Source organism: Emys orbicularis, chromosome 5 (assembly GCF_028017835.1).
Source record: "Emys orbicularis isolate rEmyOrb1 chromosome 5, rEmyOrb1.hap1, whole genome shotgun sequence".
Taxonomy (NCBI): Eukaryota; Metazoa; Chordata; order Testudines; family Emydidae; genus Emys; species Emys orbicularis.
The window spans coordinates 140,582,463-140,653,250 of NC_088687.1; the positions used below are offsets into that span (position 1 = coordinate 140,582,463).

At 49.9% G+C, this 70,788-nt stretch overlaps 2 protein-coding genes across 2 annotated transcripts; both read right to left on the reverse strand.

Annotated features, from left to right (window-relative positions):
- Nucleotides 1-7,662: 7,662 nt before the first annotated feature.
- SMYD5 (SMYD family member 5) lies at nucleotides 7,663-32,911 on the reverse strand. Its single transcript, XM_065405408.1, has 13 exons — nucleotides 32,816-32,911; nucleotides 31,172-31,280; nucleotides 29,555-29,694; nucleotides 28,856-28,977; nucleotides 23,543-23,612; nucleotides 20,662-20,766; nucleotides 19,979-20,041; nucleotides 13,787-13,857; nucleotides 13,114-13,220; nucleotides 12,228-12,284; nucleotides 11,187-11,281; nucleotides 10,170-10,240; nucleotides 7,663-7,807 (listed from the first exon to the last, which is right to left on the reverse strand). Exons 1-13 carry the CDS (start codon nucleotides 32,909-32,911, stop codon nucleotides 7,663-7,665), a joined length of 1,251 nt encoding a protein of 416 aa, XP_065261480.1.
- Nucleotides 32,912-49,379: 16,468 nt separating this feature from the next.
- LOC135879745 (homeobox protein not2-like) lies at nucleotides 49,380-55,933 on the reverse strand. The gene is made up of 3 exons (XM_065405803.1): nucleotides 55,570-55,933; nucleotides 51,707-51,915; nucleotides 49,380-49,538 (listed from the first exon to the last, which is right to left on the reverse strand). Exons 1-3 carry the CDS (start codon nucleotides 55,931-55,933, stop codon nucleotides 49,380-49,382), a joined length of 732 nt encoding a protein of 243 aa, XP_065261875.1.
- Between the last annotated feature and the right edge of the window lie 14,855 nt (nucleotides 55,934-70,788).

Consider the following 70,788-nt stretch of genomic DNA (forward strand, 5'->3'; position numbering starts at 1 on the left):
GCCCTGCACGCCTGTTAGCTGAAGGTGGCTGAGTGGCACTAGGGCTGCGTGGGTCTTGGCCCGGTTCGGCCTGGCTGCCGCTTTCAGTTCCTCCGGCGCTGTCACCCAGACAAGGAGTGTGTGGACTGCAGCCCCACTCCCTGCTAGCTGGTTCCTTCCATTCGGCTGCCAATGCTGGGCAGGCCGAAGGCTAAGTCTGGATCCCACTATGTCATGCCCCCTCCAGCTCCCAGGACCTGTCCGGCGCCACAGGTGCCAGCTGGCATTTGCCTTCATGCTGTCGGGGCTCTAGTCGCAGGATAATGGTCTATATTCATTTGTAACACGAACCTCTTCTTTAATCGCTCTAATAAAGACTGAAGCTCTCAGCCGTCTGATTTCTTGACCTCCCATTAGTGGGTGTATCGAGATTTATAACTGAGCAAAATAACATCAATTGGGGCACGGTTGTTTGGAGCTGTGATGATGCAAGGCTCCGTGCTTGGGTTGTTCCAGATTTGCTCGACAGGGCTGGGGAAGGAATGGCTGCTGCTGAGATAAAAAGATGCATATATGCATCCGAAGAAGTGGGCTGTAGCCCACGAAAGCTTATGCTCTAATAAATTTGTTAGTCTCTAAGGTGCCACAAGTACTCCTGTTCTTTTTGCGGATACAGACTAACACGGCTGCTACTCTGAAATCTGCTGCTGAGATGTATTTCTGACAGGGAGTGCTGCATTTGTAGGGTTAGTGCCTGTTCCAGGGGCAGCTTTGCTCCAAGCCCAGAGGACCACATGGTCAGGAGAACAACCGTCCGCCCTGCCCTGCTCGGCCCAGCGCTGGGGCTTTAGGTGCCTGCAGAGAAGTTGAAGAAGCCACGGGTATGTATAAGTTTACTGGCTCTTCGCTGTTAGCACATTGATTTGCTTTTGCACACCCTTCACCATGAGAGTCACGGAGTTGTGTGAAACTCTCCACCCACAGGAAGTAACATCAGGGCTGGATTGGCAGGAACGAAGGCCAGGCAGGACTGGGTCACAGTGGCAGTAGTGTGTCCTTCACCCAGCACTCAGCCCCACCCCTCTCCTGGAAGGGCCAACTCTGGGATAAAATGAGGACATGTCTGTTCCACAGCGGCGGATAAGAACCGTGAGGTGGTCAGCTGGCCGCTTGGAACTGGAATAAGATAATCAATTGCTTTCACAAACCAACCATCAGATGGCAATTTCCAGTCACTACTAGCCTGGGCTTGCTTTAAACTAGACCATCCCTGACAGGTGTTTCTCTAACCTGTGCTTACCTAAATCACCCTTGCTGCAGATAAAGCTGATTACTTCCTGTCCTGCCATCACTGGGGCCCTACCAAATTCACCGCAGTGAAAAACGCATCCCGGACCGTGAAATCTGGACTCCCCCGTGAAATCTGGCTATTGTAGGGGTGTCGCAGTATTGCCACCCTTACTTCTGTGCTGCCTTTAGAGCGGGGGGGCTGCTGGCCGGGCGCCCAGCTCTGAAGGCAGCACAGAGAGCAGTGGCTGCTGGCCACGTGCCCGCTGGCCACGTGCCCAGCTCTGAAGGCAGTGCTGCCACCAGCAGCAGTGCAGAACTAAGGATGGCAATGCCAAGACCCCCCTGTAATAGCCTTGTGACCCCCACGGTTACAACACTGGGACATTTCAGCTTTAAAAATCTGAAACCATGAAATGTAAGAGTTTTTAAATCCTATGACCATATTTACCAAAACGGACCATGAATTTGGTAGGTTCCAAACCATCACTGAACGTGGAGAACAAGTGATCACCATCCGTGTTTAATTCAAAGAAACAGGCCGAGCCCCAGTTCTTACCAATGTCATTTTATTGAGGCCACCGAAGGGCATGCCACAGGGATGGCAGTGGAGGGGTGACAAGGACCAGTTGCAGCGCTTTATTGACTGAGATCGTTGGAGTGGGAGGATGTGGCCATCTCGGCTTCGCAAGTTCCCCTGGATCTTACCCTCAAAAGGACAGACCAAAACGGACAGAAGAAACAGTTCCATAAAGTTCAAGTGCTGTGGGAAGCTTGCAGAATCCAAACCGGCCGTGGTTAGAGTGGTTTGATTTATTTTCATTCAGGCGGATACCAACTCTCTATCATGCATTATGTACAGATAGACGGACGCCACACCAACTGATTGAAAAGCTCTACTGACTTCAGTCTCACAACACTTGCATCAGTGTGAACGCATTGATTATAGAAGGTGGGGTGTGCAATAGCCCCTCTCTATGGGGTAGGGTTGCCAACTCTCCCAGTTTTGCCGGGAGTCTCCCAGAATCGGGCTCTATCTCCCAGAGGCTACTGAAGCCAGATTTTAGGCCGCTAAAAGTCCGGCAGCACAGCAGGGCTAAGGCAGGCTCCTAGCCCTGTGCCACTCCCAGAAGTGGCCAGCATGTCCCTGCGGTCCCGGAGGGGGGAGGGGCAGGGAGTCTCTGTGTGCTGCCTCCGCCCCCAGCACCGACTCCACAGCTCCCATTGGTCAGGAACTGTGGCCAATGGGAGCTGCAGGGGTGGTGCCTGCAGGGGCAATGTGCAGAGCCCCCTGCCCCCACCCTCCCAGGGGCCGCAGGGATGTGCCGGCCGTTTCCGGGAGTGGTGCAGGGCCAGGGCAGGCAAGGAGCCTGCCTTAGCTCTGCTGTGCCACCAACTGGGAGCCATCCAAGGTAAGCACTGCCTGGCCAGAGCCCGCACCCCTCACCCCCTCCTGCACCCTAACTCCCTGCCCCAGCCCTGACCCCCCTCCTGCACCCAAACCCCTTCCCAGAGCCTGCATCCCTCACCCCCTCCTGCACCCCAGCCCTGACCCCCCTCCTGCACCCAAACCCCTTCCCAGAGCCTGCATCCCTCACCCCTTGCTGCACCCCAACTCCCTGCCCCAGCCCTGACCCCCCCTCCTGCAGAGCCCGCACCCCTCACCCCCTCCTGCACCCCAACTCCCTGCCCCAGCACTGACCCCCCTCCTGCACCTTGAACCCCTCATTTCTAGGCCCACCCTGGAACCCACACCCTCAGCCTCAGCCCGGTGAAAGTGAGTGAGGGTGGGGGAGCGCAAGCGACAGAGGAAGGGGAAATGGAGTGATCAGGGTGAGGCCTCAGGGCAGGGCTGTTTGGGTTTGCGTGATGAGACAGTTGGCAACCCTACTATGGGGACATGTCTGGATACTTCCACGGGGGAGGATGTCCCAAGCCCTGAACCAGGAATCTGGGAGGAGGGTGGCTGATGAGACAACTCCCCAAGGCATTTTGTGACAGCACGGAAGCAGCGTGGAGGTGACAGGGTAGGGTGCGGTGTAGGAGAATGGAATGGCACCAGAACTCTGCTTTGCCGTGAATCGAACGCAGAAAAAAGCCAGGTGGCGGAGCTGGGCACAGATTGCAGATGACCTCAGCAAGGGCAGCCAAGCCTGGCCCACCAGCTTTTCTATTTCAGAAAGATTAGTGGCAGCTTCCATCAAAAGGTAACTACTGTTAAACAGGGCCGCTTTGCACCCCACTCTATGGCGGTTTGCTGGGGCTCACCCACTGAGGCACCAAAACCTCCCGTGCCGAATACTCCCAGACTCCGGATCTAGGTTTTGCAAGTGGACCCAACCAAACCACAGGATTGGCATTCAGGCTGTTTGGGTATCCAGATCCAAAGTTTGTAGCACACACCCCTCTCTGCTTGTGTGTGAATATACAGATCAAATGGCTTTGCCTCTCTCTCCTGAAACAAGATTGCCTCTCGCCCCTGTTCCAAAACCAAGGTCGGGCAGTTGGTTACAAGCACAACAGTAAGAGGAGCCGGGCCTGCTTCCCAACTCTCTCGGAACTGTTTGAGCATTGGCCTGCTAAACCCAGGGTTGTGAGTTCAATCCTTGAGGGGGACCATTTAGGGAACTGGGGTAAAAATCTGTCTGGGGATTGGTCCTGCTTTGAGCAGGGGGTTGGACTAGATGACCTCCTGAGGTCCCTTCCAACCCTGATATTCTATGAACTGAAAAGCGTTAACTTACAGTCTTAGGAGGGAAGCTACCGTTGGAGGGCGATGGATGTTGGCAACTTTAAAACTCATGGTTGGCCAACCAAATATCCAAGGCAGGCTTAGCAGCGGGGCTCTGGTTCTTCAGGACACTGGCCTGTAAACTAGCGCCCAGTGTTTTAGGCTCTCTATTCAGGCAGGGTGTGTACAGTTAAAAGAGGAGGGATTATTTAGAGCGGAAGCAATGTACAGGAAACCCACATGCAAGGGAATGGTGCTAGGGCATGAGAACCAAGAAGTGAAACTGACCAATATAGTTTCACTGCTCAAGCTGGCCTGCAAAAAGGAAGCAGCGTAAATGGAGAAAAGGCTTTGGTGGTGGTTTTTAAATTTCCCTGTTTAGGTTTTTTTTTTTTTTTTTTTTTAAACACTTCATTAGTCACAGATAGGGCTTTTCTGCAAATCTTTTTCATCTTGATACTGTTGTCACTTAAATTCACATCTAGCCCGCTCACTTTGTTTAGCAGTTCTTTGCTCAACCACAATTCCTTGCTCTCAAATGTAACATTTTGCTTGTACAGGTGGGATCTTGTTCGAGATCCTTGCACCATTTGGGTTTTTGGAAGACTGCTTTGCTCAAGCAACGTTCTGGAGCCATTGTAGGCCACGGTTTAACAGTCGGTCTACTCAATACCAGCCTACTCCCTTAATTCACTGCAATTTGATCACCACAGGCATTAGCACCATTGTCAAATAAACCTATTGCTGTATTGTTTCAAGCAAGACCAAAAATCAAAGCACAACTGCTTGTGCAGTGTGGGCTTAAGGGATGATCTCAGTGACACCGGTGTGAACTTGGAGTAACTCGGAGGAAGTCAGTGAAGCTATTCCAGATTTACACCAGTGTAGGATTTGGCCTGTGATCTGCAGGCACCAAGTTTCTAGGTCAGTCTCCCAGCTCCAGGCACACAGAACATAAAAGCCCTCAAAATGTGCTGTCACGAGGCTAAGATATGTTCAACAGTCATATTTCAAAGCTAACGACCCTGTCAAATTCCCAGTGAAACTCAGAACGGGAAGACTCCCCGCTTACGTCAAGTGGGCCCTAAGACGGTCGACACAGTCAGGTTTAAGAAGCGTGGTGCTCCACTGTTTTCCAGTCACAGAGCCCAGGCTCCCCCACTCCACAAGAAGTCCTAAAGAAAGTGCGAAAAATCAGTCTTCATAGAGGGACATAGCAGCACCCAGGGCTAGGCAACATACCAGAGCCTCACAGCTCACGCCTCATCAGCAACGGAGAAGACTGCATCTCTCTTACTCTTTAATGGGTGGGATGGACTGAAGAGACAACCACTCCCAGCATGCCATGCTGCATCTTGATCAGAACGGCTAAGGCCCACCAGCTGCAGGAGGACTGGGGGAGGCAGTGGACGAAATGAGGCCAGGAATTGGATCCCACTTCTGGAAAGGGGAAAGACTCTGGCTTGGCACGGAGTTTGTCCCAACCCTCTCACTGATGGGGGAGTGGGGTGGGAGATCAGGATGTGGGGTGTCCCCTCTCCTGGCCCCATTACTGGAGTGAGGAGATAAGAGTGGGGTGGGGAACGTGGCTCTAAAGAGCAGGTGAACACAGCTGGTGGGTGACCTTCCTCCCACTCCAGCCTCACTGCTCATGGGGAGAAGATCAGATGTGGAGGGCGAGCGTCCTCTCAGTTTGGTCCCCAGGCAGCCCAGAGTCGGCGCCGTACCCTGCAGGCCCCAAGCAATTACATCGAGCTCGAAGCCGCCCCTTCATCCAGCCACCGGGACAGAGCGGAAAGGCAAACCACAATGTCACTGACCTTGGAGATGGCTGCCGGGCGGAGGACAACGCCGCCTGCCTCCTAGAAGGCTGAGATTTTTCCAAGTGGCTCAGTCTCTATTGCAGGGCAGGTCCTGCCCTCGCGGGGGAACGGACTCCCTCATCGACTGGCATGTGCCCATCTCCGGCTATGGTACTAGGCAGCCTGAACTCTCGTCTGGATCCTTCACCATCCCCCCTGAGAGCGCCACGCTGCTCTGATAGGGTTTGATCTGAGAGGCGCTGAGCACCCACAACGCCCACTGGCTCCGGGGGGCGCTGGGGGCGCTGGGCACCGCTCCGACCCAGGCAGACAGGCCCTTGGGAAGCTTACGCTAGTGGGTCTAGAAGGAGCTGCCAGCTCCACGCAGACTCAGCCTCTAGAGCCTGGCTGATGGTCACGTGATACCCCAGGGCCCAGCCCTGCAGCCTTTGCACCCCTGGGAGGTCAGTGGGCTAATACACACAAGGGAAGGCTGAGGATGGATCCCTCCGACCACCCCCCCGCAGACTGTTTCTCCCTTCGCGCTCCAGGGCTGGGCTTGGCAATGGGGCCGGACCCCGCTTCCTGGTCCCTTGGAGGAGAACCGGGGCCCAGGTTTTTAGAGGTATTTAGCCGTTGCTGCGCTCAGCATTCCAATGCCTAGCTGATTCAGGAGCCTACGTCTCCTTTTTAAAGGTGATTTAGGCACTCAAGAGCCAAAAATCGCACTGACAGTCAATAGGAGTCTGGCTCTGAAGCGCCTAACTCCCTTCTGACAACAAGCTTCAGCGCTGAGCAGAGCAATGCCTACAGACTGGTATAACTCCGAGCCCAGGGGTCTAGCCCCATGTGGCAGGCTGGGTAAGGATTTCCCTTGGTGCCCGTGCAGAAGCCCCTCACAGGCCAGTACCACTGAGCCCGATGCCCCGGGAGGGCAGACAGACCTCCCCGTGGTCAAACCACCACAACAAAATTACTATGCCAACCCGTGAGGGCAGCAGGGGTAAGGAGTGTGAGGCTCCATCAGCTAACCGTATCACCCCCAGAGCTACTTAACCCTTCACCCTCTGGCACTAAGATTTGTGTGTATATGACTCAAAATACTCAGCCCTGTCCAGACATTGAGCAGCTAATCCTCCCCCGCAAGCTAGGAAAGTCTGATCATCCCCCCCACACAATTTTAAACCTGAGAGACAGCAAGAGTAAGTGACTTGCTCACACCACAAGTCAGCAACAGAGCAGGGACTAGAACCCAGGAGTCCTGGTTCTCAGTCTCGTGCCGAGTCCATGAGACCACAACCTCTTTGCACAGCCACTGTCTCCACCGGGTTAAACCTCTGTTCTCCCCCCTCCACAGCCCCGAGGAAGTCACATGCCCAAATCCCCCCAGACTCCGCTCTCCAAGTTCTCAGATCACTTAGATATTGACACCGGAGGAAGCCCAGACGTAGCTGGTTGTTTGCCCAGCCTCAGGAATAAGGGTAGCGTTAAGGTTTGTGCGCAGTGCTCAGACGAGCCGGGGACTTTCCCTACATGCGTCGTCTCCCCTCCCCCCCGGCGTATTGCTCTGTGTGCAGGATCAGATACAAACAAGACCAAGGCGATGTCTGTGTGGGCGGATATCTGAGTGGTTGGGACAAGTGGAGCCATTACCTAGAGAGAGGGGACCCCGGGACCACAGACACACTCCCCCAGAAGGATGGTGAGGAGCAGGGAAGATCCCCGCTTCCTCCACTGCCCAACCTAGCCAAACCTTAACATGCTCTCTCCCTGCCGCCGCGCCAGCCCTGGCCGACACAGGCACAGTCCCTCCCCGCGGTCCCGTCTCCAGTACAAAGCCGAACCCCATCCCCAGGCCCAGGATCAAACATCCGTCATCTCATCCTCCAGCTCCGCGTCGTCCGTCTCTCCTTCGCCCTCCAGCTCCTCCTCCTCCTCCGAAGTCAGGTTGGCGTCGTCGGCTTGAGCCAGGCACTTGGGGCAGGAGCAGGTGAACAGGTAGTGTTCCCTGAGGAGAGCAGGGGAGAGAGAGAACCATGTCAAGGGAGTTTGCAGTACTACGGTGCCAGGCTGGAGAGCCAGCCATTCGGGGGTTAACTCCTCATTCATCCCTCCCTCTGAGCAGGGAGAGCTCCCCATGCAGGCTCGAGGGCAGGGGTGTAGCCTGAGCCGTGAGTTATGCTGGACTAGAAGCCACTGGTCTCTATCGTTCTACCCTGAACACACACGATAGCTACATAAGAACGGCCAGACTGGGTCAGACCAAAGGTCCATCTAGCCCAGTCTCCTGTCTTCCGACAGTGGCCAAGGCCAGGTGCCCCAGAGGGAACGAACAAAACAGGGAATCAGCCCCAGAGGGAACGAACAGAACAGGGAATCATCAAGTGATCCATCCCATCACCCAGTCCCAGCTTCTGGCAGTCAGAGGCTTAGGGACACTCAGAGCATAGGGTTGAGTCCCTGGCCATCTTGGCTAGTAGCCATTGATGGACCCACCCTCTAGGAACGTCTCTAATTTTTTTTAGATGCCTTCACAGCATCCCCTGGCAACAAGTTCCCCAGGTTGGCTGTGCGCTGTGTGAAGAAATACTTCCTTTTGGTAGTATCAAATCTGCTGCCTGTTAATTTCATTGGGTGACCCCTGGTTCTTGCGTTGTGAGGAGTAAATCACACTTCCCTAGTCACTTTCTCCACACCAGTCATAATTTTATAGACCTCTGTCATATCCCCCCTTAGTCATCTCTTTTCCAAGCTGAACAGTCCCAGTCTTTTTAATCTCTCCTCACCTGGAAGCTGTTGCACACCCCTAATCATTTTTGTTGCCGTTCTCTGAACCTTTTCCATTTCTAATACATCTTTTTTGAGATGGGGCGACCACATCTGCCCGCAGCATTCAAGGTGTGGGTGTAGTAGGGAGTTATATAGTAGCATGATGGCATTTTGTGTTCTATTCTCTATCCCTTTCCTAACAGTTCCTAACAGCTTAGGAATAAGACAACCTTGGGCAAAACACATCTTTGGGTTGGGTCTACGCCGCAGGTTGAGGTGTGACTGCAGCGCAGGTAGGTATACCAGGCTTGCTTTAGCTTGCACAGGTAACAGGAGCAGTGGAGATGCAGTGACACAGGCATCAGCGCAGGTTAGCGACCCCAGCACCAGCCCCCCAGGGACCCCGGGTACAAACTCGGGATGCTAGCCCACGCTGAAATCTCTGCCGCCACGTCGCCACTGCTATGGTTGCCTAGATTAAAGCTAGCCTTGGCATGCCCACCCAGGCTACAATCACACTGTTGCTGCCTTGAGGAGCGACCCGCTTCCTGCAAAACAAAGACAGCAATAAAGCCAAGGGGCTCGGGACTTTGCCAGGAGCTGGAGAGAAGTCACCAGCTCACAGTGCAGACAAATCCATGTGTGTATGCACGGGATGTACACATCACATACATGCATGCCTGCTGCGTGATCCTACTGCCTGTGTAGCGTGCATGCTGGTGTGGATACCCATCTGTCCGTCCCGAAGGGTGTGTGCGCCGAGTGCAGGCTGTACGCTAGGCCCAACGCCCTTCCGACTGCAGAGGACACAGTGGCCCGTCCAAGCAGGCTGCACGTACACGAACGCAGCTGAACAGAGACCAGGAGGCACCGGACAAAGGCGCAGACGCAGGCCACAGGGTGAGGAGGGCAGAAGCAGCAGGCTCAGCTCTTGGGGCAGAGGCTGAATGGCGCAACTCGGGTTGATCTCAAGTATCCCTGTGTGGCTGGCAGTATTAGAGCGGGTGTGTGTGTGAGTGAGAGAGCGCGCGAGTGTGCACTGGGACCCGCTCTGCTCAGTCAGAGGGAGGGAGGGTGTGTGTGTGTGTGTGTGTGTGTGTGTGAGTGTGAGTGTGAGAGAGAGAGCGCGCGCGACTGTGCACTGGGACCCACCCTGCTCAGTCAGAGGGAGGGTGTGTGTGTGTGTGTGTGTGTGTGTGTGTGTGTGTGTGTGTGTGTGTGTGTGTGTGTGTGTGTGCGCGCGACTGTGCACTGGGACCCACCCTGCTCAGTCAGAGGGAGGACCAGGGAAGGGAGGGCCGCGTGTGTGTGTCTGAGGGGGGGGAGCCGGGGGGGGGGGGGGGCGAGTGTGCGCTCAGCCAGAGGGACGGGTGCCGCAGACTGAGGCCAGATGAAGCCATTACATCCAAGAACAGAGCAAGATGTGTGTGTGGGGGGGGGAGGGGTGTCCCCGATCCATGAAAATAAATTGACAATATTCTGCAGAACCACCTTGCTCTGCCCACGCCTTGGCAACCCTTCCCCCACCGCTGCTTCTACCCCGATGTGTCCCCGGGGCCCCCAGCCAGTAGAGTCCGAGCGGCGCGGGCGGCTAGCCCTACCTGAGTATCTTGTGGCGGCTGTGTCTGCTCCGCTCCCGCTGGCAGCAGTCTAAATAGCTAATGCAGATTTCCTGCCGAGACAAGAGAAACAGGCCCGGCTGAGAGTCAGTTCCACCGCCGGGCTCTCCTGCCCCTAGAGGGGATGCTCTCCAGGAACAGAGGGGAAAGTGCAGCAAATCACTGCCGGAGAGCAGAGGGAACTGGCGGGGCTAAAGCAGAACACAGCATTCAGCAGGGCTAACTTCCAGGGCAGGTAGAAATCAGAATCCAGCCCTATGGAGAGGCTGACCCAGCAGAGCAGTCGGCCGACCTTTCCACAGCTGGGAGGCCCGGCCAGGGCTCAAGGGGCTGCCGTGCGGTGACACCAGGCAGCACGGGGGACGTGGAGAGCCAGAGAGAAATAGAGGGTCCATGTGTTTCCTGCAGCCTCAGTGAGCGATTGTCTCACAGCCCAGTCCCAGGCCTTCCTCCAGCTGAGCGACGCTGCACGCCGGGGCTGCGAAGGCCAGATCCGAACTGCCCCGACGTTCGGGGGCTCAGCGTTCAGGCCCGTCCCTAGTGCGGACAGCAGAGATCGCCTGGGACTCCTGATCGCTCACAAAATCATCAGGGTCCACAGCGGCTCGAAAACCCAGCTGGGCTGAACCGCAGCTCATGACCCTTGTCCTTTCCTCAGCGAAGGGCCACAGAGGGTCAGTGGTCTTTTAGCGAAGACCCTGGACTGGGACTTCAATCCACAGCTCTGCCACAGGCTTCCTGTCTGACCCTGGGCCAGTCACTTCATCGCTCAGTGCCTCAGTTTCCCCATCCATACAATAGGGATGTTACCTCCCACAGGGGTTGGGAGGTGCTTGGATACTATAGTAATGGGGGGGCCATGTAAGCACATAGACAGAACCCTACTGGTCTTACTCAGGCTGGACAGCCACTGCCTTCAGGAGGAGTTTGGCCTGAGGGAGGGCTACAGGCTTCGGCCCTCCCCAAAGAAACCAACCATTCCCTTCCCTGCAGGCTCACCTCGCCCGGCTTGATCTCCTCCAGGGCGATGAGGTGCAAGAGGAAGTTGTTATCCGGGAAGGACGTCTCAGCGTTGGGGATGCAGCTGTGGTTACCTGCAGCAGGGAAGAGATGGGCACCAAAGCCAGTGAGTGACACACAGCAGGTGTCGCCAGAGGCAGCAGTGCCAGTTCCCCATGCAGACCCCCAGCAGGCCTCAGGCCTGGCCCGGCTGACGAACGAGAGGGTTAGTTCAAACCCCTCGGCCGCCTGCTGAGACTGCCAGTAATGGTGCCAAATCCTGCCAACTGAGCGGGGGAGGACACTCGACGGAGACCCACCCATTCATTGCACTGCGCCACAGAACAGCCAGCAGACGGGAAGGGCTTTAATCCCTCCTGCCCCGGACTCAACGCAGTGAGCTGGAGGTGAAAGGCCTGGGATGCTGTTAGCGTTTCTCTGAACCAACTAGTCTCCCCACTGGTCATTTAATGAGGCGAGGAGAGAGGGAGGAAAATATTCCTGTTGTCGATCCTGCTCCCTTCTCCGTGTAAGCCTGCCTCTTCTATAGCTTTCCCCACCACCCTGGCGGAGCTACACCCTGCAGCACCCAGACGGCTGCACTCCCGTCTCGTTAATAAACCAGTCTCGGATTGCCGTTTCTTTAATCACCGGAGGCAGCTAAGACTGGAGACGGTTTCCTCACCAAGGTATTTTTACCCCACTGCATGCAAAAAACGCTCTCCTGAGTCACATGGTATTTGTCTAGAACATGCCGGGCGCACTTTGGGCTCTGCATTGGAGGTTACCTTGGCACTAGACGGCAGACCCTGGTTGGTTACTGGAGGGTTGCTCACGTGAGCGGAGCTGCTGGCATTTATTGGCTGGTTTGACAAGCTCTGGCGTGTTAATTTTTGAGCGTGGCTTTTGCAAACGGACGCAAGGGAACGAGAAGGCAGGCCAGGCTGTGACCCGCGTCTCTCGAAACCTTTGGACAGTTGGAACGGTTTAGCCAAAGAGGGAGGGGCCGGGCCGGCCAATCAGCATCGTCCCGGTACTTACAGCAGCTCTGGAGCACGTACAGGCCAGATCCCTCGCAGTTCAAGAACTCTCCGGTCTCTGAAGCAGAAAGGGACGGTTACAGCCCCGGACAGCTTCCCCAGCCAAACCCCGCTCCTCAAACCAGGAGAGTCAGCGCGTGGGGAAACAGCAGGGCGGGCAAATTCAGCCAAGGCAGAGCCTTTTACCAGTTCACCTGGGCCAGTCACACCAATCCACTTCAGCCTCCCAGACAGCTTGGGGACTGGACAGCGGGGGGGTTGGTATTTAAAGGGGCCAGACCCCCTATTTCACCCCCCAGATAGCTGTGGGAGGAACCGAAGGCACGGAGACATCCAATTCCTGAACTGCACCCACAAATCAAGCAGACAGCTACTGGTCCACATCTACGCCCATCACACTGCGCCTGCAGCCACTGGCGGGCACAAAACAGGGAGCTGGGTTTTAAAAACTGGCAGCCATCACCCGGGGACGCACCCATCTTCCTCCACCAGACCCAGGAGCTGCTCCCTGCGGCTCGTCTCAGCCACACTTCCCAGGATCTGGGAGCCAGATCCCCTGGCTGCTGAGACGGTCAAGGGTCTGGTGAATCCAGAAAAATGGCAGCAAACCAGTCCTGGCCCTGACATTGAGTGGGAAGGAGGGGCCTTGTCCCTGAGCGGAGTTCTCTCACAGTGCATCTACCCTGCAGCCGGGAGTGCCAGTGGCAGCTCAGGGACCCTGACCAGGGCCTTCAGACAGCACCGGTCAATGCAGCGTACAAAGTCAGCCAACTGCGATGGCCGCTGAGTCCCATGCCCAGCCCCGCCTGGCCTGGAGAAGACAACGACCCAGAGAACCGCGCCGACAGCCGCCCGGGAACCACGCTGACGTTTCCTGTCATTGTTACCTTTCTCGATATCCTTATAGAGTTGGTCTATGAAGGCGTCTAGCTGCTCTCGCTCATGCGGGGGAAGCTCTAACGCATCGCAGGCATGGACCCACTGGCTCAGGGAACTAGCGGAAACCAGACAGAACACGGTTATGTTTCCAACTGTCTCTGGATCTGGCCGGGCAGGCGAGAGAGCCACCTGTACCCCAGTGCTAGGGAGAGCTGTGATCACACCCCGCGAGCCGGCGCGGGTGCTCATGGCACCAGCTCTCGTTCTTCAGTGCAGAATGCTCAGGAGGGAGGAGGGACTCTCTGCGGCTCCCAGGGTTGACGTGTCCAATGGCCCCAAGAGGCAAAGTTCTGATGCAGGACCAGACCTGAATTTTGGGAGGCTTTGGACTGGGGAAGTCCTGTCATAGTTTACAGAAAAGCAGTAAAACGCCGCTTTTACAGAACCTCAGCAACACGTACAAGGTTTTTTCTCTGCTCTCGCTCTAGGTACTTAAGTGGCTCCCATCAGCTGGGTTGAGGGATGTGCATGGATGACTCCTTCAGACAGCACGGGGAATCCATGCAAGCGCTGAGGGGAGCCCAGAGACCCAGAGAGCTTTGGGACACTCATGACTTCCATGCCGATTTCTCAACAGTTCCCCACACACAGCCACAGTGCAATGGCGAATCCACTGGTTACCTTGTTCCTATGCCTTGGCCATTGGTCCCAACCAGGGCAAACAGCGATCGGAACCCTTCTGGAGTAAACCACTGCAGAAAGACCAAGAAGCAAGAGGATCAGTTTACCTGTCAGGACTGTACCATCTCAGCAGCTCCCATTTGCTCTAGCTCAGTTTTTCTCAACCTGTTTGATACTAGGGACCAGCCTGCTGCCTTCCTAAACAGCGTCAGGGAGATCTCAGGGATCGGCACCGGCCCACGGACCAGTCGTTGAGAAACACTGCTCTAGCACGCAGCCTTACTTATCGGCCCCACTGCAGAATCCCGTGATGGGCCGTGGGGCTGGGGCTGGAATAGAACGGGCACTAATGCTATTACAACCAGCAGTGAACCGACCCTCAGCTCTGCCCTGACAGTTTTAGCATCCTGTAATAACAAATCCTGGACCCAGGGAGGGGGTCCCTAGAAATGTCTCGTTAGAGAGAACTGGATGGAGGACGTGCGGCACAGAGCTTAATGGCCTGATTTTCATCAGCGCTTAGCATCCACTGTCTTCAGTGGGAGATCAGCACCTTTGACAATCTGACCCGTCAAGTAAGGGGGCTCCATCCTCTAGGAGAATCCAGGGTTATCAGGGCTTCCCTCAGCCTCAGCCTAGGTTCTCCCTCCCTCGGCTTCACCCCATTACTCCTCGTGGTGTCACTGTCCTGTCCCAAACAATTCCTCCCCCTAGTTGGCATTTACAATCTTCTGAGATGGTTCTGGCCCCACCCAGTTCTTAGGGACCCCTCCCAGCTCCCCGTCAGCCTCGTCTCTCCTTTCTGCTGCTCAACGGTGGATTCCAGGTACAGTCACTCCAGAGCCATATAGCGCAGGAAAGGGCACAAGCCTGTTCCATTGTATTTCTTTCCCCCTGGGCACGACCCCTGTAAGGCAGCAGCAAGGGGAAATGCTGAACAGCTGTATGAATTCGAGTGTCGTATGTAAGACACGGGAGGTAATATCCCACTCTACTGGGCACCGGTGAGACCTCAGCGGGAGTGCTGGGTCCCTTCCAGGGCGCCACACTTGGGAAAGATGTGGACAAATTGGAGGGAGTCCAGAGGAAAGCAACAAAAATGAGAAAAGGTTTAGAAAACCTGACCCACGGGGAAGGTTAAAAACCCTGGACATGGTTAGTCTCGAGAAAAGAATTCTGAGGGGGGAACCGATAACAGGCTGTTACAAAGCTAGAAGCCTCTGGTAAGTGGCTGAGCCTTAATCAGTGGGCGGGGCATTCATACAGGCCAGGGCTTTATAAAGCAGCGCACAAGCGACCAGGGAGCTTTTGCGAACAGGGGCTGTTAACAGGGAGTTTCGCAAGGGAGTTAGGAAGGGGAGTGGGAAGGGGGCGAGGGTCCCTTGCCGGTTCTATCTGTTTTCCCTTTATTCCCCTTAAAACCTATAAACCAACTACATTCAAAACTTCTTGCTTAAACAACCCTTTCAGCGGACAGGGGGCTGCAGACGGGAGTTTGACAGAGGAAGGCTTACGATGGTTAGGAAGACCCGCAACACCTGTGCCAGCACTGCTTCTGTCTCCTCCACCTGCGCCTGTAGCCAGACAGAGTGCCTGAGCATGGATGCTTCTAACCAGATCCTGGTGTGGTTTTGCAGAGACTGTAACTTGCAATTTCCACTTACTGATATCCAGGCTGGGGGGACCATCCAATGTGAAAGGTGCCTGCTGGTGGAATCTCTCAGGCAGCAGGTGGGAGAGCTACAGGAAGAGGTGGCTAGGTTGAGGAGCATCCGAATCCACGAGCAATTCCTGGACAGTGTCCATGTGGAGACAGCTGAGGTAGCTGTCCCAGTACACAGGACTGCTGATACACCACTGGTGGAGGAGGAGATGGCTCAGGGTGGACACTGGCAGCTGGTTACTTCTGGCAGCAGGCAGTGCTCCACCCCTGCTCCAAACCCTCCCGCCGTGGTAATAGGTAACCGTTATGCTCTTCTTGATACAGGAAAGAAGGAATCACCCCCTACAGTAAAGGAGGAGAAGCCTCGTACCCCTAAGGCTGGGAGGTCTGCTGCCACCACTGCGAATAGGAAACGTAGGGTAGTGGTGGTCGGAGATTCTCTGCTGAGGGGGACGGAGGCGCCCATCTGTCGCCCTGACATTTCATCTCGGGAGGTATGCTGCCTGCCGGGAGCCCATATCCGAGACGTTACGGAGGCATTGTCGAGGATTATCCAGCCCTCTGACTACTACCCCATGCTACTCATCCATGTAGGCACAAATGATACTGCGCGGTGTGACACTGAGCGGATCAAGAGTGACTACAGGGCTCTGGGAGTACGGGTGAAGGAGTTTGGAGCACAGGTGGTATTCTCTTCGATTCTTCCTGTCAAAGGTAGGGGCCCGGGCAGAGACAGATGCATCATGGAGGTGAATGCCTGGCTGCAAAGATGGTGTCGCCAGGAGGGCTTTGGCTTCCTAGACCACGGGATGCTATTCGAGGAAGGACTGCTAGGCAGAGATGGCGTTCACCTTTCGAGGAGGGGAAAGACCCTATTTGGACACAGACTGGCTAACCTAGTGAGGAGGGCTTTAAACTAGGTTCGACGGGGACAGGTGAGCAAAGCCCACAGGTTAAGTGGGGAACATGGAGACCTGGGAGATGGGTCGGAAACGAGAGGGAGTGTGGGCTATATTGGCAGAGAGAAAGGAGGGTCAGGACAAAACTGGGAGGAAAGATCAAACCAGTATCTTAGATGCCTATATACAAATGCGAGAAGTATGGGTAATAAGCAGGAAGAACTGGAAGTGCTAATAAATAAATACAACTATGACATTGTTGGCATCACTGAAACTTGGTGGGATAATACATATGATTGGAATGTTGGTGTGGATGGATACAGCTTGCTCAGGAAGGATAGACAGGGGGAAAAGGGAGGAGGTGTTGCCTTATATATTAAAAATGTACACACTTGGACTGAGGTAGAGATGGACATAGGAGATGGAAGTGTTGAGAGTCTCTGGGTTAGGCTAAAAGGGGTAAAAAACAAGGGTGATGTCATGCTAGGAGTCTACTACAGGCCACCTAACCAGGTGGAAGAGGTGGATGAGGCTTCTTTTAAGCAACTAACAAAATCATCCAAAGCCCAAGATTTGGTGGTGATGGGGGACTTCAACTATCCGGATATATCTTGGGAAAATAACACAGCGGGGCACAGACTATCCAACAAATTCTTGGACTGCATTGCAGACAACTTTTTATTTCAGAAGGTTGAAAAAGCTACTAGGGGGGAAGCTGTTCTAGACTTGATTTTAACAAATAGGGAGGAACTCGTTGAGAATTTGAAAGTAGAAGGCAGCTTGGGTGAAAGTGATCATGAAATCATAGAGTTTGCAATTCTAAGGAAGGGTAGAAGGGAGAACAGCAAAATAGAGACAATGGATTTCAGGAAGGCGGATTTTGGTAAGCTCAGAGAGCTGATAGGTAAGGTCCCATGGGAATCAAGACTGAGGGGAAAAACAACTGAGGAGAGTTGGCAGTTTTTCAAAGGGACACTATTAAGGGCCCAAAAGCAAGCTATTCCGCTGGTTAGGAAAGATAGAAAATGTGGCAAAAGACCACCTTGGCTTAACCACGAGATCTTGCATGATCTAAAAAATAAAAAGGAGTCATATAAAAAATGGAAACTAGGACAGATTACAAAGGATGAATATAGGCAAACAACACAGGAATGCAGGGGCAAGATTAGAAAGGCAAAGGCACAAAATGAGCTCAAACTAGCTACAGGAATAAAGGGAAACAAGAAGACTTTTTATCAATACATTAGAAGCAAGAGGAAGACCAAAGACAGGGTAGGCCCACTGCTCAGTGAAGAGGGAGAAACAGTAACAGGAAACTTGGAAATGGCAGAGATGCTTAATGACTTCTTTGTTTCGGTCTTCACCGAGAAGTCTGAAGGAATGCCTAACATAGTGAATGCTAATGGGAAGGGGGTAGGTTTAGCAGATAAAATAAAAAAAGAACAAGTTAAAAATCACTTAGAAAAGTTAGATGCCTGCAAGTCACCAGGGCCTGATGAAATGCATCCTAGAATACTCAAGGAACTAATAGAGGAGGTATCTGAGCCTCTAGCTACTATCTTTGGAAAATCATGGGAGACGGGAGAGATTCCAGAAGACTGAAAAAGGGCAAATATAGTGCCCATCTATAAAAAGGGAAATAAAAACAACCCAGGAAATTACAGACCAGTTAGTTTAACTTCTGTGCCAGGGAAGATAATGGAGCAAGTAATTAAGGAAATCATCTGCAAACACTTGGAAGGTGGTAAGGTGATAGGGAACAGCCAGCATGGATTTGTAAAGAACAAATCATGTCAAACCAATCTGATAGCTTTCTTTGATAGGATAACGAGCCTTGTGGATAAGGGTGAAGCTGTGGATGTGGTATACCTAGACTTTAGTAAGGCATTTGATACGGTCTCGCATGATATTCTTATCGATAAATTAGGCAAATACAATTTAGATGGGGCTACTAAAAGGTGGGTGCATAACTGGCTGGATAACCGTACTCAGAGAGTTGTTATTAATGGTTCCCAATCCTGCTGGAAAGGCATAACGAGTGGGGTACAGCAGGGGTCTGTTTTGGGACCGGCTCTGTTCAATATCTTCATCAACGACTTAGATATTGGCATAGAAAGTACGCTTATTAAGTTTGCGGATGATACCAAACTGGGAGGGATTGCAACTGCTTTGGAGGACAGGGTCATAATTCAAAATGATCTGGACAAATTGGAGAAATGGTCTGAGTTAAACAGGATGAAGTTTAACAAAGACAAATGCAAAGTGCTCCACTTAGGAAGAAAAAATCAGTTTCACACATACAGAATGGGAAGAGACTGTCTAGGAAGGAGTACGGCAGAAAGGGATCTAGGGGTTATAGTGGACCACAAGCTAAATATGAGTCAACAGTGTGATGCTGTTGCAAAAAAAGCAAACATGATTCTGGGATGTATTAACAGGTGTGTTGTGAGCAAGACACGAGAAGTCATTCTTCCGCTCTACTCTGCTCTGGTTAGGCCTCAGCTGGAGTATTGTGTCCAGTTCTGGGCACCGCATTAAAAGAAAGATGTGGAGAAATTGGAAAGGGTCCAGAGAAGAGCAACAAGAATGATTAAAGGTCTTGAGAACATGACCTATGAAGGAAGGCTGAAAGAATTGGGTTTGTTTAGTTTGGAAAAGAGAAGACTGAGAGGGGATATGATAGCAGTTTTCAGGTATTTAAAAGGGTGTCATAAGGAGGAGGGAGAAAACTTGTTCACCTTAGTCTCTAAGGATAGAACAAGAAGCAATGGGTTTAAATTGCAGCAAGGGAGGTCTAGGTTGGACATTAGGAAAAAGTTCCTAACTGTCAGGGTGGTTAAACACTGGAATAGATTGCCTAGGGAGGTTGTGGAATCTCCATCTCTGGAGATATTTAAGAGTAGGTTAGATAAATGTCTATCAGGGATGGTCTAGACAGTATTTGGTCCTGCCATGCGGGCAGGGGACTGGACTCGATGACCTCTCGAGGTCCCTTCCAGTCCTAGAATCTATGAATCTATGAAAGAGGACGGGGATCAATTACTCTCTGAGTCCACTGAAGGGAGGACAAGATGTATTGGGCTTAATCTGCAGCAAGGGAGATTGAGGTTGGCGATGAGGAAAAACTTTCTAACTCTCAGGGGAGTTGAGCACTTGGAACAGGCGTCCAAGGGAGGCTGTGGAATCCCTGTCACTGGAGGTTCTGAAGAACAGGTTGGACAAACACCCATCAGGGATGGTCTAGGATCACTTGGCCCTGCCTCAGCGAGGGGGCTGGAGTAGGTGACCTCTCAAGGTCCCTTCCAGCCCCACCTTTCTATGATTCTTGTTATCCCCTGAGCCCGTCTGAGCTCAGAGCACTGAGTGGGTTAAATGATCAGGTGCAGGAGAAAGAGGTTGTCCCTCATATCCCACCTCAGCCCCGCTAGGGTGAGGGTGAGGTACCAATGGGCTCAAGGGCAAATCTTAGCCCCTCGGTGCTGTCGGGAGGAACGGCAACCAGGACACCCCATTTTTGGGGTGTCAGAGGGACTATGGAGAAACAGAGTCTCCTCAGCGCTCTCTCTGGGGTGCACAGGACTCTGCCGGGGGGGAGGGGAGGAAAGGGGGTGACAAGGACTCACCACTCACCCTGCTGAGATGTTCTTCGTAAAGGGCTTCCGTGAAGAGCCGCCGGAGGAGCTCTAGCTGGCCCTGGAGAAACAAGGCCACAACGTTAGCGAGGAGAGGAGCCTCAAGGCAGGCGGGTCAGCTTTAAATCCAGCCGACGAGCAGAGACTGAAGCAGGCCTGAAGGCTCTTTGTGCCACCACCGCTCGTCAGAAAGCTGCTGGTCTGAATTGCCCCCAAGCTGGCAGCCATCAAAAGCCACCGCCACCCGTGGCTGCGCACCCACAAGCAAAGCATTGGTGTCTGGCCACTCCCTATTGGGGAAGTAACCTCAGCATGGAAACCACTGGCACTAACTACTCCTTTCTCAGCGGACAGGCTACAGCTTGGTCTGTCTACCACGGAACCAGGGCAATACACTGGCTTAATGGCCATGGCTCCCTCTAGTGGCTGGTCCAACAGCCTGCCGTTTACTGAGCACAAGAGGAGAACTCCTTTAGCTCAAGTGGAGGCGGCCCGTGCTTTGGACGCTGACAGTTCTGGTTCTGGTCACTGCTGGGGACCGTGGTGTCTCTCTCTCTCTGTGACCAAGGGTTTGTACACAAGTGAGGCCTTCAGAGGGAAAGGAGAGGAACTCAGGGATTCCCGCAAACGACCCTGCCTCCCCGCAAAGACCCAAGCACTCCAGTGGCGTGACACACTGACCTTAAATTTGTCCCCCAGCAGCTTGTGGACGATCTCCTCTTCTTCATTGGCCGTTTTGCTGCAGAACTGAGAGAAAAGCTTTATCCACCAGTCCTTGTCCTTCGCCTGAAACGTATCAAACAGCCGCTCAAACTGGCACTCCAGCAGGAGGGAAGTGGGAGGGGGCTACGCGAGATGGCAGGATACCCAGATCTGGATGCTATTTAGGCCAGAACATTAGCACCGCTACAGCGATGTTTAACCCTTGGAATACGAGCGAGCCAGAGAAAGAAAAGGGGAGGAAAGCTGGTTTTGTGTTTAACGCACAGGGTGGGGACTCAGGAGATCGGGGTTCAATTCCCTGTTCTGCCACAGACACCCTCTGTGACTTTGGGCAAGTCACTCCGTGCCTCAGTTTCCCAATCTGTGACACAAGGATAATACTTCTCTACTTGAGATGGGAGCTGTGAAGACATACAGGTGAGACACTCAGACACACAGCAGTGGGGCCCATGTGGGGAGCTAGACAGAGAGGGCAGGAGAAGCCGAGGAGAGTACGCCATGGGGGGGGGGGGGGGTATTAATGCGATGGGCACAGCCCAGTTCCACAGTGATAGGCAAACTCAGGTCTCCCTTTGCTAAGGTGGAGGGGAAGCCATGGATGTATGACAACAGCTTTGACTCCCGGTAATCTGATGGGATGAGGGACGTCAAAACCCCAAACTCCACTGCAGGAAACGCACAGTTAAGGGGCTGCTTCATACACAGCCACAACCCTCTTTATAAAGAGCTGTCCCAGGCTTGTGGGAAGACCCAGGGAATAGGAGCAGATCACTCATCATGCAGATGACAGATGCCTTCTCAAGACACGCTAACCCAGATGTTAGCCCACAAAGATCACCTCCCACGGCACAGCTACACCACACGGGTGGGTGTGCATATTTATTCCGCCCTTATCACCATGGTATCCAAGGCCTTTATAGAATCTGTGCTAACAGCAGCCTCCGATTTCCCACAGCAACAGGCATCTTCACAATGAAGTGCCCAGCACAAGCCCTGAGACAGAAGGAGCTGGAGCAGTGTCATGCTGTCAAGACGGTGACGCAGAGGCCCAGGCTGTGGTGGGACGTCCTGGCTGGTGTGTCCATGTCCCACTGCCAGGTGGAATCTGACCTGCCTGACACATCTGTGGTTGGTTCACCCTCTAGTGACCGGAGGCCTCCAAAGAGCTTAGATGCTCTAGAGCAGTGGTTCCCAAACTTTAACCACCTGTGAACCCCTTTCACTAAAATGTCAAGTTTCACGAACCACCTCCTAAAAATGAATATTTCCAGGGATTTACTCCTTTACCTGAGTATAAATTATAAAAGCAGTGATCTTGGAAATACACAATTTGTGTTTATGGCATGCTTATTACACACTATTTATTATTAATTATTATTTATCATTACCGTATTTTGATTACATTATGAAAATGGCAACACTCTTCCAAGATCTCACTTTCGTAGCTTGTATCACTTTGACTAAGCCTGTTATAAGACAAGGCTCCTATGTTTCATCAAGGAGTCTCAGATGTGAAACAGCAGGAAGGTATTTAAGAAGCCAACTCAAAGAGTTCCTCCTACACAAGCATTCAGGTCTTGAGCAGTCCACGCAAACAACACACGTTACAACAAAGCTTAAACTTGTTCTTCATAATCATTTTAAAAACAAGACTAGCTGCCTATTTAATTTTAAAAACAGCAGAAAATATCCACCTCCCTTTCCATGGCTTATAAGGAGTCTTGAAGTTTAAATCTCCTCAGTGCGATAGATAAGCTTGCTTTGATCTGTTTAGCTCTTGGAAATCCAGGGGCTCTGGGCTGCTGGCCCCGTGCTGCCCGGGGTCCCTAGGGACAGCTCTGTCCACCATTAGGGAATTTTTTCCTGAGAACCCCCTGTAACATTTCACGAACCCCCAGTGGTTCACAAACCCCAGTTTGGGAACCACTGCTCTAGAGCTAATGACAGTGGAAGGAGGGGCTGCTTCTGGGGCAGGTGGTCATGAGGTCCTTCTCTGCTGCGTGCTGTCTCAGCAACGCATGATCCCTAGTGCTGGTAAGTGCATGCAGTGCAGCGAGACATCCCCAGCCCCGCATGCTGATCTGCCGGGAGGTTAGCTTACAGCATGTCTACGCTGCAAAGTGGAGGTGTGGTTGTAGCATACCCAGGCTAGCTTTAACCTTAGCAGTGAAGATGTAGGGAAGACATGTCAACGTGGGATCCAGCAGGGGGCCCCCCCAAATGAAATTAATAGGCAGCAGGTTTAAAACAAACAAAGGGAATTATTTCTTCACACAAGGCACAGTCAACATGTGGAACTCCTTGCCAGAGGATGTTGTGAAGGCCAAGACTATAACAGGGTTCAAAAAAAGAGCTAGATAAGTTCGTGGAGGATGGGTCCATCAATGGCTATTAGCCAGGATGGGCAGGGATGGTGTCCCTAGCCTCTGTTTGCCAGAAGCTGGGAATGGGTGACAGGGGATGGATCACTTGATGATTACCTGTTCTGTTCATTCCCTCTGGGGCACCTGGCATTGGCCACTGTCAGAAGACAGGTCTAGATGAACCTTTGGTCTGACCCAGTATGGCTGTTCTTATGAGCTAACAACCAAGTAAAAGCCTGCACAGGACCCTGGCTATGTCCTCGGGTTGATAACCTGTGCCACCATGTTGTCGCTACTGCTGTGAACCCTGCTAGCTAGACTCAAGCTAGCATGGGCACGCCTCCTGGCGCTACAATCATCTCTTCACTTTGCAACGCAGACGTACCCCTCGAGAGGGGAGGGCAGACACCAGGGAGCAACGCGAAGGAAGTGCTGAGACGTACCTGGCACCGTGAGCCGCAAACAGAGGCACGCACCTGTTTGACGGTGGCTACCATCCTCGCCAGCAGCATGATGCTGGAAGTCTCCGGTGGGTAATGGATGTTTCTGTCCAAGGGGAAGGAATAATATAGAGAGAGTGAGAAGAGCAGAGATGTCCTGGCACTGAAAGGTTTGCGCCTCGAAGGGAGACAAGGACCAGAATCCCACACACAGCCTCGTTCAGACGCAGACATCGGACTGACACAAACAGCCCAGGAGCTCCCTAGGGGAAGTGGAAATTAACTAAGTTCTAAAAGGCTCAGCAGGGGTATTTATGGAGGTCTGGTTATAGAGCTGGCCAAAGGGGCAACTTCCTGCCCTGCCTTTGGACTCTAGCAGGGGACCGTCCAGGTCTGGTCTACCGCTCATTTCTCTGCTTGTTGACAGTGAAACAGCTAAAGGCAGCAAGGCCTAGGGGCTCCAGCACTCGAGAGACTCCAGCTCTGTCATGTGACCTTCAGTAAGTCAGTTCCCCGCCTTCCCCTCCCACCCATTGTCTATTCAGATTGTAAATTCTTTGGGGCAGGGACTAGAGTTACTCTGTGTATGTACAGCACCCAGCACAATGCGATTACAGCTCTGATAGGGGTCTCTGGGTGCTACTATAATACAAGTAACTGAAGAGCCAACTAAAAATGTACGTGTTAAACCTAGTGAGTTGTTGTCTAATGTTTAAGCAGAGGGCTGGAGTCAGGAGAACTGGGCTCTGTTACCATCTTGATCACGTCCCTTCTCCGTGCCTCAGTTTCCTCATCTGCAAGCGGGGATAATAATTTCTCTCTCTCTCTCTCTCAGGGATGTTGGGAGGCTTAATTCAATAATGTCTGTGAAGTGCTTTGAGATCCACAGATGGCGCCACAGAACTGCAAACTACTGTAATCAACTGACTAGTGTATACATGCTCTATTGCCCTCTACTGGATGGAATCAGAATTGCTCAGCTGGATGTCACAGCCTCTATATGGCTAATATAACAGGAGTACTTGTGGCACCTTAGAGACTAACAAATTTATTAGAGCATAAGCTTTCGTGGGCTACAACCCACTTCTTCGGATGCATATAGAGTGAACCATATATTGAGGAGATATATATACACACACATACAGAGAGCATGAACAGGTGGGAGTTGTCTTACCAACTCTGAGAGGCCAATTAAGTAAGAGAAAAAAAACTTTTGAAGTGATAATCAAGATGGTTCAGTACAGACAGTTTGATAAGAAGCAAGTGTGAAAATACTTACAAGGGGAGATAGATTCAATGTTTGTAATGGCTCAGCCATTCCCAATCCCTATTTAGCCCTGAGTTGATTGTGTCTAGTTTGCATATCAATTCCAGCTCAGCAGTCTCTCGTTGGAGTCTGTTTTTGAAGTTTTTCTGTTTTAAGATAGCCACCCGCAGGTCTGTCAAAGAATGGCCAGACAGGTTAAAGTGTTCTCCCACTGGTTTTTGAGTATTATGATTCCTGATGTCAGATTTGTGTCCATTAATTCTTTTGCGTAGAGACTGTCCGGTTTGGCCAATGTACATGGCAGAGGGGCATTGCTGGCACATGATGGCATATATCACATTGGTAGATGTGCAGGTGAACGAGCCACCGATGGTATGGCTGATGTGATTAGGCCCTATGATGGTGTCACTTGAATAGATATGTGGACAGAGTTGGCATCGGGCTTTGTTACAAGGATAGGTTCCTGGGTCAGTGTTTTTGTTCAGTGATGTGTGGTTGCTGGTGAGTATTTGCTTTAGGTTGGGGGGTTGTCTGTAAGCGAGGACAGGTCTGTCTCCCAAGATCTGTGAGAGTAAAGGATCATCTTTCAGGATAGGTTGTAGATCTCTGATGATGCGCTGGAGAGGTTTTAGTTGGGGGCTGAAGGTGACAGCTAGTGGTGTTCTGTTATTTTCTTTGTTGGCCCTGTCTTGTAGGAGGTGACTTCTGGGTACTCGTCTGGCTCTGTCAATCTGTTTTTTCACTTCAGCAGGTGGGTATTGTAGTTTTAAGAATGCTTGATAGAGATCTTGTAGGTGCTTGTCTCTATCTGAGGGATTGGAGCAAATGCGGTTATATCTTAGAGCTTGGCTGTAGACAATGGATCGTGTGGTGTGTCCTGGATGGAAGCTGGAGGCATGTAGGTAAGTGTAGCGGTCAGTAGGTTTCCGGTACAGGGTGGTATTTATGTGACCATCGCTTATTAGCACAGTAGTGTCCAGGAAATGGACCGCTTGTGTGGATTGATCTAGGCTGAGGTTGATGGTGGGATGGAAATTATTGAAATCATGGTGGAATTCCTCAAGGGCTTCTTTTCCATGGGTCCAGATGATGAAGATGTCATCAATGTAGCGCAAGTAGAGTAGGGGCGTTAGGGGACGAGAGCTAAGGAAGCGTTGTTCTAAGTCAGCCATAAAAATGTTGGCATACTGCGGGGCCATGCGGGTACCCATAGCAGTGCCGCTGACTTGAAGGTATATATTGTCCCCAAATGTGAAATAGTTGTGGGTGAGGACAAAGTCACAGAGTTCAGCCACTAGGTTAGCTGTGACATTATCGGGGATACTGTTCCTGATAGCTTGTAGTCCATCTGTGTGTGGAATATTGGTGTAGAGGGCTTCTACGTCCATAGTGGCCAGGATGGTGTTTTCTGGAAGATCACCGATGGATTCTAGTTTCCTCAGGAAGTCAGTAGTATCTCGAAGATAGCTAGGAGTGCTGGTAGCGTAGGGTCTGAGGAGAGAGTCCACATAACCAGACAAGCCTGATGTTAGGGTGCCAATGCCTGAGATGATGGGGCGTCCAGGATTTCCAGGTTTATGGATCTTGGGTAGCAAATAGAATGTCCCTGGTCGGGGTTCTAGGCATGTGTCTGTACAGATTTGTTCCTTTGCTTTGTCAGGGAGTTTTTTTAGCAGATGGTGTAGTTTCTTTAGGTAATCCTCAGTGGGATCAGAGGATAATGGCCTGTAGAATGTGGTGTTAGAGAGCTGTCTAGCAGCCTCTTGGTCATATTCCAATTTATTCATGATGACGACAGCACCTCCTTTGTCAGCCTTTTTGATAATGATGTCAGGGTTGTTTCTGAGGCTGTAGATGGCGTTGTGTTCAGCATGGCTGAGGTTATGGGGCAAGTGATGTTGCTTATCCACAATTTCAGCCTTTGCACGTTGACGGAAGCAATCTATGTAGAAATCCAGTCTGTTGTTTCGACCGTCCGGAGGAGTCCACGCAGAATCCTTTTGTTTGTAGTGCTGGTAGGGGGGATTCTGTGGGTTAGTATGCTGTTCAGAGGTATGTTGGAAATATTCTTTGAGTCGGAGACGTCGAAAGTAGGATTCTAGGTCACCGCAGAACTGTATCATGTTCGTGGGTCTGGAGGGACAAAAGGAGAGGCCCCGAGATAGGACAGACTCTTCTGCTGGGCTAAGAGTATAGCTGGAAAGGTTAACAATATTGCTGGGTGGGTTAAGGGAACTACTGTTGTGGCTCCTTGTGGCATGTAGCAGTTTAGATAGTTTAGTGTCCTTTTTCCTTTGTAGAGAGGCAAAGTTTGTCTTGTAAATGGCTTGTCTAGTTTTTGTAAAGTCTATCCATGAGGAAGTTTGTGTGGAAGGTTGGTTTCTTATGAGAGTATCCAGTTTTGAGAGCTCATTCTTAATCTTTCCCTGTTTGTTGTATAGGATGCTGATCAGGTGGTTTCGCAGTTTCTTTGAGAGTGTGTGACACAGTCTCTCAGCATAGTCTGTGTGATATGTAGATTGTAATGGATTTTTTACCTTTAGTCCTTTTGGTATGATGTCCATCTGCTTGCATTTGGAAAGGAAGATGATGTCTGTCTGTATCTGTACGAGTTTTTTCATGAAGTTGATGGATTTCCACTCCATACGGCTAAATGCAGTGCCTTGCATAATGACAGGTTTCAGAGTAGCAGCCGTGTTAGTCTGTATCCGCAAAAATAACAGGAGTACTTGTGGCACCTTAGAGACTAACAAATTTATTAGAGCATAAGCTTTCGTGGGCTACAACCCACTTCTTCGGATGCATATAGAGTGAACCATATATTGAGGAGATATATATACACACACATACAGAGAGCATGAACAGGTGGGAGTTGTCTTACCAACTCTGAGAGGCCAATTAAGTAAGAGAAAAAAAACTTTTGAAGTGATAATCAAGATGGTTCAGTACAGACAGTTTGATAAGAAGCAAGTGTGAAAATACTTACAAGGGGAGATAGATTCAATGTTTGTAATGGCTCAGCCATTCCCAATCCCTATTTAGCCCTGAGTTGATTGTGTCTAGTTTGCATATCAATTCCAGCTCAGCAGTCTCTCGTTGGAGTCTGTTTTTGAAGTTTTTCTGTTTTAAGATAGCCACCCGCAGGTCTGTCAAAGAATGGCCAGACAGGTTAAAGTGTTCTCCCACTGGTTTTTGAGTATTATGATTCCTGATGTCAGATTTGTGTCCATTAATTCTTTTGCGTAGAGACTGTCCGGTTTGGCCAATGTACATGGCAGAGGGGCATTGCTGGCACATGATGGCATATATCACATTGGTAGATGTGTAGGTGAACGAGCCACTGATGGTATAGCTGATGTGATTAGGCCCTATGATGGTGTCACTTGAATAGATATGTGGACAGAGTTGGCATCGGGCTTTGTTACAAGGATAGGTTCCTGGGTCAGTGTTTTTGTTCAGTGATGTGTGGTTGCTGGTGAGTATTTGCTTTAGGTTGGGGGGTTGTCTGTAAGCGAGGACAGGTCTGTCTCCCAAGATCTGTGAGAGTAAAGGATCATCTTTCAGGATAGGTTGTAGATCTCTGATGATGCGCTGGAGAGGTTTTAGTTGGGGGCTGAAGGTGACAGCTAGTGGTGTTCTGTTATTTTCTTTGTTGGCCCTGTCTTGTAGGAGGTGACTTCTGGGTACTCGTCTGGCTCTGTCAATCTGTTTTTTCACTTCAGCAGGTGGGTATTGCTAATATATGGCTAATGGAGATTCTCTCTTAGCTCAAGCGACGGAGGCTTGTGCTTCAGGAGCAGGAGGATCCACGCTCTGTTCCCACGGATGTCGTGAAGTTCTGAGTGGCCGTGGGATGCAGCACAGTGACAACTGCCTAGCGTAGGTGGCCCTGGATGGTTTACATGGTTATAGGCTGGAACAGTGGAGCTGTGGGTGCCTCTGCAGAGACAGAGCAGTAACTGACCCTGCTCCAAACCACCTTCAGGTGGACACAGGGTGAGTCCCCGTCTCTGCTCCCGAATGGGCCAGAGCCAGTCTATTCAGTAGGTAGTTCTGGTCCTACAAACATCTAGTGCACCTACCTCCAGGCGTCCTGCAGTTTGTTGAGGGGATGTTTGGGGTCCTCTTGGGAGGGGCCCAGGCACAGCACCTGGTGGTATTGCTCAAAGGCAGATTGCCTGCATTCAGCACTGCAATACGCAACCTGGACAGCAACAGAGACAGCAACACACGTCAGCCGACAGAAGAGTAACTTAGGAACTTAGCCCTTAGGAAAGTGACCAACCCTTCAAGGTCAGCCATCTTCCTAGTGACCTAGGGAGAGCACTGTGGTAGGGAGGAGGGGGCTCCTGGGAGCAGTCCTACCCCAGCCCACCTCCCCTTAGTACAGAGTCCTGGCCCCTATCTATTGCAAGGAAGCAGGGGGTAGCAAAGGCATGTGCCTTCCCCCTGAGTGAACCCCTCCTCGGACACAGCTGCCCCTGTGAGCACCAGGATATGGAAATTCTCCCCTGCACCCCCATTGTGTAAGACCAGGCTGCAGAGTGGGAAGAACCGGCCTAGGTGACCCAGGTGGTCCTGCGCAGTCAGATGCTCTCTCCATCAATAGCGAGGAAACCAATTCAACCTTCCCGATGAGAGCGCCCCAACACCAGGGCAGCAGCAGCAGCAATGGCAGATCTGAAAGGGACGTGGCCGCCTTGCAGCTCAAGCCCCATCCCGATCGATCAACACAAGGCCACAGCGATGGCAACTCCCAGCTCTCCCCAGCAGCCTGGTACCTGGCAATGGGGGCAGTGCTGATGCAAATCCTTCCGGATGCTGCACTGCTCTGGGTGAGGCAGGAGCCGACAGCTTTTCCCCAGAAGCCTCTGCGCGTTCTCCTCTGCCGTCTCCAAGGCCCGCAGGCAGTGGTCGCAGGCTGGGGAAGAAGAAACAAGCCAGACGGCAGAGATGGAGAGAACCTCCTTCTAAAAGAACAGATGCGTTTGCATGCAGTGGGCCAGAACCTCGGCTGGTGTTTTAGTGTAGGTCCATTAACTTCAGTGGCGCAACACTGGTTTACAGTTGCTGAGAATCTGGTTCACTATCCCACTCAAAACCACCCCTCTGAAAACATCACAGGCCCAACACCGTCTGTAGAAACACAGCCCTCGTTATCTGCACCACTTCCTGCCTTCTTTAACTCCCTCTGCCACCAAACTGATCTGCGATGATAAACCCTTCTGCTACACAGCTCCTGCCATCCGAAATGGCCACCATGTATCTCCCTACCTCACTGATTCTTCATGCCACTTCAGATCTCAGCTGGAAACCTTTTCTCCCTGTCCTGAAGCTCTTTCTTGGTTTCTCTCCCCATCTGTCATCATAGATTCATAGATTCTAGGACTGGAAGGGACCTCGAGAGGTCATCGAGTCCAGTCCCCTGCCCTCATGGCAGGACCAAATACTATCTAGACCATCCCTGATAGACATTTATCTAATCTACTCTTAAATATCTCCAGAGATGGAGATTCCATAACCTCCCTAGGCAATTTATTCCAGTGTTTAACCACCCTGAGAGTTAGGAACTTTTTCCTAATGTCCAACCTAGACCTCCCTTGCTGCAGTTTAAGCCCATTGCTTCTTATTCTATCCTTAGAGGCTAAGGTGAACAAGTTTTCTCCCTCCTCCTTATGACACCCTTTTAGATACCTGAAAACACCGTTACGTGTTTAGGGATTGAGGGTATAAAAGATACAGTGCCCAGTGAAGCCAAAGCATGCTGCCACAGGGTTCAAGGAATGATCGCTAGATATTATAAAGCTTCTGTGCAGCTCCCACCTCCCTTTTGCACTGATTACACCCTACTTGCAAATCACACTACATTCCCTGGGATCGGCATTTTTCTCCCTTCAGATCACAGGTCCTGGACGAGAGCTTGGAAACATTCTTTGTACAGCACAGTGGTTCTAACCCCTGGAAGGCCATGAGGTATCCGACCTTAAAACCACGTGCTTCTGATTATCATCTTGCTTCCTCCCCACCCCCTTACTTCAATAACAACATGATTTTTGCAGAAGATATTTCATGAAGCACCATATTTAGAGATAAGTGGTTTATATCACTGACGTGCTGGGTTGGCACAGCTTTCCCAGGGTAGCAAGCATTTATTCCTAGCACTGGTGGTTTGAAAGACATCAGTCTTTAGACTGTCACTGGTCTTTTGAGCACCAGCGTTTTGTTCCGCATAGGCCACAGACTGAATACAGCAAGTCTCAGACCTTGGGCCAGTGTCATTTTCTGGGGCACGAACACATCAAGGTCACTGCTTCTTTCTCAGGGCTTTGTTATGCAGGACATCAGAGTAGGTGAACTAAGGGTCCCCCCGGTCTTAAAACCAATGACTTTTCTCTCACCTTTATATCTGTACAGCGCGTTCCAGAGGAACTGGGATGACACCACAGGCTTCTCCACGAAGATCGTTTCCCCTTTATGGATATTCCTGGTGGCAAATAAGCCTTTTCCCTTTGAATGGAGAAACAAGAGTGACTCCCAATCCGTAGAAATCTGCAGCATGGCAAGTTCAGTTAGGGCTATTCCGTCTCCCCAGCTAGCTGTGAGTTCCACTCTCAGGGTAGACCAAGAGTTGGGAATAGAGTCCATGTCTTCCAACGCCAAGCCCCGTGCCCTAAGCCAAAACTCTGGCTCTGAGAATATAGGGTGGCACCCAGATCCAGAGCTGTAGAATCCAGATCCAAATGTTTATGGCTTGTGCCCCCTCCCACAGACTGCTCCAGGGGGCAAACTAGGGCAAAACTCCCACTGACTCCAGTACAGCCAGGATTTCACCCCTCTAATTTATCTTTCACCTGGAAGGATCTCAAAGTTAAATAGTAGGGCTGTCGATTAATCACAGTTAACTCAAAAAATTTATCGCCATTAAAAAGATTAATCGCACTGTTAAACAATAGAATACCAACTGAAATTTATTAAATATTTTTTATTCTACATTTTCAAATATATTGATTTCTATTACAACACATAATGCCTTGAAAGGGAATTAATTCTTCCGGAGCTTTTGAGTCAAATTCATTCTGCCACTTTGGAGTCACAGGAACGAGAACAAAAATTGTCTAACACTGTTTAGAACAGCTCCCCCTCCTGCAAGCCCTGCCAGTGTATCTGAAGTATGATTTTTATAATCCAGTCCTTGGATCGCCCCACCCCACTCTGCTGATGCACTTCAGTCCTGACCTGCAACCCTCTCTCCCCTGCAATTCCAGCCACGGACTTCCCCCCCCCCACCGGCCCCCCAGCACACCTCCAATGGGCCCAGCTATTCCAGCCCATTCAGCTGTCCGAATTCCCTGAAAGGGGAAGCTGGGGGGAGGAAGGCTTAACCACGGTGTTTTTTAAAAAAACAACATGCATCCGATGAAGTGGGTTTTAGCCCACGAAAGCTTATGCTCCAATAAGTCTCTAAGGTGCCACAAGGACTCCTCGTTCTATTTTTTTAAACCACTGTTTTTAATTGGGGGGGGGGGGGGGCAGGAACCAGACACACAGGCAGGTGTGTGTGTGTGTGTGTGTGTGTGTGTGTGTGTGTGTGTGTGTGGTGGGGAGGGGTGATCCAGCCAGGAAAGGCTCCCCGGCAGGAAGAGAGGGGACCCCCCTCGCTTTGCAAGGAGCACCAAGGCGGGAGATGGGGGCTGGCAGAAAGGGACAGATCACGCCCCCCCCCGCAGAAGCCACAGAGGAAGGCTTAATAGTCACTAGCATGGGGGGGGGGGGGGAAGAGAAGCGGGTCTCCCAGCCCCAGCCAGGGAAGGGCAGTGCAGGGTGGACCCCATCGGGGCGGGGAAGGGAGGGATCCCAAAGCCCCCCCCAGTGTGGGGCAATGGCCAGGGCCGTGCCCAGCAGCACAAAGCGGAGTCTCCCAGCAGCAGCAGAGCCGCCCTCATGCCTGGGCGGAGGGACCGGAGTGGGGGGGGGGGGGTCTGATTCCCTGGCAGGGGTTGGGGGGGGTCTGATCCCCGGGCGGGGCGGGGGGGGGGGCTCACCTTGAGGCTGCTGATGAATCTCACTTCCACCCTGGCCCGGGCCGGGCCCGCGGGATCCGCACAAAAGCAGAACAGGTCACCCATGGAGGCGGCCATCTTGGGCGCCCTCCCAACTCTGACCTGGGGGTGGGGAGGGGAGCGGGCAAGTCCTCCTCTTCCTCCTCCTCCTGCCGGGCCCTGCCCTGCCCACACGGGATCTGCCGCTGCCCTGGCTGGGCTCAGAGGCGGCTGCCTGCTCTTGGCGGGGTCTGAGTGGAGGGGGGGAGTTGAGCAGCTGGAGGCAGAGGAGAGGCGGGGGGTCGGAGCCGGGGTTCAGCCCGGGGGGTCGGAGCCGGGGTTCAGCCCGGGGGGTCGGAGCCGGGGTTCAGCCGGGCGTGGGGGGTCGGAGCCGGGGTTCAGCCGGGGGAGGGGGGTCGGAGCCGGGGTTCAGCCCGGGGGGGTCGGAGCCGGGGTTCAGCCGGGGGAGGGGGGTCGGAGCCGGGGTTCAACCGGGGGCGGGGGATCGGAGCCGGGGTTCAGCCCGGGGGGAGGTGCTGCCAGACGGGGGCAGAAGGCAAAGCCCCGGCACAGGGAGAGGCGGGGGGGGGGGGCGTTACAGTTTACACCGATGGGATGAGCCAGCTACCGTGTTTGCAAAAATAGGGTGGTGGGGGGGACAGTAGGGTGACCAGATGTCCTGATTTTATAGGGACAGTCCCAATATTTGGGGCTGTTTCTTATATAGGCTCCTATTACCCCCCCCCTCCCTTCCTGATTTTTCACACTTGCTATCTGGCCAGCCCGTCTCAGCACCCGCTTCCCAGGGCTGGGCTCTTGCAGGCACAGGGCATCCCCATGTCCAGACAGGGCAGCTCTTCCCTAGCTGATGTAGTACAGGGGCAGCTGTATCACATGCAGCTCTTTTACCATTCAAGTGCGGCCCCCATGCTCCCCTATTCTCCATCTACCAGACTGGGGGCGGGGGGGAGCTCAGGACCTCTGCCTCACAGCAGGGGGGTGGGATAGGGACTTCTGCCCAGCGGGGGGGGAGGGGGTCTCTGGACTTCAGCCCTGTGGGATGCTCCTTCTGGGGTTCGATGCTGCAGCAGGAGTGGGGCTGAAGCCCCATCAGGTGCCTCCTGCAGGGCTAATGCCCCAGCCCCCGGCAGGTGTGCCCCAGCTCTCAAACTTCTGCAGATTGTCGTACGTGACTTGGAGGGCCAGTAAGTTTGGCCACCCCTGTGATATACGGTGCAGAGGTGCTACAGGAGCCTTGATTCAGTGAAATATTTTACATATACCCCCAAAAACTGTGTGTCACACATTTTGAGTACACCTCTATCCCGATATAACGTGACCCGATATAACACTAATTCAGATATAACGCAGTAAAGCGGCGGCTCCGGGGGGGCGGGGCTGCGCACTCCGGTGGATCAAAGCAAGTTCGATATAACGCGGTTTCACCTATAACACGGTATGATTTTTTAGATCCCGAGGACGGCGTTATATCGGGGTAGAGGTGTATTTAAAAGAATCCCTTCTCAGTTTATGTATCTGCCTCAAGTCTCACAGCAGTTCACAAACGTGTCTTATCTGCTGTTGGGATTCCCGGAATTGCACTCCCTTCTTTGTGATCCATTTCAAATATAGTTTTGCTCTTTTTAATTGTTAACTTTTTTAAATGTTATCTTAGCACTTCATCATTTACCTGTTATCATTGTGCAGATCCATGTCATTGTGCTGTTTATTTTATATTTTAATAGCAAATACTCATCAAAAATATTTATAAGTAAGTAGTTTTAACAGTGACATCAGTGTTTCTAGTATAGCACTTGCTATGTTTTTTTACTGTGATTTTTCATTTGGAATTTTTAATTCTAACTTTTTCTTCTTATTTTTATAGCACAAGTTTATTCTGTTGGATCATGTGACTTCCAGTCTGACTGATTTCCTGGCCTGGTGTCAAACTTCATTTTCATTTGATCCACCCTGAGCACAATGTCTCAGCCCCCTGGGATGGGGAGGGGCCTATTTGCACAGCATCTACACCTACCGATTGATCCCGAACTGCCTCTTTCCCCCACAGCATGTCATAAGAACATAAGAACATAAGAAAGGCCGTACTGGGTCAGACCAAAGGTCCATCTAGCCCAGTATCTGTCTACCGACAGTGGCCAATGCCAGGTGCCCCAGAGGGAGTGAACCTAACAGGCAATGATCAAGTGATCTCTCTCCTGCCATCCATCTCCATCCTCTGACGAACAGAGGCTAGGGACACCATTCTTACCCATCCTGGCTAATAGCCATTTATGGACTTAGCCACCATGAATTTATCCAGTCCCCTTTTAAACATTGTTATAGTCCTAGCCTTCACAACCTCCTCAGGTAAGGAGTTCCACAAGTTGACTGTGCGCTGCGTGAAGAAGAACTTCCTTTTATTTGTTTTAAACCTGCTGCCTATTAATTTCTTTTGGTGACCCCTAGTTCTTGTATTATGGGAATAAGTAAATAACTTTTCCTTATCCACTTTCTCAATATCACTCATGATTTTATATACCTCTATCATGTCCCCCCTTAGTCTTCTCTTTTCCAAACTGAAGAGTCCTAGCCTCTTTAATCTTTCCTCATATGGGACCCTCTCTAAACCCTTAATCATTTTAGTTGCTCTTTTCTGAACCTTTTCTAGTGCTAGAATATCTTTTTTGAGGTGAGGAGACCACATCTGTACACAGTATTCGAGATGTGGGCGAACCATGGATTTATATAAGGGCAATAATATATTCTCAGTCTTATTCTCTATCCCCTTTTTAATGATTCCTAACATCCTGTTTGCTTTTTTGACCGCCTCTGCACACTGCATGGACATCTTTAGAGAACTATCCACGATGACGCCAAGATCTTTTTCCTGACTCGTTGTAGCTAAATTAGCCCCCATCATGTTGTATGTATAGTTGGGGTTATTTTTTCCAATGTGCATTACTTTACATTTATCCACATTAAATTTCATTTGCCATTTTGTTGCCCAATCACTTAGTTTTGTGAGATCTTTTTGAAGTTCTTCACAATCTGCTTTGGTCTTAACTATCTTGAGTAGTTTAGTATCATCTGCAAACTTTGCCACCTCACTGTTTACCCCTTTCTCCAGATCATTTATGAATAAATTGAATAGGATAGGTCCTAGGACTGACCCTTGGGGAACACCACTAGTTACCCCTCTCCATTCTGAGAATTTACCATTAATTCCTACCCTTTGTTCCCTGTCCTTTAACCAGTTCTCAATCCATGAAAGGACCTTCCCTTTTATCCCATGACAGCTTAATTTACGTAAGAGCCTTTGGTGAGGGACCTTGTCAAAGGCTTTCTGGAAATCTAAGTACACTATGTCCACCGGATCCCCCTTGTCCACATGTTTGTTGACCCCTTCAAAGAACTCTAATAGATTAGTAAGACACGATTTCCCTTTACAGAAACCATGTTGACTATTGCTCAAGAGTTTATGTTTTTCTATGTGTCTGACAATTTTGTTCTTTACTATTGTTTCAACTAATTTGCCCGGTACCGACGTTAGACTTACCGGTCTGTAATTGCCGGGATCACCCCTAGAGCCCTTTTTAAATATTGGCGTTACATTAGCTAACTTCCAGTCATTGGGTACCGAAGCCGATTTAAAGGACAGGTTACAAACCTTAGTTAATAGTTCCGCAACTTCACATTTGAGTTCTTTCAGAACTCTTGGGTGAATGCCATCTGGTCCCGGTGACTTGTTAATGTTGAGTTTATCAATTAATTCCAAAACCTCCTCTAGTGATACTTCAATCTGTGACAGTTCCTCAGATTTGTCACCTACAAAAGCCAGCTCAGGTTTGGGAATCTCCCTAACATCCTCAGCCGTGAAGACTGAAGCAAAGAATCCATTTAGTTTCTCCGCAATGACTTTATCATCTTTAAGCGTTCCTTTTGTATTTTCATCGTCAAGGGGCCCCACTGGTTGTTTAGCAGGCTTCCTGCTTCTGATGTACTTAAAAAACATTTTGTTATTACCTTTGGAGTTTTTGGCTAGCCGTTCTTCAAACTCCTCTTTGGCTTTTCTTATTACACTCTTGCACTTAAGTTGGCAGTGTTTGTGCTCCTTTCTATTTGCCTCACTAGGATTTGACTTCCACTTTTTAAAGGAAGTCTTTTTATCTCTCACTGCTTCTTTTACATGGTTGTTAAGCCACGGTGGCTCTTTTTTAGTTCTTTTACTGTTTTTCTTAATTTGGGGTATACATTGAAGTTGAGCCTCTATTATGGTGTCTTTAAAAAGGGCCCACGCAACTTGCAGGGATTTCACTTTAGTCACTGAACCTTTTAACTTTTGTCTAACTAACCCCCTCATTTTTGTATAGTTCCCCCTTTTGAAATTAAAGGCCACAGTGTTGGGCAGTTGAGGTGTTCTTCCCACCACAGGGATGTTGAATGCTATTGTATTATGGTCACTATTTCCAAGCGGTCCCGCTATAGTTACCTCTTGGACCAGCTCCTGCGCTCCACTCAGGATTAAATCTAGAGTCGCCTCTCCCCTTGTGGGTTCCCGTACTAGCTGCTCCATGAAGCAGTCATTTAAAGTATCGAGAAATTTTATCTCTGCATTTCGTCCTGAAGTGAAATGTTCCCAGTCAATATGGGGATAATTGAAATCCCCCACTATTATTGGGTTCTTAATTTTGATAGCCTCTCTAATTTCCCTTAGCATTTCATCATCACTATTACTGTCCTGGTCAGGTGGTCGATAATAGATCCCTAATGTTATATTTTTTCTAGAGCATGAAATTTCTATCCATAGAGACTCTATGGAACCTGTGGATTCGCTTAAGATTTTTACTTCATTTGAATCTACACTTTCTTTAACATATAGTGCCACTCCTCCCCCTGCACGGCCTGTTCTGTCCTTCCGATATATTTTGTACCCCGGAATGATTGTGTCCCATTGATTGCTCTCAGTCCACCAGGTTTCTGTGATGCCTATTATATCTATATCCTCCTTTATCAGAAGGCACTCTAGTTCACCCATCTTATTATTTAGACTTCTGGCATTTGTGTACAAGCACTTTAAAAACTTGTCCCTGTTTATTAGCCTGTCTTTTTCTGATGTGCCAGATTCTTTTTTATGTGGCTGTTTATCATCTGATCTGGCCCTTACATTATACTTTTCAGTCCTCTGCTCCTGACTATAACCTGGAGATTCTCTATCATCAGACTCTCCCCTAAGGGAAGTCTGTGTCCGATCCACACGCTCCTCTGCAGCAGTCGGCTTTCCCCCATCTCCTAGTTTAAAAACTGCTCTACAACCTTTTTAATGTTTAGTGCCAGCAGTCTGGTTCCACTTTGGTTTAGGTGGAGCCCATCTCTCCTGTATAGGCTCCTCCCATCCCAGAAGTTTCCCCAGTTCCTAATGAACGTGAACCCCTCCTCTCTACACCATCGTCTCATCCACGCATTGAGACTCTGAAGCTCTGCCTGCCTACCTGGCCCTGTCAACTTCTGGAACAGGTCCAAAGTGTCCCAGAGCCATAAGGATCAGCGCAGCCCTGCTCTGATTCACCATCACTCTCCCCGACTTTGACATATGTGACCTCTGACCCCCAGCTTCCTGACTACAGGCATAGGTGGGCTGGCTCTGACGGGCTGTAGGATCTGCTGCTGTGGGGTCTGTGGGTTGGGAGTGTTCTCCTTGGGGAGGTAGAGTCGGAGCAGGGGATGAAATAGGCTTGAGTCAAGTTCTTCTTTTCCTGGTTCAGTGGTGACCCTGGGCCTTTAAGGGGACCGTGCTCCAGCCAGGTTCATGCCTGGCCTTGGTCCCTTCTTGTCATCCTGGAGCAGCTGGGGATGCAAGTTCTCAATGAGGACCATGCCCACATCTCTTTGCTGCAGGCTTCTTTGGGGGCAGAGAGAACTAAGGTGCCTAGGCCTAGCTCCTCTCCCCCAGCATCTCCTGCACAGGGACCCAGGGCAGAGAGACTCCCAGGAGACTGGGAGCTGATGATCCCCATCTCTTCCCCCTTCCATTAGAACTCAGCACAGTTCCCCAAGATGGCTCAGCTGGGTCTGTACATCAGTGACCCAGCCAAGGACACCCGCTGGCATGTCAGGGAGGGGATTTACCGGCTCTATCAGTGGCTGCTACACCAGAGAGGCGAGGAAACCCAGCTGGGAAATGGGACCCCATAGAAGAGTGACACTGATGGAAGCTGGGCAACAGGACCCCTGAAGAAATGAGCCCCCTCCCATCTGAGACTGACCCCACCTGGGACCTCTGCCGAAACCCGCCAACTCCTCTGAGATTGACCCCAGCTGGATGATGAGTCTTTCTCTCTCCTTATCCCCCTCCCCAGTTTAGGATCAACCTCCCTCCCCATGCACCCAGGATACTCCACCCACTGGAGAGAGCCCTGCTATTCTTTTGGGTCAGGGATGCAGTGAGGGTTCCCACCCATGGGAATGGAAGAATACAGGCACCGGACACCAACAACAGAAATCTTCCAAAGAGAAGGTGCCAAGGAACAGCTGTCATGGGAAGACTGAGAGAATGCAGGCAGGAGCTCCCCCTGCAATAGGGTGGGGGTGTTTGGCACTGGAGGTCACTAGAGAGGAAGACAAGAGTCAGTTCCAGGGTTCCAGTTGCCATTAATCTCCCCTGATTCCTGGAGCCATCCATGTCTCTGACAGGTTCTTGTTCTCTTGAGGCAGGAGGATGTCACGGCCAAGGTGATGCACCAGCTCTGCACCCTCTGATCCTTTCACCAGGTGCCCACGGCTCTGCAGGGACTGTGCCTCTTAGGACACCTGTGATCAGGGCCACCTAGAGGATTCAGGGGGCCTGGGGCAAAGGGGGGGAGCTGCGGTGCTTGTACTCACCCGGCGGCAGTCCGGGTCTTCAGCGGCATTTCGGCGGCGGGGGGCCCTTCAGTTGCTCCACGTCTTCAGCAGCACTGAAGGACCCCCCGCCACCGAATTGCCGCCGAAGACCCAGACCGCCGCCGGGCCAGGACTCGCGGGGCCCCTGTGGGGCCCGGGGCCTGGGGCAAATTGCCCCACTTGCCCCCCCCTCTGGGCGGCCCTGCCTGCGATGGGGTGTATAACCCCACACTGGGCCAGGAGGGGTTAGGGAGCAGTCCTGGGCCACTGTGATCTCCCCACCCGCCCCGCACCTGCAGAGCTTGCTCAAGCTGGAGCAGGAGTTTAAAAGGGGGCCGTCATGCGGTGTATGTACCCCACGCTAGCCCAGCAACCAAAGGGTTAATACAGGCCCTGTCAGCCACTGCTGATTGGCAAGCTAACAGCTGGGAGGGTAAAAGGGCTGGGAGGCAGAGGGTGGGTGGCTAAGAGAGGAGTGAGCAGACAGGAGAAAGGAAATCCTGCTAGAGAGCCATCCAAGGACAAGGCCCGAGGGAAGGTAGGAAGGAGGTTAGGGCACTGTCAGCATCTCCTTGTCTAACTTGAGGGCCCTGAGCTGGAACCCGGTGGAGGGGGCAGGCCTGGGTTCCCCTACCACCCCCGACGGAGCTGAGAACAGAGAGGATGTCCAGATTACTGGACACCAGGAGTGGACTGATGGCCCTGCTGAGCTGACTGAACCGGAGCCACATGCCCCCCAGTTTGGCATGGGGAGGCACCTTTGCACTGACGCACCACCTCATAGAGCCAGACAACTCTGAAGAGGGAGAGACAGCAGAAAACCAGAGACATCCCTTGGGAGATCCGGAATAAGGGTGCAGCAGGAGTCCGGACTGCAGGAGAGATTCTGCTAGTAGCAGTTATCCCAGGCCTGAGAGGATCTGGAGGATGACGGATGAGGCATTTGACCATATGCCCAGTGAAGAGGGAGAGTCGGAGCTTCTGCACTAACCACCCTTTTTGTGGAGGGGACATAGAATCATAGGACTGGAAGGGACCTCGAGAGGTCATCGAGTCCAGTCCCCTGCCCTCATGGCAGGACTAAGTATTATCTAGACCATCCCTGACAGGTGTTTGTCTAACCTGCTCTTAAAAATCCCCAATGATGGAGATTCCACAACCTCCCTAGGCAATTTAGTCCAGTGCTTAACCACCCTGACAATTAGGAAGTTTTTCCTAATGTCCAACCTAAACTGCCCTTGCTGCAATGTAAGCCCATTGCTTCTTGTCCTATCCTCAGAGGTTAAGAAGAACAATTTTTCTCCCTCCTCCTTGTAACAACCTTTTATGTACTTGAAAACTGTTATCATGTCTCCTCTTAGTCTTCTCTTCTCCAGACTAAACAAATCCAGTTTTTTCAATTTTCCCTCATAGGTCATGTTTTCTAGACCTTTCATTGTTTTTGTTGCTCTTCTCTGGACTTTCTCCAATTTGTCCACATCTTTCCTAAAATGTGGTGCCCAGAACTGGACACAATACTCCAGTTGAGGACTAATCAGCGCGGAGTAGAGTGGAAGAATTACTTCTTGTCAGGGCCGCCAAGAGCGGGTTCGGGCCCTGGTGAAAAAAAATTTTCGGGCCCCCCAGCAAGGGCGGACCGGCTAAACAGGGCTGACGAGAGCAGGGGGGAAGCTGGGCCCCGGGCCCCCTTCCGAACTGCCAGGCTCCGGTAATTTGTACCGGCTTCCCCCCCCTCTCGTCGGCCCTGCTTCTTGTGTCTTGCTTACAACACTGCTGCTAATACTTCCCAGAATGGCGTTTGCTTTTTCTGCAACAGCGTTACACTGTTGACTCATATTTAGCTTGTTGTCTAGGGTTACCATACATCCGGATTTTCCTGGACATGTCCGGCTTTTTGGTCCTCAAATCCCCATCCGGGGGGAATTGCCAAAAAGCCGAACATGTCCGGGAAAATACTAGTCCCCTGCTTACCTTAGAGTGGTTCCGGCAGGCTGCGAGCTGCAGGCGGATTCCCCCGCGGCGGCGACTGCTGCTGCTCCCCCCAGACACCTCAGCTCTGTGCAGCTGAAGAGCCGAGCTGCCCGAGCGCTACCGGCTTCACGGTTTGCTGGGCAGCCCCCAGACCTCCAGACCCAGCGCCCCCGGCCGGGCGCTTCCCCTCCCGGGCTCCGGCTGCGCTGGGGAAGCGCCCGGCCGGGGGCACAGGGTCTGGGGGCTGTCCGGCAAACCGTGAAGCCAGTAGCGCTAGGGCAGCTGTTTCGCGTGGCTGGGAGGGAGGAGGGGGAATGCGGGGCGCTCAGGGGAGGGGGTGGAGTTGGGGCAGGGACTTTGGGGAAGGGGCGGAGTTGGAGTGGGGAAAGGGCGGAGTTGGGGCGGGGCTGGTGGGGAAGGGGCGGGGCCAGGGCCCCGTGGAGTGTCCTCTTTTTTTAATTTTTAAATATGGTAACCCTATTGTTGTCCACTATCACCCCCAGATCCTTTTCCGCAGTACTCCTTCCTAGACAGTCATTTCCCATTTTGTATGTGGGACATAAACACCTTTTCCCTCCCTTGGAGAGGATAGAGACATTATAAACCCTGAGCCAAGGGTATGCCACTCACAGGCTGCCAGAGGTGGGGTGAAGACCTTTTCTTTTGTGGGGACGTTGGACTGTACACATTTGGTTTGGACTCTGTCAACCCAGAACTCAACTCAGTACCGGCTGGAGGGCCAAGGCCTCAGATCCCCATCACTGGGCCCGGTTGATCCCACCCCTCCTATTATCCCCATTTGATCTACTATATGGGAAGCAGACCCACAGGATCCTAGATTTCCTCCACAAGACATGGAAGGAGCCAGACACAGGAACAACCAACATGGTACACTATGTGTTCTGTTTGAGGGAAAACTTCGAGACACTGTGGGCTTTCTTGACAGAGAACCTGTTGAAGTCTCACTAGAACCAGGAATCGGCCTACAATAAAGGGGCCAGGATGTGAAAATTTAACCCCAATGATAGGATTTGTTGTTGCTGCCAACCTTGAAGTCAAAACTGCTGGGTAAGTGGCAAGGATCCTTCAAGGTTGTAAAAAGGTCAAGGGCAGTTGATTTTGAAATCCACTGTCCAGGGAAGAGAAAATAGATCCACGTATACCAGCTAATTGAAGACCTTCCCTTGGTGTTCTTAGCATTGCAAGAACAAACCCACCTAGCCTACCATCATGTGGATACCGAACCGGGGGAAAAGGTCCCCGAGAATCTACGACGCCTTTGGCAGGAGTTATGGGAAATGGTCCACCAGAAACTACTTGCCGTGTTGGACCTTGGGGAAAAAACCTGAGATTCTCACCTAATCATATGACTCCAGGAGCTGGGACTTTAAAAAAACCACCCCAAATATCTCAACGCTCCCAATAAAGTTACAAGAGTTGGCAACACAGTCCGTTCAGGTTTTTGCTGTACACTAAAGAAGCCAAAGGGTGGCACTGGCCACTGAACTCCATATCTCACCACAGGGACAAGCAAGGATGCAGTTTCCTGGGCTGTGGCAGATTAATGCACAAGCCCTGGCCAATTTGGGGACCCCCACAGGAGCGCTGGAACCTGGGTAGAAGTGTGGGGGGGGGAAGGGGCACCAGTGCCAGAACTGTGGCCCTGCTCTTCCTCTTCCCTCTGAGGCCCCGTCCCCTGGCCAGGCTGGAAGCTGGAGCCAGGCAGTGGTAAGAGCCACCCAGGGAGCCTGGGCCGCTGTGGGGAGCCTTGGACCCTCCACCTGCCCTAGGAAGAGGCCAGGGTGCCCAAGGGCAGCCCCCAGCCTGTGTCCCTGCCCCCTGGGGTATGCCACTACCGGTGGCACCCAGGGGTGGGGTTCCAGGCCAGCCTCCTGCCCTCTCCCTGGGGCCTATAGATATGCTGTGCGGGGAGAGGAGGCCCTGCCCCGGCCTGGGAGGCAGTATGGAGCTTGTCACCGGCAGCAAGGACCTGGTAGCAACCACGTGCGGCTCCCCTCCTCCTGTCACCTTTGACCCGAGGCTTACAGTTTGGGGGGGCAACATCCCCCTGTCCTCCCGAAACTATGCCCATGCCGCCGCTGCTCCACGCCTGCCCGAGGGTACTATGCCCATGTTAAAAAGTGGGTGGGAGCATGGATCCCCCTGGTTCTGGTGCCCCGGGCCCCCCAGGGTGTGGGGAGCCCAAATATTTTTTGTGCCCAGGGCCCCAATAAATCTTAATCCGCCTCTGTTCCTGGGGCAACAATTGCAGCACGGCATCTTAAGAAAATCACCGTGATGGCAGCCCATTTTCATGGCGTTAACTGGGCCTCACCCGCTCTTGAAGCGAACTGGCCTTCGGTTGGCTCTCTCCCACCCCCAGCTGACACCAAAGGATGATGTGCTACACTGCACTTGTGCTGAGCTCCGTCTGCTATGAGAGTTGCCTTTGCATGTCCCTTTAAGAAACTTGAACTCTTTTCCCCTGACTCAGTCAAACCCAGAGCTCGGTAGCACGGCCGCTCTTTGGGCATTAGGTGTCGCTGCAGGCTTTCTGGCTGGCCACCGCCGTTCAGAAAAAGTTCAGTCAAATTAGGGCTCAAATCTACCAAGGTCTTAGCACCTTCTTGTAAAGTGCTGAGTTGCCCTTAATTCCCAATGGCATTAGTGAGTGAACTCAGGACACTTTTCCGGATCAAGCTCTCTGTCTTCAAAGAAGCAAGGTAAGTAACACATTGACACCTGACATCCTGCGTCAAGCTGCAGCTTGTGGATGCTAATCTAAAGGTGCCAGGTTACCTCTCTTGGAATCAGAAAAATTGGAGAGGGAACAGACCTATTTGATCATCTAGGGGGAATTTCCCCCCTATACAGAGAGCATCACAAGGCCGACACCCCACTTACATCCTACTTAAAGCCTCAAAATAGTCTTGTGCTAACCTTCTGCTGGGGAGGGCAGGGGAGAGCACATACCAGTGTTGGTATGATCCACGAAGTGGCACAGACATGCATGGCAGATACAGGTCATTGTTATATTTATTTTTGGTAGTTTCTTCTGCCTTGGACTTTCTTTATAGGTGGTTAATGGGAAGGCAGTGTGGCCTAGTGAAGAGCACTGGACTGGGACTCAGGAGCCCTGTGTTCCTGGCTCTGCCACTTATTGGTTGGGTGACCTTGGGCAGCTCACTTGACCTATGTGCCTCAGTTTCCCCATGTGTAAAATGGGGATAATGATTCTGACCTCTTTTATAAAGTGCTTTGAGAGCTATGGATGAAAAAGTGCTATATAAGAGCTAGGGATTGTTATAATAGGAGCTGTGCCTTTAAGAACAGGGTGTGGCAGACAGAGTGTGTTTGAGATTTTGAGCAGTGTGTGGGAGATTTTCCAACCTGTACAGAAAGCAGGAGGGCGTGCCTGAGTTCCAGAAAGTTCAGAACTTGATTTAATAAATTCACCTTTCCAGAAAGTAACTTGATTCTCAATGGTGTCACATTAGCACTTATGGGGAATTGGCTGCTTCAGGGCACTGCTAATAAGCTACAGAGTTTTTCATCTGCAGCCACTAGGATGAACCCTGCCCAGTTTAACTAGTGATTGAAAGGAATTTGCCACTCTGCTTTGCTCTTGACTGTAAACTCTTCAAGGCAGGGACTGTCCATTTAAGTTTGTACAGCACCTTGCACAATGGGGCTCCGATCTTGACTGGCTCCTTTAGTGAGAGCTCCTGGTCAAAAAATTTTTTTCCAATAAAAACCTTTTTCATCAGAAAATAAGAGTTTCATTAAATGAAATTTGTTGACATAAAAAAAAAATGTTGGGGGGAAAACCTGACATTTTTCAAAATGAGAAATTTAATTTAAAAAATAACCCAGCAACAAAGTATTTTGGTTTTGAAATTGTGGGCTTTTTCCCTACTTCCCAGCCCTGTGCTACTGTTTTCCAAATGCCAGAAGTTGGGAAAACAATTTGTGTGTGGGAGGAGGGGGACAACAACCTATTTTTCACACCTTCACGGGTATGTCCCATAGTGACAGGGGTTAAATGTGTAGAAGCCTGATTATTGTTTAAAAGTGATGTTTTGTCAATTGGGAAACAATAAAAAGGAGTAAAAGTGGATTTTCCCCATTTTCCTAACACTTTTTTATTTTCCATTGGCGGGTGGGGGGAGATGGGTAGAGGGCTTAAAAGGGGCAGGAAAGGGAAGTTTCAGAGTAGCAGCCGTGTTAGTCTGTATCCTCAAAAATAACAGGAGTACTTGTGGCACCTTAGAGACTAACAAATTTATTAGAGCATTATTATTTTTTATTATTATTTATTATTATTTTTGAGGAAAGGGAAGGAAACCCTCAGAATTAAAAATTATACCTTTACCTTTTCCCCCTTCCTCCCCAAATAATAAACCTGTCTCCATGGGGAATATAATCCCATTTTTTTCAACCAGATCTAATTTGTAGTGACACCTTTAGAATGCAGCATGACATAATATATTCCAGGTGATGTGTACATACATTTTAAAGAAATGTCACATGTGTGAAAGGGACTGCCCTCTGCTGGATGGCCTCAGAACGGCTTGACAGTGCATCAGAGGCCTTACACTGCTAACAGTTAATGGCGATTTTTCTTTATCCTGAATGGTAGGAGTTTGTGCTACAGCAGCAGGAGGTCTATAGGCGCACGGTGCAACATGAGGTGAGCGGAGGCAGGCAGGACGCATGGCTGTGGTTTTTGCACCAAATTGCGGGTGTAGGAAGTCTCCCAGGCCAGTGGTAGATGTAAATGAGCGTTTGGGCTAGAACTGGGGTCCTGAGACACCAAAGAGCTCCTTGCTGAGTGGGTCAGGCTCCTCCCTGGAGGTACCAAGCCTCAGGGTGTTCGATGAGGCCCGTGCCCAAGTGGATTGATACTTCTGGCTCATCCCAGGAATTCATGGTTGCCGTGGTGACCATGGGCCTGGCCTGGGTGGTTTCTGACTCAGCTCACCCAGCTGGTCCCAGGCTGGATCTAGTATTTGTGATGGGGTTGGAAGAAAGGGGGACATGGCCTGGGTGGAGCATCACCTCCTGTGAATTGCAGTGGGCCCTTTCCTACAGGGTTGAAGGGCCTGTTTGAATGGTCTGGTCTTGGAGGCCGAGGGAGCATCAGGGAATCCAGAGAGGTCTGAGGAACCAACTCTCTTTTTATGAGTTACTTGGATCAGAGATCAGGGCCCCGTTGTGTGAGGCACTGCGGAAAATCAGCAGGCAGATCACCCTTTCAGTGGTTTGCCTGGCCCACGTTACCGTCTTTTGTTCTTTACCAGTGATACCATGGCCCCTAACCACCGCTTCGGCTGGCTTCCCTCTTACGGGTCATCCTGGTTTGTAGATGAAACGAGAGGGAAAATGGCTAGTGCACCAGTGATGGGAAATCGCAGCCTGAATCTGACTGAACGTATGAACCATCTGCCAAGGTGGTGCAGTCTGAGCTCCATCACCCACAGGCTCCAATCCCCCTGCGAGCCACCCAGTCACATCTTTGCTTGGAAGAAAATATCGCCTCCCAGTTCCCATCCCTTTGTAGCTCTTTTGAAATCGACTAGCTTTTATTATGGTCGAATGTGAAGCAAATAAATAAATTACAGTGTCCAAGAAACGGGGCTATGTCTATAAATAATACAAGAGTCGCGTTATTTACAATGTTCTGGTTCAAAAAGAGGCACAATAAATTATCCTGAGCATTTGGGGCCGACTGCCAGGCAGCCAGCTGCATTAATATCCTGGAGCAGTCCTGACTGGGCTTCAGCAAACACACGTGGCGGTAAGCCACGGTACTGAGCATTTGGGTGCTAAGAGCGCCCTTAGCAGCTGGCAGTGTGCACTCAAAGCACACCTAATACAATGAAAGAGAAGAGGGATTGAGCCTCACCTGTCCTCAACTGTCACAAACCCAGTTTGCTCTCCTGTTAAAAATACAATCGCTGGCTCTATTGTGAGATACGGGGCAAAACCACCAGATGCTGTTTCCTCTGACACGCGGTACATAATGCAGAGATGGAAGACACAACATAGCAACTACCGCTGGCATCATAATGAGTGTGTGCGCGTGGCTGGGGGTGGGGGTAATACCGTGCTTGGTATAAAGACGGTGTTTGAAATCCAAAGCAAAATTTGTATAATGGGCCGAAGCAAAATCCCAGATCCAAACGCTGCCCTATGGAGAGGGGTAACTGAAAGCTAGGCCCAGATTTTGCCACTTGAGTGCACATCTGCACGGTAAAGGTAATGCAATATGTGCGTAGGGGTGGACTGAGGTCTTTGATCTGGGCTTTGCAGGCCAGGAGAGAGGCAAAAATGTACAAATCCTTATTGCAGCGACGCAGGAGGGCTGCCTGGAGGCACTTTCATTCTAAGCCCCAGGCGCTTACAGCTTTCAGAAAACTACCCCTTGGACTGATCCTGCAGTCTTACATTGACCTGGAAGGACCTGAGTCTCCTCTCATGCCTCTATGAACCAGGAATAACTCCATGACAGATAATGGGGTTACACCGGTCGAGGATCGGTGAAAATAAGATGAGAATCAGGGTTCAGTATATAGGGCAGCAGCGGCGCTCCCATTGAAATCAATGAAAATTGTGCTTGTGGCAGTATCAAGCCCTCAATTATGGCCAACTGGACTTTTTTCTCCTTAGTTTGGTCAGATCCCCTTTACTTTACTGCAAATTTTAGTGGAGTATTTTTTGTGCAGATCTGAACTTCAAACTTGACATGGAAATAAAATTAACTAGGGAGGCTACCAGGGAAAAAGTCATGAGTCTGATTCTCTTAACACTCTCCCTGCCAGGGCTACCCTACCTGGTAGCTCAGCAGTCCCAGGGGGCTGATAAATCACAACAGCACTGCGTTTACATGCACTGATGTCTGGATCTGGATTTGAACTCTATGACTGCCCCCTTCTCCCCAATCTCTAATTTTAACCCCAGTCTTTCTGCTGGAAAGGGGCCAGGCTTTCTGGCATTTCAATAGAGAAAAGAAAGACTTGTGGGTTATCTGGTTTTACACACTGCGGCCCTATCATGGAAGCTGCCCATGTGCAACTAGGGCAGGGGTTCTCAAACTGGGGGTCGGGCCCCCTCAGGGGGTCACAAGATTATTACATGGGGGGGTCGCGAGCTGTTAGCCTCCATCCCAAACCCTGCTTTGCCTCCAGCATTTATAATGGTGTTATACATTAAAAACATTTTTTTACATATTTAGGGGGGGGGTCACACTCAGAGGCTTGGTATGTGAAAGGGGTCACCAGTACAAAAGTCAGAGAACCCCTGAACTAGGGTGACCAGATGTCCCGATTTTATAGGGACAGTCCCGATATTTGGGGCTTTTTCCTATATAGGCTCCTATTACCCCCCACCCACTGTCCCGATTTTTCACACTTGCTGTCTGGTCAGCCTGTGTGCAACTGGCCTGATGAGCAGCAGGCCCTGGGTGTCTAGTATGAGGTTGCCTGACAGTGGGTGTTGCATATCACGGACTCATCCTAGGCAGCGCCAGGTCAGTCCGGTATCGTCAGCATTCAGATAAAGAGCTTGATCTATTTAGTCAGCTGGAGAAGCGCATATGTGGAGCAGCTGCTTAACTCCCTGCTCGCTTCATTGGTCAGTCTTCTCCTTGGGCAGAGCTGTAAACCCCCGCTCGTTCCACTGCAAGAGCAACGTCTGCGGCAGGGAATTCTCAAGCCACTTAGACCTCCACGTCCACCGTGTCTTCCTCGTTGTTCTCGAGGTCCATCGAGTCCGTAGGAAGAGGCTGCGTCCCTCCAAACTGCGCCAGCTTCGCTTTCTTCTGCTCCAGGCTTTGCTTTCTCCATTTGATCCTCCGGTTCTGGAACCAGACTTTCACCTAGGAGAGATTCAGCACAATGGGCAATGAAAACCATTCGCTCTGGGCCAAGGCTCGGGGGCATTACAGTCCTGACCCTGGAAGTCTTTGAACTGCGCTAAAAGAGTGTCAGCAGGGCCCGCTCCTGTAATCCCTCCACAGGCAAGTCCCCTTGACTCCTGGAGTTTCACCTGCAGAAGCACTTGGTGCTAAGAGGCTCTTGGCAACATGGGCCATGAGGATTATTAATAATAGTTATAAATAAAGCGGTGGCTCCTTTCTTTTGAGGCTCTCAAAGCACTTTACAGACATTTACCTAAGCCTGCCAACTGCCCAGCGAGTGGTATTGTCCCTGATTTACAGATGGGGAAACTGAGTCACACGGCGGTCATGCCATCTGCACACAGACAATAGTTAAACGGATCACAAGAGTCCTGACTCCCCGTCCCTGGCTTTACCCACCGGACCCAAATTCCTTCCCCAAAACCTTCACCCTGATTGTGCTGTCTTTAAATTATAAACTTCCCAAAATGAGGAGTGAAATCCTGGCCGCACTGAGTCAGCGGCAAGACTCTCATTCGGCTCAGTGGGGCCAGAATTTCCCCGCCCCGCCCCGCCCCGTGTAACCGAACTGTGTTTAAAATGAAATAAGCGGCTGTGTCATTCCCAGCAGGCAGAGGCTCTGAGTGCCAAATCTCGGCTACCCTCCTGGGTCTGTCATGGAAAGTGAGACAAGATCTGTAAGCTCGTGAGCCCTGCGGTCATGGATCCTGGCTACACTGCAGTAACTGTCACGCTGGGGGAACCCAGCTGCAAAACAGCCATTCTGGTTAAAACCTGGGTCATGCAGCATACACCGGATTAACCAGGGTTTTTTTAGCTGCGCCCCATGAAAGCCAATAGGAGTTTGGCCATTGGCTTTGATGGGAGCAGGGGGAGCCCCTTAGACTTTAGAAGGGCTGCAGCACGATTCAGGAGCACAGTGTGGTCCCATCTCCGGTGCTTTGACTTATGACATGGAGCCACCAGCTGGCAGATTCCATACGTGGGTGCCCCAGCTAGGCAGCTGTTTCAATCTGGATGGGAATATGCAATCTGGGGGTGCCTGAGCATGAAAATGGTATAAAAATAAATGTGACTCTGTCTGAATGCAGCTCTCCCCGGCCTAAGCAGCCCCATGTGCCAGCCACCTCGGCACGAAGGGGGCGATTAGACCGGTTAAGATAAGGCCCGATCCTGCTCCTGATGAGGTCAATGGCAAAGCTCCCTCTGGGTCATCCAACCAGGAACAGCAATGGATCAGCGAAAGCAGGAGAAGAGCTGGGGGACAGTGCTGCTGGCTTGGCAGGGTGGGGCCGACTCCTAGGCCTTCCTTAAAGTGACGCAAATCAGCGATCATGGAAAGAGTCCCCAGTTCCCAGAGGTCTTTGTGCCCCTCAGCCCCCATGATGGTCACATGCACAGTGACAAAAATCAAGAATCATAGAAACTAGAGATGGAAAATGAGCTCATCTAGTCCATCTTCTCTAGCTAATTCAGAACTGCTCCTTGCAGTACAATAGGAATAGCCAGGCTGCATCAAACCAGTGGCCCACCTACTCCAGTCTCCTGTCTCCAGCTGTGGCCAGTATCCGCTGCTGCAGAGGAACCAGGGCCCCATTTGGACAATTGCACAGTAATCTTCCCATACAGGAAGAGTCTTTCTAACCTACAACACTTTGGCTGGCTTGGGCCCTCAACCAGGAGCATCTATACCCCAAATACATCCATTAAGTAGGCAAAAAATGCATCAGTGGAGGTTGTTATTATTCAGGCAAATTTCTAAGCCTATTTTGCCTCCTGCCTCAGTGATATCTTATAGGACAGGGCCACAGGTTAGCTATGCATCATGATTTGCCTGTGCTTTGTCTCATCTAGTTTTAAATATCCCTAGTCATGGGATTTCCCTTGGGAGACTAGACCCCCAGGGACCCTCCCCGTTTCTGGGGAGAATCAGCTCCTTCTGACGGGAGCTCCTCACACTATAACAGAGACAGAAGCCCTGAAACTTGCTAGGTGGCTCATCTCCTGCTGTCATTTCTGGCTGCAGTCCCAGGAAGGGACCATGCCTGGATCTCTGCCTGACCCCAGGGACCATGCAGAGATCCCAGATTGCTCATGGCCTCGGGGGAAGGGGGTAGATGTCCTACCTGGGTCTCTGTGAGGTGCAGGGTTGCCGCCAGATCCACCCGCTCCGTGCCCACCATGTATTGCTGTTTGAGGAATTCCTGCTCCAGCCGCTCCAGCTGCTCTGGTTTGAAAACTGTGCGGACCCTCTTCATCTTACAGGGCCCCCTGGATCTCCAAGGAACAGAAGGCCCCAGCGAGACAGCTCCTACGCAACCAGACAACTCCAGACCTACGAGCAAGGGGCAAGAGTCAGCAAGGCAAAAGACACAAACAGCCCGATTTGCCTTGCAGGAAATGCCTGCCACATGTACAGAAAGAAAGCACCCGTCACAGCCCTTGGTAACTCTCCTTACGGTGGGTGAATGTGTTTTACCTGCTCCAAACCCTGCTAGCTACAGCTGTGGCTGGTTTCGGAGCATGGCTGATCCAGTCCACAGGGGCTAAGGAGGGATGGAAGAGAAGGAACAGTAATGCCCTGAGGAAAGAAACAGCCTCTGCCAGCCAGTGTAACTGGGGAACCCTTCATTGACAAAGGGCCGACCCTGGTCCCAAGGAAGTCGGTGAGTGAGTGAGGCGAGCCGGATTTGACCCGCTCCATGCATTGCTTATACTGGAAGTTCTTGTTCAGGGCCGGATCCAGCAAACACTGCGATTCAGTGGGATTGCTTGAGAGTAAAGATAATATTGTGCTTATGTATGGGGGAGCTGGATTGTAAATTCTCTATGGCAAGGTGTGTCTTGGGTCCTGCATGGTCCCATGTATATTGCTGGCATAACAATAATTACTATATTATTCAGAAGTGTCTGGTATGGAATTCTTTCATCAAACTACACTAACTAAAGAACAGGCAACATTGCTTCTCAGGCCCTGATCTGCCAACTCTTTCCCACACGCTTCAAATTCTTACACAAAATAAATGCAGGGCTTGGGCCTGCAGCCTTACTCACATGAGTAAGGCTTACTTATGTGAGTCATCCCCTGACTTCAGGGATCCCCATAACCCAGGAGGGTTGCAGGATGGGGGCCTTTGCATAATGAATAAATGGGAGTTTTCTGAATTTTGAACCCATCTCTCCTAAGTCTAGGATTGTTAGGATCCGAGGTGTTGGTTCTGCCTGTGCTTTGGATCTGGGTTCCGATTTTGACCACCCCAGAGTGTGGAGGGCTGGAGGCACAGGGTTTGCAGTCAGGCCCCTTGCTAATAAATAGTTACACTGGAAAGCCCTGATCCTGCAGTTGGATCCACATGTGTGGGTCCCTGTTCCCCTACTGAGCCCCACTGACTTTAGAGGGGCTCTGCAAACGCATAGGGATCCACCTGCATGGATCAGCCTGTGGGATCATGGTCCGATATGATCATGATAGGAGTTAAAAAGGTTTCCAAGTATCAAAATATAGTTTATATAAACCACTGGGAACTTGAAATGTTGATATTAAAATGTTTCTGACCATAAAAATAGGTAGAATGCAGTTATAAATTGTTAGAATTATAGGCCTTGATCCTGCAAATTCTTCTGCACATGCTTAACTTTATGCACAAGAGCAATCTCATTGGGTCAATGGGATTACTCCAGTGTGGAAAGCTAACCAGGTGTGTCATGTGTCTGCAAGATCAGGGCCGTAGTTTTAGTCATTAAGATATAATATTTGTAACTGTTATAGCTATAAAAACATGTTCGGAGAATAAAACTAATGTGTGATGATAGCTATTTAAAATATCTGAGTGTATAAACACTATAATGTAGGGCCAGATTCTCTGCTGGTATAAATCAATGTTAGTTTGACTTAACTTGAACTCAGCCTATTTATACCAGAAGAGCTGTCATATAATAACTAAGTTATGATATATTTATTATAGTAGTAAATAGGATTTGGAGTTAAATCATTTATAAAATCACTTTGCAAATTCCCAAGCATACTGTCACCACCTAGCAATATAATTATAATGTAATATATAAATGTACAGATATTAAACGGTCTAAAAAAAGAGATAATAAGAATTACATACCTACACTGAATAGTTTTAAAAGGCTTCTGAGTATAAACAAAACTTTTAGTATATCTAAATCCTAAAAAACTCTAGGGCTCAAATCTTGGTTTCTTATGCGGGCAAAAATCTGCATTGATTTAGGTGGGTAGTTTTGCCTCTGTTACCAACCATGGGATTGGCCCCTGCACGCTCTCTGATAATAAATTTCAGTGGGCCATAGTGCACCATGTATTTTTAAGCGAGGCTACTCATTGAGATAAAGGGTTAATTTTGCTTAAAAATCAATGATACCATATGGTTTGATGTAAATACAGAGGAGACAGGAACATACACACACTGAACTAAAATCTGCCATCTGTTACAGCAATCCAACTCCATGGGTCTCTGGTTCTGCCCATGAAACCCAAATTCATCTGTTACTTTAAAAACAAAAATCTCTTTTTGCCCTAGGTGCATATGCATTAAAAAGCCTAACAAACTTTGGAGTCAGATTCTGCAAACACATGTGAGAATAATTTTACTCAGATGAGTAGTTCCAACTGCAGCAAAGTTATTCACACACAAATCTGCAGGATCAGCCCCTAAGAAAATAAACCCCAAACCATGGGCTCGCTTCACCCATCAGCTTCTCAGGATTAATAAGCATCAGCCCCTTTAACCCAGAAACAGAAATAAATATTGGGAAATTACTGTGCTCTTTCCTACCCCTGCCACTGCCGCACACAGAAACTGAGCAGAGTCTGGAAACTTCAGGAAATTAAACTGAGTTTCTGTCTGTGACTGCATCAGTGCCCACAACAAAGTAGCTGGGGCTGGGGTGCGAGATGCACCCCAGAAATCTCAGGGGTCCTAAAAGAATTTTAAAAATAAACCTTTGGGGTTTTCTACTAGTTTGGTTTAGTCCAGGAAAAGTCAAAGCTCTGAGGGTCACAGTTTGCTCCTGCCCAGTCCTGATGAGTCTGTATCTCTTGCCAACCTCCCTAAAGTTTAAGGCAGAACGCTTGCCATCCTCCAGACGACCTCTTACAGCTCCACAGACACGGCTTCCCCTTCTCGAGGTCCCTTCCAGTCCTATGATTCTATGACACGCTGCATATAAAAATAATAATACCTAGTTCCTATACAGGACATCTGCCACACACCCTCTACCCGCATAGACATACAAACCAACCTCCACACAAACGACACCAAGACAGAATCACCTCATGCACAGATAGACACACACAAATACACTGGCAGAAATGGGTCAGAACCATACACCCCTCACCCACCACAGTACATGTGCACACATACTGGATGGAAACACCCTAAAGTTTAGAGAGACAGACACACACACACGCACCCTATACACAACCCAGGTATGCCTCACAAATGCAGACATGCCACATACCCGTACACCCCTCATTCCTCCAAACATGTACATACACATCAGACAGCAACACCCCGTTCACAGATCCAGACTGAGAACCATTAGCACTATAATTTTTGTATTGGGGATCCCCTTTCACACAGCAAGCCTCTGAGTGCAACCCCCCGCCCCATTATAAATTAAAAACACATGTTTTCATATTGAACACTATTATAAATGCTGGAGGCAAAGTGGGGTTTGGGGGTGGAGGCTGACAGCACATGACCCCCATGTAATAACCTTGTGACCCCAAGTTTGAGAACCCCGGAGACAGACCACCACTCCCACTCCCACACTGACAGAAACACCTCAGGCACATACACAAACCAGGCACAGACACCCCATGCATGCGTTCACCCCCATACACACTAGACAGAAACACCCTAGCAACAGACACACAGACACACCCCTCCCTCCACACCCACCCCCCAGAACACACGCACCCACTCACCCCTGTAGCCCTTCCAGCTTAAACACTACTTACTGTCTTGCTTACAGCTGGGATAAGAGAACAGGCAGCCCCTCGGCAGCCTGTGCTGCAGCTGCTGGTGCTGGTGCAGAACCCCATAGCCCGGCTTATCCAGGTACATGGCTGGGTAGGGCATGAGGCCAATGGAGTAGGTGGCTGGGTAAATCCAACTGTGCCACTCCAGAGGCAGCTTGGAGGACCATCTGGCAGAGGCTGGGCCTTTCTTCTGGGGCTCTGGCTTGGAGAGGATGGCGTCAATGTTAAAAGGGGTCTTCCGAGGGAGCTGGGGAACATCTGGAGAAGCTGGGGGGCCAGATGAGTCTGTTGCTGCTGCCAGGATGTTGCTGAGCAGACCTGGGAAGACCGGGCTCTGGAGCATGTTCAGTCAGCAGATCTGTGGCTGATGGTAAGGCTGGGACTTAGCCGCTTCCTTAGCCTGGGCTTGTGGCTTTCCAGATGCGGTGCAAGCTGCACTCTCCCAGCCCCGGCCTCAGCCTGCTGGCTGGCTCTTTATACACAGGAAGGGCCCAAGGTGGCTTTATATCGAGGGCTTCCCCTGTGAAGTGTAAATAAGACATTAATATGCAAAGCAGGCTGCAGCTGGGTGGAGAAAGGAGAGGCTGTTGGGTGCCTGTAGGACAGGGAGTGTCTCTGGGCTGGGACAGGCAGGGGACAGCCTAGCATGGCCTATGACAAGGGCCAGGTCTGCTTGGAATGATCAAATTGGAATGGGAAGGGAGGTCTCACATCCCGCACAAATACACACACACAACATGCATCTAAAAGCCCCCCCACAAATATACACAATATAAATACAAGCGTAGACGCATACACAACACACGCACACACACACACAACACCTAGATACAAAAGTACAGCGAATGACACACAAACATCCACACGATAAATGTAAAAATACGGTCATACACACAATATAAACACAGAAATGCACAGACACATGAACACACACACACAAACACACATCACCACAAATATATACATACAAATATCTGCAAGCATGCACACACACAATGTGTACACATGCACACGTCTGTACGCGCTAATGCCCCTAAACACACACAAGTCTCTGTGCAAGAGGGTGCTGAGATATGGAGCCGAAATTCACTTTTAATTTGCAACCTGTTATTTCAGTTTGTATATGTGTGTGTGTGTGTACACTGGTGTGTGTAATTGTGTGCATGTCTCTGTACTGTTCCATCCACATCCTAGGGCTGATTCCTGCTCCCTGGCTGCCTTTCTACTGTCACACAAGGCAGGAAGCACCAATGTTCCCTCGGAAGCTGGGGGTTTTCAGAGCCCTTTCCAGCTCTTTATCCTTTTTGGTCTCTCTCTTCATTCTGTCCCCCTCAAGAAAATGCATCTTCCATTGCTGATGTCTGAGTCCTGGCAGTCTGTGCCTGCAAGCCCTAGATTTGTTTGGCGCAGACATCAGAGGCTACAAGCCTTTTGGCTTTAACTTGAAAATAAAACGTAGATATATGTATAAGTGTGTGTGTATTAACAAACCTGCCTTAAAGTGGGCACAAATGTAAATGTACGTATTAAAGTTCCGTTACGCTGCCAGAGCCGTGTAAATGCGCCTTACTGTAAAAGAGAATCAGACGGAGTATTTCAGAGCAAATGTAAATCAAGAAACTCTATTGGAATACTATTAGATTATGTCGTTCGTAAGGAAATATCCTGGGAATGGGTGTCCAGGCAAGAACCTAGAGAGAGAGAGAGAGATGATAACCAGGTGCTGGTACAAAAGAATCCATCAGCTTTTTCTGTAAAGAGTTTACTTCTCCCATTTAGCAAGCTGCCTTCCGTGACAATTTGGAAATACGTGAATAAAAAAATACAGCTGAGGTTTTATTGCTCCTTGTTACAATGTAAGGCCCCAGTCCTGCAAACCCTTCCTAACTGAAGTCACGTGCTTGAAGTTAGGGCATATGCTTAAGCAGCTTGCAAAATTGGAGACTCTGGCAATAAAAAATAGACTTCCAAACTCCGCAGAGACTGATGTTTTCCAGCTCTAGTTCCTCTTTGATGTTTTGCAATAAGTTTGCAGGGTCAATAGTCTGTTACTCTTGTTCAACTTTTAAATTCCAGATAATGTAACTTGTTCTGGTTAGCATCTTTAATATTCTCTATCTAATGATTAATAACTCTTATAATGATTGCACGTTATATAAGTATAAGGAAAGCATATAGTTACTGAAAATAATAACTATTATGTGGAATAAAATCCTCTGAAATATTTGCAAATAAATACAAAACTTAAATGGAGAAAATAGAATTTTTCCTTGTGCAAACTTCAAAGAGAACCTGATCATTTATTTTAATATATACATATATTTAATGTAGCTATAATTAATTACTATTATAAAAAATGACAATACATTAATAATAATGGCCCTCAGCCCATCTGCTTTTAAGCAGATCTCCCCAGTGATTTGATATTGATGGAATAATACATAGCCCAATATTAGAATACAGATAGAGAGGTGTGAATGGGGATTGATGGATGGATGGATGAATGAGAAAAAAATGTATACTAACTTCTTTCACACAAGGCATCACATACAAATTAATAAATGGGGGGGGGGGAAGCGTAAACCAAACATAAAGTAACAATGGTTTTGATCTTCCCATTGGAGTCAATGCTAAAATTCCAACCGTCAAACTGAACTGGGATAGAATCCAACCAAGCGCAGAATTTTGCTTTTAAATTAGGGACAAGGAAGAGATTCACAGATGCCAAAGGGGAGCTCACACTAGCTAAGGGGGTGAGGAAGGGGGATTCATTCCTCAAATCTATGAACCCCAACTGGAGTGAAATGAAAGGCAGCAAGAAGCTGGCCAGTTAAAAAGAAGCAAAAAAACTCCTTATGGGGCTGCCTGGTGCATTGTGTTCCATCAAGCAGCTCTTATAGTCAGATGGGGGGAAATCCAGAGTCAGGGGGATCTGAGAGATGGTGGGCAGAGCAGTGGGGACAGAGCAAAGATGTGGGAGAGAGAAATTAGGGAGGTAGAAAGAAAGGGGGAGCTGGATGGACAGGCAGCAGTGACAGTAAGGTGAGTTTTGTATTCTGCCACTGTGGTAGAATTAGCTGGCTAATGAAGCATTTTGTCTCCCATTAGCACTGTGTGCTCTGCTAATGTATTTCTGTTAAAAAGCTGGGGATTTTCACCCAGCGTTAACGAGTTGGGAAATGTCGCACCAGCCAGCCAGCAAAACGGGAGGGGGGGGGCCTGCCCCGGGGAGCCAGGCACTTGCCCTGCTAACAAACCCCCTCCTTTCCAAGTGGCCCTGGCTCACTGACACAGGGCTGCCAGGTTGGGGTTTGCATGGGGTCTGTTTCTAACCCATATGCCCAGTGCAGGGGAAGCTTTGGCAGAGGAGATAAAAGGATGTCGTCCCTGATCCTCCTTTTTTTGTTGTTTTGTTTTGTTTTTAAAGGGAGTAGAAAATAAAAGGGGCGGGGGAGTTTCTTAGAACACTTTAAATAAAAGCCCTTTGTAAACAGCCCCCCTTGAGCCAAAGGAACCCGGGTGAAAAGCATTTCCTGACAACTCCATTAAAGAATGGAGCTGTATTAACATTCCAAGCACCTTGACAAGAGATGAAAGTGGGGAACTTGAGTTCTTGCTCCAGATGTTGTTACAGGCTCCCTGAAAAGGGTTTTCTTTCTTTCTTTCTTTCTTTTTTTTTTTTGCAAAGAGACAAAGATGCTGCCCACTTCAAACGATTCTAATTGATGCTAATGATTATTAGATAGAGTGGGGGGCCTTGTTCCCCAGGCCAGGGGGAGTGCATTTTACAATCCCTTCATAGAAAGCTCCTTCCCCCCACCCCTCAAAAATGGGGCTGCGGCTTTCAGAATTTCTGTCTCTTTCTGGCTGCTGATTTTTTTCTCTCTCTCGCCCACCTTCCTCTAGACACCCTGCAGCTTTCACTTCTTTGCCCATGAGAAATTTCACACCTAGCCTCTTTCAATGGGAAGGGCCTGGCTGCATTTCCATCTGACTTGAACTGCCAGCCTTCCCGGCAGACAAAGATGCAGTGGAAATTTCCTAAAAACAAAACAAACGAACCAAAAAATGGGCTCGGGGCATCTTTAAACAGGGGGCTTGAATTGCTTTTAACGCACACAAGCGTCACGATGGAAGAAATCTTTGCATTCAGCTCCTCTGATGCAGGGTAAAGGATTAACGCCGATGATTATTATTTATTATTTGTATCGCAGTAGTGCCGAGGAACCTGCATCGCGCTAGGCGCTGTACAAACACAAGATGGTCCCTGTCCCACAAAGTTTACAATCTATGCAGGAGACAAAGAGACAGCAGGTGGATATGGACAGACCAATAAGGGAAACAATGAAACAGGCCAGCATGCCAGGCAGTGGTCTGAGCACACCGGCAGCCTAGATCGTAGGGCTCCGGCATTGATTTGTTAGATGTTTGTTATAATTTAGCATGTTGACAATTTCAGCGTCGCCAACCTCCAGGACTCAAAAATGACAAGCCCCTTCCCCCACCAAAACTCAGGAGATTGGCTTAAAAATCATGAGACTAAAATAATAATAAGAAGAAGAATACTTTTGGAGTTCTTTGTATTTGGCTTCTGCCATTTGAACCTTTAGCCTAGGTTACGCTAGGGTCAGATTTTCAAGCTTTACTCCCACAACCACAAGGGCTAGAAGTTTTCTGATTTTTTTTATATGAGAACTGGGATAATACATAATCATGTAACTCCAGGAGCTGAGGGTTCCATCCCTCAGTCTTTGCTCAAGCAGAAATCCCACTGAATTCAGCTTGGAGAGTGAAAATAAGGCTTTGTCTTCACCGCCAAAAAAAAAAAGTGTGTTTCTAACTATGGGATAACTAATGTGCATTCTCTGTTGGGCTGTAAAATCCTAGTGGAGACAAGCTCTGTAGTTTTAACATGAGATAAACTGTTTTATTATTATTAACTTGTGTTTGTGTAGCATCTCAAAGCCCCATCATGGACCAGGACCCTGTTGTGCTAGGCGCTGTACAAACACAGAACAAAATCTATGTGTAGGACATAAGGGCTGCCATACTGGGTTGGGCCATTGTCCACCTAATCCTGTATTCTATCTCCAGCAGTGGCCCATACCATGGCTTCAGGGGGAGAGTACGTAACAGGGCAAATATGAATTGATCCACCCCATCCTCCACTCCCAACTGCTGGTAGTCAGAGATTTAGGGACACCCAGAGCATGGGGTTGCGTCCCTGACCATCTCAGCTAATAGCCAGTGATGGACCTAGCCTCTGTGAACTTACCTAGTTCTTTTTTGAACCTAGTTATAGCCTTCACAACATCCCCTGGCAATGAGTTCCACAGGTTAGTTACACACTGTGTGAAGAAGTACTTCCTCTTCTTTGTATTCAACTTGCTGCCTATTAATTTCATCGGGTGACGCCTGGTTTTTGTACCGTATAAAAGAGTAAAACTTCTCTATTCACTCTCTCCACACCAGTCATGATCTTATGGACCTCTGTCATATCCCCCCTTAGCCGTCTCTTTTCTACGCTGAACAGCCCTAACCTTTTCAGTCTCTCCTCCTATGGAAGCCGTTCCATACCCTTGATCATCTTTGTGGCCTTCCTCTGAACCTTTTCAAATAACTTAAGATGAACAATAACTGATGTATACAGACCGACCGACCAGGGAGCTCAAGGAAACAATGGGACGATATTGGGTTAGCATGACAGACTGGGGTCTCAGCCCAGCAGCAGCCTAGGCAAGGTCAACCACAGACAGGGATAAAGCGACACCTTATAGACTAAGGGTACGTCTATACTTACCTCCGGGTCCGGCGGTAAGCAATCGATCTTCTGGGTTCGATTTATCACGGCTTGTCTAGACGCGATGGATCGATCCCAGAAGTGCTCGCCGTCGACGCCGGTACTCCTGCTCCGCGAGAGGAGTACGCAGAGTCGACGGGGGAGCCTGCCTGCCGCGTCTGGACCCGCGGTAAGTTTGAACTAAGGTACTTCAACTTCAGCTACGTTATTCACGTAGCTGAAGTTGCGTATCTTAGTTCGAAGTGGGGGGTTAGTGTGGACCAGGCCTAACAGACGTTTTGGAGCATAAGCTTTCTTGGGTGAATACCCACTTAGTCAGACTTCACCCACAAAAGCTTATGCTCCAAAATGTCTGTTAGTCTATAAGGTGCCACAGGACTCTTTGTCGCTTTTTACAGATCCAGACTAACACGGCTACCCCTCTGATACTTGACACAGACAGGGATATGATACTGACCTCGCCCTAGCTACCTTGCAGAAAAAAATACAGGTACAATTTCACAGCGGGGCAGGGGCGTTGGAAGAATGTGTATAGTGGGGGTGCCGAGAGCCATTGTAAGCCCTGTATATAATGGAAACCACTTCAAACCAATGGGTGCTGCAGCACCCCTAGTTCCAGCTCTTATGCAGAGGGATAGCTAAAGCATGTGAGTTATCCCGCTGCAACCCTCCCACACCTTTGTTTTGTTTTGCAGTGAAGACCAAGGCAAAGTCAGTTTCACCTTCTGATTCCCATGTACTTGTCCAGTGTTGCCTTGTCTGGGTGCCAAGGTAAGCTCGAAATCTGATTTCATGTCATTTGCCGTTAACGCAGGGAAAGCATTTATATGCAGGTTTGATTCTGCATCGAGCATTATTCCGGTTTGTTATTTCTAATATTGATCCAAGCTTATGTCTAACTTTTGATTGTGCTCCAATCTCATTTTTTTTAGTTTACAAAAATCTACATTTTCGCCTAAATTGCCCCCAAGGTCTCTCTAAAGGGGTATTGCTAACACTGTGCATCATCATATCAAACACTAGGTACGGGCCAGGGGCTGAGTTGTGGATGATGTGGGAATTGTCACATCATCCACAATTGCTACATCCATGGAAGTCTGGTTTAATGTCACTAGGGTGGTAAAGGGTGGTGTAAATTGGCCACAAAGGGTTTGATCCAGGCCCCACTGAAGACAATGGCAAAATTCTCACTGATATGGAAGTACCGAGGGTGAAACCCTGGCCCCACTGAAATCAATGGGAATTTTGCCGTTGCTTCAGGGGAGCCAAGATTTTCACCCCCAGGGCTTGATTTTCACTGATTCAGAGTCGGACGGATGAATATTTTTCCTTCCAAAAAAAAAAAAAAATGTTGAGTTAAATTTTGCCATTTTCCGGGATGAGATTTTTTGTGATTTCCTTAGAATCTGCTCCTCACGGACGGCCCGATCCTGCAGGCATACAAGCGCTGACCTTCGCACACAGGAGCAATCCCGCTGCCTTCAATGGAATTTGGATCGGGTTCCGGTGTGTAAAGTTCAGCAAGTGTTTAGCGCTGGGCTGGGCTTTGCGCTGTGCATACAGCGAAGCGTGTGCCGAAGCGCTTTGCTGGTTCGGGCTGTTAATGTAACCTGCCCGAACTGCTCTCTGCTAGGCCGCGAGATCTGGGTGCTTCTGGCTATTGATTTTTATTTAAAGCCAATACAAATACCCTCACTCCTGTTCTGGCCCCTTTCTGTTTCATGGGGCATAAAGGGGCCGTAAAAGCTTTGATTGCAGCCGGGGGGAGAACAGGTACTGCGGAAGACAGCCATATGGCTACATCCCAAGGACCCAGTTTAGGGGGCTTGCAAGGGGCTGGGAAAGGGGCGTGTTTGGGGGGCTGGCCATAGCATATAGCACTGCAGAGATTCCAGGCAGCTCTTCCTCTTCCACCCATAGGGCAGCCCCAAGAGGCTGTCATAATTCAGCCAGGCGCTTAGGGGCCCTCCAGGCCCTGAAGCAACCTAGGCTTGGGAGACTATTGAGGTGGTTTAAAGCCACCTTCGTTTCTCCCCCACCCCCTGGGCCATGAGTTCTGTGCTGCGCCCGTTAGAATCACTGCAGTATGTTCCATTGTACGCGTCGAGTTGCCACCTCTTAAACAGATTAAGCATTTGAAAGGACAAATAAAAATGCCTGTGATAAGTAATAACGGGCCATTCCTTCCTGTCGGCACTCCCCACTGGAATCAGTGGGCCTGATTCCCCGTAGCCGTGCCCACCAGTGCAAAGTGAGGGAGCCATGCTCTCGTTCTGATCTGGGAGCATTTTACAACCGCTTGGGACTGCCATCAGGAGAAAGAGAGAGTCAGACCCTCTCTGTGTCTGAGCGCCTCCCTGTGTCTGAGCGCCTCACAACAGCAGAGAGGGGTTGGAAGCACTTTTGCCCTCGATTAACAAAAGGGGAATTGAGGTACAAAGTTAAGTGACTTGCCCAAGGTCACACACCAACAAGAGCCAAAGCTGTCAGGTCAGCACAGATTTATTTACTGTTTATTTATTTACGGTCCCTTAGCTTAACCAACTAGAGCATCCTTCCTCTCAACATGTTGCCAAATGGTCACAATTTTTCTGCAAGTTTCATGGCGTTTGATAGTTGTGCTTAAAGCCCCAGCTCCTGGAGTCATGTGATGAAGTGAGAATCCCAGCTTTCGTTAAAAATAGAGTAAGTTTCTAGCCCTTGGGGTTGCAGGGAAAAACTTGAAAACATGACCCGAGTACCTCCTAAAGGCTCAGAAAGCGGAAGGCAAATAAACCACCCACACAATCTATTTTTTTTTTGTAAATCTCATGATTTTTTAAGCCCATCTCAGGACTTTTTGAGGCCAGACACGTGATATTTGAATGCTTGGGGTTAGCAGTCTTGTAAAACCGATGGCCCAATAATATTCAAGCCATTTTATATCATCATAGTGGGAGATTTTTCAATGGGAGCTGAGCACCCGGCTCCATTATGGTACGTCTACACTGCAAAGAAAAACCCTCAGCGCCGTGTCTCAGAGCCTGGCTCAATTCAGGCTGCGGGGCTAAAAATAGCAGTGTAGCCATTTGGGCTAGGGCTGGATCCCGTGCTCCGAGACCCTCCCGCCTTGTTGGGTTTCAGACTCCGGGCTCCAGCTGCCTCTTCAAGAGTGAGAGACATTTGGACCCATGGTTTTCAGGCACTTAAGCAGAGTTTCTCTTTGTCGTTCACATCTCCTAGCCCAGTGGCAGAGCCTGTGTACCATCTCTCATACCCTGCATTGGTCGCCCAAAACCAACCATTTGCTGTTTGAGCTGTGAGAGGAAGGATGGTTGTGGGCTAAAGACACTGGGCTGGGTCTCAGAAGATTCATAGATTTTAAGACCAGGGGAAGCCATCATGATCATCAAATCTGATCTCCTGTAGAACACAGGCTAGACAACTTCACCGAGGCCTGGTCTGCACTACTAGGTTCTGTTGCCATAGCCAGGTTGGCTAGGAGTGTGAGAAATTCACACCCCTTATGTGATAGAACCTAAGGGCTGGTCTACATCAGCGGAGCTATGCTGCAGGGGTGTGAAAAATCCACATGCCGAACTAACCCCCAGTGTAGACAGCTCTAAGACGACAGAGGACTTCTTTCATCGACCTAGCTACCGCCCTTTGGGGAGGTGGATCACAGGGATGGGAGAAGCCCTCCTGTTACTGTAGTGAGTGTCTACACTGAAATGCTACGGCGACACAGCTGTGCCGAATGTATCGGCCTAGCTGCTTCTACACTGAGGCTAGGCCTAAAGAAGAGTGCTTCTGTCAGCATAGCTAGTGTGGTTCAGGGAGTTGGTGATGCTGTGTCAGCAGAAGCTCTGTGAGCATAGGCAGTGTCTACACTAGGGGCTATTACTCCTGGGGGAATTCTGTGCCTAAAAAATTAAAAATTCTGTGCACAATATTTTAACATTCTGCATATTTTATTTGTCAAAATAACACAATATAATCGTGCTGGTTTCAATTATTTTGACAGGTTTCAGAGTAGCAGCCATGTTAGTCTGTATCCGCAAAAAGAACAGGAGTACTTGTGGCACCTTAGAGACTAACAAATTTATTAGAGCATAAGCTTTCGTGGGCTACAACCCACTTCTTCGGATGCATATAGAGTGAACCATATATTGAGGAGATATATATATATATATACAATGTCTACAGCCAAGCTCTAAGATATAACCGCATTTGCTCCAATCCCTCAGATAGAGACAAGCACCTACAAGATCTCTATCAAGCATTCTTAAAACTACAATACCCACCTGCTGAAGTGAAAAAACAGATTGACAGAGCCAGACGAGTACTCAGAAGTCACCTCCTACAAGACAGGGCCAACAAAGAAAATAACAGAACACCACTAGCTGTCACCTTCAGCCCCCAACTAAAACCTCTCCAGCGCATCATCAGAGATCTACAACCTATCCTGAAAGACGATCCTTTACTCTCACAGATCTTGGGAGACAGACCTGTCCTTGCTTACAGACAACCCCCCAACCTAAAGCAAATACTCACCAGCAACCACACATCACTGAACAAAAACACTGACCCAGGAACCTATCCTTGTAACAAAGCCCGATGCCAACTCTGTCCACATATCTATTCAAGTGACATCATCATAGGGCCTAATCACATCAGCCATACCATCAGGGGCTCGTTCACCTGCACATCTACCAATGTGATATATGCCATCATGTGCCAGCAATGCCCCTCTGCCATGTACATTGGCCAAACCGGACAGTCTCTACGCAAAAGAATTAATGGACACAAATCTGACATCAGGAATCATAATACTCAAAAACCAGTGGGAGAACACTTTAACCTGTCTGGCCATTCTATGACAGACCTGCGGGTGGCTATCTTAAAACAGAAAATCTTCAAAAACAGACTCCAACGAGAGACTGCTGAGCTGGAATTGATATGCAAACTAGACACAATCAACTCAGGATTAAATAAGGACTGGGAATGGCTGAGCCATTACAAACATTGAATCTATCTCCCCTTGTAAGTATTTTCACACTTGCTTCTTATCAAACTGTCTGTACTGAGCTATCTTGATTATCACTTCAAAAGTTTTTTTTCTCTTACTTAATTGGCCTCTCAGAGTTGGTAAGACAACTCCCACCTGTTCATGCTCTCTGTATGTGTGTATATATATCTCCTCAATATATGTTTCACTCTATATGCATCCGAAGAAGTGGGTTGTAGCCCATCTCCAGAAAGGTCAGTAGCAAACAGTTCATAGAGTATATTTTGATAGGAAATGTTTTCAGTTAAAAAATTTAGACCAGTTCTAATCACTAAAGCATCATAAGCATTTATAAGGCCATACTGTCCTTTACACCCCTCTGGCAATGTAAAACTTTTACATCTGTTTTATACTCCTGGGGGAATTCACAAAGACAATGGGAACAATTCACTAAGCAGGCAGGCTGCTACATTCTGCTCTGCCTGAGGGGACAGAGACTGCCCCATGCCTACCTCCTCAAAAACAACCCAAAGCCCTGCCCCCTACATGCCGAGCATGCCGCAATAGCATGCAAGAGGGACAGAGTATCTCTCTCACACACAAGACTGTCCAGTTCCCTCCCCCACAGTGATTTATGTCTCTACTGGCTTCTTCAGGTGCCCAAACTGACCTGCCTGCGCTGCCAGGGAGGGGCGTTTGACCACTCTTGAGGCTTCCCTTTGCTTCCCCGTCAGAAGTCATTTTTCTGCGGGGAAGCAAATACATCTGCAGGGGACATGAATTCTGCGCACATGCGGTGATGCAGAGTTCCCTCAGGAGTAGGCTGTGCCGGCATAGACTCTGTAATGTAGCCATGGCCCCAGAGAGACAAGAGGGGGTGAGGGAATATCTTTGATTGGACCAACTTCTGTTGGTGAGAGAGGCAACCATTTGGGCCACACAGAGCTCTTCTTCAGGCCTGGGAAAGAAGATACACCCACCATCACAGCAATTACGACTACGCTGCATACAGCCATGGCTTCATTCCTTCCTGAATCAAGCCCATAACTTCTGGCTGGACTAGAGCAGATCTTTTCCCCTTAGGCCCAGATATTGTCTCCCTCCCTCTAATTCTCTCATTCCCCACCTTCTACTGGGCCAGGATTGTATGCAACGCAACCTTTGGGTTAAGGCCCCAACTCTGCTACAAGCTCCCTCTGTGTTACCCTGGGCAAATCACTCCCTCTTGCTGTGCCTCCGTTCCCCATTGGTAAGATCGGGATAATAATACTTCCTTCCTCCCTCTATTTCTCTAGTTAGTCTCTGCCCTCAAGAGCTTACCATCTCTCTCTTAGGGCATGTCTACACTTACCTCCGGAGCGATCAATCCAGCGGGGGTTGATTTATCGCGTCTAGTGAAGACGCAATAAATCGACTGCCAAGTGCTTCTCCCATCGACTCTACTGTAATGCAAATAATATGTCGGGGGGGGGGGGTGGTTCTGCAGGGAATTTCTTGCATACAGAGGGCAGTTACCCTAAGATCTGGGGATCGAATTGCTTTGGGTATGTCTACACTATCCACCGGATCAGCGGGCAGCGATCGATCCAGTGGGGATCGATTTATCGTGTCTAGTCTAGACACGATAAATCGACCCCCGAGCGCTCTCCCATCGACTCCTGTACTCCACCTCCACGAGGCGGAGTCGACGGGGGAGCGGCAGTAGTCAACTCACCGCGGTGAAGACACCACGGTAACTCGATCTAAGTATGTCGACTTCAGCTACTTTATTTACATAGCTGAAGTTGTGTAACTTAAATCGATCGCCCCCACCCCCACCCCCAGTGTAGACCAGGGCTTTGTAGCTCAGCAGATTTTCTACTTTGCTTGCCTTGGATCTGATGCCCAAGCTGAAGTCTCACCCGTTGCTTCCCTGTGGCCAGAGCAGTGGTAGCTGCAGATAGCCAAAGCCTGGTTTCACTAACTTTAGGGCCTGATTCAGAGCCTATTGACATCACTGGACAGACTCCATAGGCTCTGGATGGGACCCTAAGCGTGGTAGTGCTCGGAGACTAGTGCAGAAGGCTTGACGTGATGCTCTGCGAGTGAAAGAACAAGGAGCAATGGTCTCAAGTTGCAGTGGGGGAGGTCTAGGTTGGATATTAGGAAACACTATTTCACTAGGAGGGTGGTGAAGCACTGGAATGCTTTACTTAGGGAGGTGGTGGAATCTCCTTCCTTGGAGGTTTTTAAGGCCCGGCTTGACAAAGCCCTGGCTGGGATGATTTAGTTGGGAATTGGTCCTGCTTTGAGCAGGGGGTTGGACTAGATGACCTCCTGAGGTCCCTTCCAACCCTGATATTCTATGATTCTATGATTCTATGGTGCCGTGAAAGCCACTGTGTCCGCTCACAGAGGGTGACATTAAGTAGGTATGCAGTGGAAGCCATTTCAGGATTGGGGCCCTACTCCAGAAGAGATGTGTTGGCCCAGTCCTTAGCTATTTGGCAATGCTTCCCGGGTGGAACTGAAGACAGAAATTGCCCCACTCTCTGCCTAATTCAGTTGCAGTTCTGACACTATCCTTGAGCCTCCTGGCGCACCTTCATCTCCCCCTGAACTAAGTCCCAGGGGCCCGGCCTCTGCATGCAGGAGATTTTCTAAAAACATCCACGTTGTGGCTAAGGCTGTTTCAGATCCACCAGTGTCAGGCGCCCCAGTGCAGGGAGGCTACTGGCATTGTTAACACGGCCCTCCAGCCCTGCTCAGAGCAGGTCTTCCTGACGTCGCGATTAAAAGGTGCTAACGCTGAATTAGTGTTAGCAAAGGTGGGCCCTTTATAGAAATGCCCTTAGTATAGACAGGGCCTGGGAGCTGACCGTGCTTAGCACCTTGCAGGATCGGAGCCATTATTCCTTGTTCACTGGACTCCTTTGGGAAGGAGTTGTGCATTATGGCCCCGATCCCACACCTTTGTAGGGCTCCAGTTGCAGGATTGGGCCTTTCAATTTTTTTAGCCCTTTGCTTTGATGGAGGTGAACAAAGAGAAAACGTGAAGGAAGCAGGCAGCCTGGCTTGCACAAAAGGCCTGTTTATCTGCCCTTCTCTGCCTTCCAGACCCAGACAGTGAATACACAAACCGGGCCAAGTTTCAGACACTCCCTGCTCAGGTTGCATTGTCAGGTTAATTTTCGGTAATGGCACTGGAAAGCTTCTTAGCCACATGCAGTTCTCATTAGCACTTGATAATGCCACGCATCCTGTAGCATTTCAGGTCCTCTCCCACCTCAGTTACCCCAGGCACGTACTCTCTACACCTACCCAGGGCTTGGAAAATGGACCATTTTGTGACTCTAATGGAGAGGGCCATCTTTACATACTCAGCTTGGGCTCCAATGACTTCTTCCTCTCCCTTTTCCAGGCCCCAGTGTTATTCTGTTGCTAAGTGTTCAATTGCATGGTGGAAGCCACACACAAGTGGAGAGATCCAGTATTTACAATTGCTTAAGGCCCGGTCTACACTAGAAAAGGCTTGCCTTGGTACAATACTGGCAAACCCTCTGAGTGCAGCTTATGCTTATACTAATTCCCCACATGAAATAAGCACTAGCAACAAAAACACTTTTCTGCCACTATAACTGCGTCTACACTAGGGCTTCTGCTGGGATAGAAATGTCACAGATAATCACCCCCCTAGACGACATTGCTATACTGGTGAAAGTTTCTAGTGGAGCGCTGAACTAAGAATACACTTTAATAATAACCACGGACCAGATTCTACCGTCTGCTATGCTTCTGTAAATCCAAAATAACCTGAACTGAAGTCAGTTGAAGTGGCTTTAGGTTTACATCTGTGGAACTGAGGTTTTGTCTATATTCAGAGCTGCACTGATTCTAATCTGTTCGGGACCTTATGCTGCCGTCATCGCTATGGTATCTAAGCACCTTCCATTAGCACATGAAGTGACACAAGGAGCATCTGTTGCATATGTGCAGTGAAGTGTTTTGTTTCAGTGGGGTGAGGGGGTTGATTTTGTTTTTAAATGTTCAGGCTGCTCTGTGTTTATGTTAGAAGGCAGGTCAGAAAAGTGTTTCTGGTGCTTGCAATGTGGTAAGGCTTGGGATGGATTAACTAAAGGCCTTGCCTGTGTGAGAAGATTTTAACTAAAGATGTGATTTTAGACCAGTGTGGTTCCACTGGCGGAGAAGGCTGTGTGGACGCTCTTATTTCAGATTAAACCAGGCTCATTTGGGTTTAGGTTATATTGATTGGGAATCGGCTTAAAATACCTCCAAATAAGCCAAATAAACGGAAATAATAGTGTGCACTCAGGGGTTTGCTCCAGTTTAACTACATCTATTTAAAAATCAATTTACATTAAACCAGTGCAACTTTCTCATGTAGACAAGACCTTACACTGGTGCATCTTTT

What these genes read in the sequence shown, in the direction of transcription:
- SMYD5 (XM_065405408.1), bottom strand. Translation starts at nt 32,911, where the DNA reads ATGGCCGCCTCCATGGGTGACCTGTTCTGCTTTTGTGCGGATCCCGCG. An exon ending in CGCGCTGTACAGATATAAAG is followed by an intron (nt 29,695 to 31,171) that starts GTGAGAGAAAAG and finishes CTTCTTCCCCAG; the next exon opens with CCTGCGACCACTGCCTGCGG. An exon ending in AGCCGCCACAAGATACTCAG is followed by an intron (nt 7,808 to 10,169) that starts GTAGGGCTAGCC and finishes TGCTCTCCTCAG; the next exon opens with GGAACACTACCTGTTCACCT.
- LOC135879745 (XM_065405803.1), bottom strand. Translation starts at nt 55,933, where the DNA reads ATGCTCCAGAGCCCGGTCTTCCCAGGTCTGCTCAGCAACATCCTGGCA. An exon ending in TCCCAGCTGTAAGCAAGACA is followed by an intron (nt 51,916 to 55,569) that starts GTAAGTAGTGTT and finishes CCTTGCTCGTAG; the next exon opens with GTCTGGAGTTGTCTGGTTGC. An exon ending in TGCACCTCACAGAGACCCAG is followed by an intron (nt 49,539 to 51,706) that starts GTAGGACATCTA and finishes AATCTCTCCTAG; the next exon opens with GTGAAAGTCTGGTTCCAGAA.